We start from the raw sequence: 72089 nt of genomic DNA on the forward strand, positions 1-72089 counted from the left end.
CTATTTCGAGTTTTTAGTTGTCTACTGCTAAGTCAGAAACTTCGAAAAATCATAACTTCCTCATACGAAGTCAGATTTTGGCATTCTTTTTATGTATGTTCACGGTTTAATGATATCTATGACATTCATTTAGATATCTAAGGCTAAAAAGTATTTTATCGGGATTTCGTATTTTACGTTTAACAGTGTTTTACCGGTATTGCCGCGATCTTTGATTGGTCATAACTTCTTCGTTATAACTCGGATTTTAGTGTTCTTTATATTTTTGGAAACCTCGTTACGATATATACCACTTGGTATATCCCAATTCTTGTTTTATAAAAGTTTAATTTTTGACCCTAATTTCGCTGGTGTTACAAGTTTTACACTCAATAGGTGTCAAACGAAGTGTCTCACAAGATCCTTAACTGAATTTACGCGAATATGAATTTGCACAGGGTATATTGTTTCTGAGTATGTATGTAGTTTTCAAAGCCTAATGAGTGTGTGTGTGTATATATATATATATATATATATATATATATATATATATATATATATATATATATATATATATGTGCGAAGTCAACAAGCATGTAGATGGACCACTAAGGCCCAATAAACATGTAAGGTATATTTCAGGCCCAATAAACATGTAAAATGACACTAAAACACACTAAACATGTAAATTATATTTCCAGCCCAAAAAAAAGCAGGTAAATGCCGTAGTTGATCTGTTGTTGTTAAGTTTAGTTGTTTACCAAAATGACATAAAATGCCCGTTTTTTGTAAAAAGACATTTTTAGTCCTAAAACCGAAAGTGTACAATTAAAGCACATTTTTTGGTAAAAATGACACTTTAGGTCCTTTGAGGCCAAAAGTTTGTATTTAAGGCAAGTTTTAAGTAAAAATAACATTATTAACTCACTTTTGTCAAAAATATCATTTTTGGCTTATTTTTATGAAAGTGTGCATTCTCGACCCATTTATAAATAAATTTATCATTTTGGCACAAGTTTTAATAAATTTACATTTTTAGTCCCTCTCATCGAAAATTTACATTTTTGGCACAATTTTGTTTAAAGTGACACTTAAGCCCACAAAAGTCCAAAATTTTGCAATTTTGGCCCAAAAGCCATGAAAGCCCAAAATGAGGCCCATTTATGAAAATTTACACTTTTAGTCCTTTTAAAATCACAAATACTATCAAGATTCATATTTATAAAAAATAAATCCTTTTTGGTCCCTTAAAACCGTGAGTTACATAAAAATACCTCATTTTGTGTTATTATGTCATTTTTAGCCCTCTTATGAAATTTTCTTAGTTTTAAGTAACTTTGAAGTGTTTTAAAACCTTTTATTTGCATAATAAGTTGCAATAAATGTTATGTTCTATAAATATCATCATATTTTAACATATCTTCAAGTTTATGGAGTTTATAACACATAATCACACATATATCATGAAAAACACACAAAATCATGCATACACACACAGATCTACACAAAACAACTTGTATTCTCCCCTAAAACATAGTAAAAACCAAAAATAAGGGGTATGAACTCACTTTGTTTTGGGGGTTTTCGGTTTTTGATGAAGGATGGATGAGATCTCGGCCCTAGAAGCTTCTTGAGTGGAGTTTTTCAAACTTAAGATGGATCTAAGGGCATGGATCACGAAATGATATGTTAAGGAGTGAAGATTATCATAAAATAAATCAAATCATCAAGCTTAAAGAGTAGTTTACCAAATAAGTGATGATCTTTGAAGGGAACCTTGGTGAACACACCCTAGTTCACAAATTTTTAAGGGATGAAAATGAGAGAACCTTAGATGGCTTTGAGAGGAGGATTGTAGTGTTGGAAGTTTGGAATGAAGAGTGGTGAGTAAAGGGGGCTTTGGTCGTGAATAAGGAGAAGAGGGAGAGAAGAGAGAAGTGAGGGAATATTTTCTTGAGTTAGGGCGAGAATGGAGATGTGGATGAAACTTGAAATAATAAATGGGAAGGGTGGATGATGGTTTAGCCGAAGGTAAGGAGGAGAGGGGAGAGAGAGTGGTTCTTGAAGTATGTTGGATAATTCTTGATTTCCTTGATACATGTTAGACAATGTATGAAAGTATGGTAAATAATAATGAGGTGGCACTCATAATATCCACCATCATTCTCTCTCCTTTTTTATTATTAAGGCCGAGAATGGGAGAGAAGGGAAAGAAATTAGATTAAGTGTTGGGTTGAATAGAATAGAAACCTTAAATGTATGGCCCAATAAGAAATCTTCAGCCCATTGGTCCCATTCACGAGTTTTCGGCCCAAAATTGGTGAAGGAATGGGGTTTACGGCCTAAACATAATAAAGAAATGGGTTTACGGCCCAATAGCTTTCAAAAGAGTTGCTCACGACCCATATAGGCCCATGAGAATGGAGTGGGTTATTTTAGGCCCATCATGGCCCAAATTGTAACGACGTAAATTTCAAAACAATTTTTTATATTTTAAAAACACACTTTCATTCATAATTGTTATATAAAAAAAAGTCATTGTATCATATAACAACTCATAACATCACATCCCAAGATCATAATATGTAAAACTCCTCATGTGTGTGTACGGATCAACCCGGTGCCTTCCCGCGATCCTCACTGGTACCTGAAACACATAACACAACAATGTAAGCATAAATGCTTAGTGAGTTCCCCAAAATACCACATACAACACACACGCCTTTCTAGGCCATAACTCTGTGGGACCTTCCGGTCCAAGTGTCTCAGAGGACTTCCGTCCCGAATCTCGGTAGACCTTCCGGTCCTACCCGTATCGACCTTCCGGTCCGTAACCGCCTGACCTTCCGATCCATGTCCTCTTGACCTTCCGGCCCATATCATCTTGACCTTCCGGTCCTTATCATACATAGCATACATAACACATACATATCAGCATATCAGCATATAGCACATATATCTCATAGAATATAAGACCTTCCAGTCACACTTAGGTATCCTTCCAGGTACAGTATAGTGAGAAGACTCACCTCGGTATCTCAGATAGTCTCGCACTCAAACGCACTGGTCTAGCCCCCGCCTAAACACATAACAATAATCTCAAATAAATACGGCTCTTAAAGGCTAGATTAAATCCACTCTACACTTTCCACAGAAGGGTAAAAGACCATTTTACCCCTCCCTGACCCAAAAGTCCAAAGGTTGACCACAACCCTAAAAGTCAACGAAAGTCAACAGGAGGCAGTACGCGGCGCGTACCATCTCTATACGCGGGGCGTACGTCGGCGAACCACAATCGGGGTCTCAACCCTTTACGCTGCGCGTACTGAGAGTTACCCCCAACGTAAGTCTCAGTTTCAGCCATTCCATGGATTTTGGTCTTAAACGGTTAAGACACTCCTTCAACTTCCAGATCTGACTCTCGTTAAGCCTCTTATCCCATAAAGTCGGAACCTTTAAGCCTTTGCATGGCTGTAAAGGTCCCTACACCCTCTAACACCTTTCCTTTCTCCTCCAAAGGTCTAGATCTCATGCATGGCTCAATATTTACGTCAAAGATTGCATTTTTATGAACATACAACTCTTATAGTCTTGAAATATGATAGATCTAGGCCAATGGAGACCATTTGCTCATAAAGTCTCCATCTTGGGACCAAAAACCCTAGAAATTGGTCCAAAAAGCACACAACACAAATGACAAGGCAAGCTTTGAGCTTTTTACCTCAAGAAGAAGCTCCAACCTCTGAAAAGCTCGGATCTACTCTTTCCTACAACCTTCTGGCTTCCAAAATGGCCTCTTAATCTCTTCCACCACCTTGAAATGACACTTAGAAGCTTAGAACACCAACACACTAGCTAGAAACGAAGGAGGAGTCTCTATTAGGGTTTCACTCTCTGGAATGGAGGTTGAGGTCAAGGCCATAACATTCCTTTTATAGTGTACAAGCCCCAAGTTAGGGTTTACACCAATCCATGCCCAATATGACACATACGTCCCCCATCGCAATCGGGACCAGATCAGATCTATCAGGAAATCCACACCGAAGATCTCAGGTGTACATCCTCGAATCACATCCGTAGCATATACCGCTCGCTCGTCAACTATAGAAACTCGCAGAGGTTGACTCAACGCCTCTCGTCGGATACTGATGTGCTGACTAAATGCCAAGGAAACAAATGACTGACTCGCACCCGAGTCAAATAACACCAAAGCAGGTACAGAATTCACAAGAAAAGTACCTACGCATATCATAACATAAGAACAACACCTCAAACTCAACATAGATAAATGAAAGAATACATACCAGCCACGACATCAGGCGTTGCACGGACCTCCTCCGTTGTCAACTGGAAGGCTCTCCTACGAGTCTTCGGTGCCTCAGCCTTCACCGGACGAACCTCAGTAGCGCGCACGGCGGCAGGGGGAGATCCCTGCTGTGCTCCTAGTGCTGTTCCCCGCAGCTGTGGACACTCGGCCTTCCGATGGCCCGTTTGGTTGCATTGGAAGCAAACCATGAATCCCTTGGGGCGGTCCTTAGCTATATGCACTTCCTTGCCACATTTGTAGCAAGCACCAGATCGACAAACCCCCTCGTGTCCCTTGCCGTACTTTCCGCAAGTGCGGCCCTTCTGGCCTCCAGATCTCGAATTAGCGGGCTTTGCCCGCTTGGCTGCCGGCTGAGACTGTGTCGGCCGCCTGTCCATCCCCTGAGACTCGACCTACTCCTCAGCCTGATTCTCCAACTCAATCTCCCTCTTCCAGGCATTTTCCTGAAGCTCAGCAAATGTCCGGTAAGTCGAGTTCGATACAAACTCCCGAATATCCCTCCTCAGAATGCTCAAATATCGGCTCATGCGTGCCTGCTCGGTAGACACCTGCTCAGGGCAGAACATCGCCTTTTCATGAAACTTCCTGGTAATCATAGTAACCGAATCAATACCCTGCTTGAGGGTCAAGAACTCCTGAGCCAACCTCTCCCTCTCCACAGGGGGAACATACTCGTCTCTGAACATGGTGGTGAACCTCTCCCAGGTCACCTCAGAAATCTCCGCAAGAGTGAAGCTCGCCGTCATAAACTTCCACCAATCCTTCGCTCCCAAGTGAAGTTGGTTCAACGCGAACCGTACCCTCAGATGCTCCGGACAAGAACACGTGTAGAAGCATCCCTTGATATCAGAAATCCCTCTTATCGCAGCGATCGGATCCTGCATCCCATCAAACTCTGGTGGCTTCGTGTTGCTGAACTCCCGAAACAACAACGAATCACCTCCATGAGGCCTGGCAGCAGCAACGGCGGCAGTAGCTACAGCAGCCGCAACCTCAGTCACTGTTGCGTATCGCTCATCGAAGGTCTCAATCAATGTGATCTTGATATACCCAAACATCTTTGGAATGTCGGCTCGGATGACAGCAGCCACCTCCTCATGAATCAGCTTGTGGATTTCCTCCTCGCTAACACCACTGCTCTCAGGTGTGTGGCGTGTCCCAACCATGATGTCTCTCTGAAATACAACATAAAATATCAAAGACCCGCTCGAGCATACTCGCACTCGATAACACATCCCTACTTGTTCCCTAGTACCCTAAGGATTCTTACTTGGATTGCGCACTGATACAGTGTCTTCAGTAGTACGGGCCCTTATACTGCCGCCCACACCGCATCAGTATTCACCCCAAGTACTCCTCCTTGGATCCCGGATCTCAAGTACTCTACACCTCGTTATCATAGTCTACCCTTCGGTAGATCTCTCATAAGCTCCTCACTACTATCTAGCAGAAATCTTCCTAGGCTAAGGCATCACAAATCAGGCCACTCTAGTCCTAATATGAATACCTAGCCTACTCTAGCATGCATATCATATCATAACATATCTCATAATGCATAATGTAAGGGTATTTTGGGAAATCACCATTCGGGCGCTGACTGATCGTACACACAACTTCGTTCTACCTTTTTCCAAAATCCTTTACTGTCTTAGAAAAATTGTTTATTTATGAAAAACTTTCTCAAATCCTCAGTTTGAGTTCAGATACATCCGAAGTTGCACCCGAATCCCTCAAACCAAGGCTCTGATACCAACTTGTAACGACGTAAATTTCAAAACAATTTTTTTATATTTTAAAAACACATTTTCATTCATAATTGTTATATAAAAAAAAGTCATTATATCACACAACAACTCATAACATCACATCCCAAGATCATAATATGTAAAACTCCTCATGTGTGCGTACGGATCAAGCCGGCGCCTTCCTGCGATCCTCATTGGTACCTGAAACACATAACACAACACTGTAAGCATAAATGATTAGTGAGTTCCCCAAAATACCACATACAACACATACGCCTTTCCAGGCCATAAATCTGTGGGACCTTCCGGTCCAAGTGTCTCAGGGGACTTCCATCCTGAATCCTGGTAGACCTTTCGGTCCTACCCGTATCGACCTTCCGGTCCGTAACCTCCTGACCTTCCAGTCCATGTCCTCTTGACCTTCCAGCCCATATCATCTTGACCTTCCGGTCCTTATCATACATAGCATACATAACACATACATATCACATATCAGCATATAGAACATATATCTCATAGCATATAAGACCTTCCGGTCACACTTAGGTACCCTTCCAGGTACAGTATAGTGAGAAGACTCACCTCGGTATCTCGGATAGTCTCGCACTCAAACGCACTGGTCTAGCCCCCGCCTAAACACATAACAATAATCTCAAATAAATACGGCTCTTAAAGGCTAGATTAAATCCACTCTACACTTTCCACAGAAGGGTAAAAGACCATTTTACCCCTCCCTGACCCAAAAGTCCAAAGGTTGACCACAACCCTAAAAGTCAACGAAAGTCAACAGGAGGCAGTACGCGGCGCGTACCATCTCTATACGCGGGGCGTACGTCGGCGAACCACAATCGGGGTCTCAACCCCTTACGCTGCGCGTACTGAGAGTTACCCCCAACGTAAGTCTCAGTTTCAGCCATTCCATGGATTTTGGTCTTAAACGGTTAAGACACTCCTTCAACTTCCAGATCTGACTCTCGTTAAGCCTCTTATCCCATAAAGTCGGAACCTTTAAGCCTTTGCATGGCTGTAAAGGTCCCTACACCCTCTAACACCTTTCCTTTCTCCTCCAAAGGTCTAGATCTCATGCATGGCTCAATATTTACGTCAAAGATTGCATTTTTATGAACATACAACTCTTATAGTCTTGAAATATGATAGATCTAGGCCAATGGAGACCATTTGCTCATAAAGTCTCCATCTTGGGACCAAAAACCCTAGAAATTGGTCCAAAAAGCACACAACACAAATGACAAGGCAAGCTTTGAGCTTTTTACCTCAAGAAGAAGCTCCAACCTCTGAAAAGCTCGGATCTACTCTTTCCTACAACCTTCTGGCTTCCAAAATGGCCTCTTAATCTCTTCCACCACCTTGAAATGACACTTAGAAGCTTAGAACACCAACACACTAGCTAGAAACGAAGGAGGAGTCTCTATTAGGGTTTCACTCTCTGGAATGGAGGTTGAGGTCAAGGCCATAACATTCCTTTTATAGTGTACAAGCCCCAAGTTAGGGTTTACACCAATCCATGCCCAATATGACACATACGTCCCCCATCGCAATCGGGACCAGATCAGATCTATCAGGAAATCCACACCGAAGATCTCAGGTATACATCCTCGAATCACATCCGTAGCATATACCGCTCGCTCGTCAACTATAGAAACTCGCAGAGGTTGACTCAACGCCTCTCGTCGGATACTGATGTGCTGACTAAATGCCAAGGAAACAAATGACTGACTCGCACCCGAGTCAAATAACACCAAAGCAGGTACAGAATTCACAAGAAAAGTACCTACGCATATCATAACATAAGAACAACACCTCAAACTCAACATAGATAAATGAAAGAATACATACCAGCCACGACATCAGGCGTTGCACGGACCTCCTCCGTTGTCAACTGGAAGGCTCTCCTACGAGTCTTCGGTGCCTCAGCCTTCACCGGACGAACCTCAGTAGCGCGCACGGCGGCAGGGGGAGATCCCTGCTGTGCTCCTAGTGCTGTTCCCCGCAGCTGTGGACACTCGGCCTTCCGATGGCCCGTTTGGTTGCATTGGAAGCAAACCATGAATCCCTTGGGGCGGTCCTTAGCTATATGCACTTCCTTGCCACATTTGTAGCAAGCACCAGATCGACAAACCCCCTCGTGTCCCTTGCCGTACTTTCCGCAAGTGCGGCCCTTCTGGCCTCCAGATCTCGAATTAGCGGGCTTTGCCCGCTTGGCTGCCGGCTGAGACTGTGTCGGCCGCCTGTCCATCCCCTGAGACTCGACCTACTCCTCAGCCTGATTCTCCAACTCAATCTCCCTCTTCCAGGCATTTTCCTGAAGCTCAGCAAATGTCCGGTAAGTCGAGTTCGATACAAACTCCCGAATATCCCTCCTCAGAATGCTCAAATATCGGCTCATGCGTGCCTGCTCGGTAGACACCTGCTCAGGGCAGAACATCGCCTTTTCATGAAACTTCCTGGTAATCATAGTAACCGAATCAATACCCTGCTTGAGGGTCAAGAACTCCTGAGCCAACCTCTCCCTCTCCACAGGGGGAACATACTCGTCTCTGAACATGGTGGTGAACCTCTCCCAGGTCACCTCAGAAATCTCCGCAAGAGTGAAGCTCGCCGTCATAAACTTCCACCAATCCTTCGCTCCCAAGTGAAGTTGGTTCAACGCGAACCGTACCCTCAGATGCTCCGGACAAGAACACGTGTAGAAGCATCCCTTGATATCAGAAATCCCTCTTATCGCAGCGATCGGATCCTGCATCCCATCAAACTCTGGTGGCTTCGTGTTGCTGAACTCCCGAAACAACAACGAATCACCTCCATGAGGCCTGGCAGCAGCAACGGCGGCAGTAGCTACAGCAGCCGCAACCTCAGTCACTGTTGCGTATCGCTCATCGAAGGTCTCAATCAATGTGATCTTGATATACCCAAACATCTTTGGAATGTCGGCTCGGATGACAGCAGCCACCTCCTCATGAATCAGCTTGTGGATTTCCTCCTCGCTAACACCACTGCTCTCAGGTGTGTGGCGTGTCCCAACCATGATGTCTCTCTGAAATACAACATAAAATATCAAAGACCCGCTCGAGCATACTCGCACTCGATAACACATCCCTACTTGTTCCCTAGTACCCTAAGGATTCTTACTTGGATTGCGCACTGATACAGTGTCTTCAGTAGTACGGGACCTTATACTGCCGCCCACACCGCATCAGTATTCACCCCAAGTACTCCTCCTTGGATCCCGGATCTCAAGTACTCTACACCTCGTTATCATAGTCTACCCTTCGGTAGATCTCTCATAAGCTCCTCACTACTATCTAGCAGAAATCTTCCTAGGCTAAGGCATCACAAATCAGGCCACTCTAGTCCTAATATGAATACCTAGCCTACTCTAGCATGCATATCATATCATAACATATCTCATAATGCATAATGTAAGGGTATTTTGGGAAATCACCATTCGGGCGCTGACTGATCGTACACACAACTTCGTTCTACCTTTTTCCAAAATCCTTTACTGTCTTAGAAAAATTGTTTATTTATGAAAAACTTTCTCAAATCCTCAGTTTGAGTTCAGATACATCCGAAGTTGCACCCGAATCCCTCAAACCAAGGCTCTGATACCAACTTGTAACGACGTAAATTTCAAAACAATTTTTTTATATTTTAAAAACACATTTTCATTCATAATTGTTATATAAAAAAAAGTCATTGTATCACACAACAACTCATAACATCACATCCCAAGATCATAATATGTAAAACTCCTCATGTGTGCGTACGGATCAAGCCGGCGCCTTCCTGCGATCCTCATTGGTACCTGAAACACATAACACAACACTGTAAGCATAAATGATTAGTGAGTTCCCCAAAATACCACATACAACACATACGCCTTTCCAGGCCATAAATCTGTGGGACCTTCCGGTCCAAGTGTCTCAGGGGACTTCCATCCTGAATCTTGGTAGACCTTTCGGTCCTACCCGTATCGACCTTCCGGTCCGTAACCTCCTGACCTTCCAGTCCATGTCCTCTTGACCTTCCAGCCCATATCATCTTGACCTTCCGGTCCTTATCATACATAGCATACATAACACATACATATCACATATCAGCATATAGAACATATATCTCATAGCATATAAGACCTTCCGGTCACACTTAGGTACCCTTCCAGGTACAGTATAGTGAGAAGACTCACCTCGGTATCTCGGATAGTCTCGCACTCAAACGCACTGGTCTAGCCCCCGCCTAAACACATAACAATAATCTCAAATAAATACGGCTCTTAAAGGCTAGATTAAATCCACTCTACACTTTCCACAGAAGGGTAAAAGACCATTTTACCCCTCCCTGACCCAAAAGTCCAAAGGTTGACCACAACCCTAAAAGTCAACGAAAGTCAACAGGAGGCAGTACGCGGCGCGTACCATCTCTATACGCGGGGCGTACGTCGGCGAACCACAATCGGGGTCTCAACCCCTTACGCTGCGCGTACTGAGAGTTACCCCCAACGTAAGTCTCAGTTTCAGCCATTCCATGGATTTTGGTCTTAAACGGTTAAGACACTCCTTCAACTTCCAGATCTGACTCTCGTTAAGCCTCTTATCCCATAAAGTCGGAACCTTTAAGCCTTTGCATGGCTGTAAAGGTCCCTACACCCTCTAACACCTTTCCTTTCTCCTCCAAAGGTCTAGATCTCATGCATGGCTCAATATTTACGTCAAAGATTGCATTTTTATGAACATACAACTCTTATAGTCTTGAAATATGATAGATCTAGGCCAATGGAGACCATTTGCTCATAAAGTCTCCATCTTGGGACCAAAAACCCTAGAAATTGGTCCAAAAAGCACACAACACAAATGACAAGGCAAGCTTTGAGCTTTTTACCTCAAGAAGAAGCTCCAACCTCTGAAAAGCTCGGATCTACTCTTTCCTACAAACTTCTGGCTTCCAAAATGGCCTCTTAATCTCTTCCACCACCTTGAAATGACACTTAGAAGCTTAGAACACCAACACACTAGCTAGAAACGAAGGAGGAGTCTCTATTAGGGTTTCACTCTCTGGAATGGAGGTTGAGGTCAAGGCCATAACATTCCTTTTATAGTGTACAAGCCCCAAATTAGGGTTTACACCTGGGCTCGCTACGCCCAACATAACCTTGGGTACGCCTAGCGTACCCAGGCGAGTCCGCGTCCAAAAGGAAGCGCGCGAGTACGCGCAGCCTACTCCTCAATGCGCCCAGCGTACTCACAAGCCTAACATTTTACGTAAGGGACTTAACTTGACAACTTAGGAAAAGGAAAAGGGTTAAATTGCTTTACCTGAATTTCGGGATGTTACACAAATGCTATGGTTTAATGTATGTGGGTCCAACTAAAGCCCAAATGGGGTTCCTTGGCCCCAAAATAACCAGAGTGAGAGTTTGCTGGCCCATTAGGCCCAATAAGGGGATCCTGGTCCATTCTTAGTTTGAACCGGGACATTAGGGTTACAAACCCACAGTTGAGTATATGGGATGTATTGAATTATGTTTTAGACTTCACGAGTGAGTTTTGGTTCGAATAGTTGATTTTGAATGAGCATAGAATATAACATCAATTTAAGTTATACAAGAGTTAAGTACAGGTAAGCAGAATTTCCTAGCCAAAATGCTAGTTGTGACATTCTTCTTCTTTTTTTTTTTTTTTTTTTTTTTTTTTTTTTTTGCTGAAATCTTGATTATATGTTGCTAAAATCTTATTTTATATTTTTTTTCTTTATTCTTGTTGAATTTTTTTTTCTTTGTTCTTGTTGAATTTTTTTCATTTTTTTATATTAAATAATAATACTTTCTTGATGAAATATCATTATTTTTGTTAAAATATCTTTATTTTTTTTTGTTGAAATATCATTATTTTTTTGCCGAAATATCATAAATTATTATTGAAATGTCATACATTATTAAAATTTTGGTATTAGAAAACTATTTCGCTTTATAAAATCAGTTTATTGTAATTTTTTAATATTTGCAGCAACATGCAGATATTAAAAAAACAAACACGTTTCTTATTACAGTCTGTAGCCGTTTGGTCCACCTCTTCTATTGCACTGGGTTGCAGAGGTGGTCAACAGATTTTATGAATTTTTGTTTCAAAATACCAAACAACATCTAAGAAACGTTTGAATGCGTTTAAAGGAATAAAAGGCGGAACTTCCATATAATCCATTAAACTCTCTCTATATGTTTGAAGTTTTATTCAAGGGCAAAAATGTCATAACAATTCAATTTTAAGTGGAAGGGTTAAATAAACAATTGGATATATCAATTCCCATATATATATATTTTTTCATATTATACGTATTTATGCAATATATATATATATATATATATATATATATATATATATATATATATATATATATATATATATATATAATTTTTTTTTTGAAATTTTAAAGGAGGGCCTAGGCCTACCCTAGCTCATAGGTGGCTTCACCCATGTATATAAATATTGATGGGTTTTGTAGATTACTAAAAACATGTAAAATGGAAACTCTTAACCATTAAGTTACATGCAATTTACATTGGATCTATGTTTTCTCTAATTGATAACAACATACTATGAACATCAAGAACCTTAAAAGAACTTTTGAAATTCAAAATTCATGAATTAAGGTTTATATACCTTTAGATTTATTATAGAAAATAAATTTTTGATCATTTCCTTTGTGTCTTTAGAAAGCAAACAGTGACGAATCCAGGATCAAAGTAAAGTGGTATCCCCGACAAGTAAAAGGGTATCCCAAAAAAAATCGCGTAATGCATAATAAGAAAAAAAATCGGAAAAGCTTACACTACTAATATTTTTTAGGGGTATCCCAGGCTACCCCGGGATATATACTAGATCTGCCTATGAAAGCAAGCATCAAAAGTATGATGCATCTAATGACTCACAAGTCACACCTAAAAGCCTAGAATGAAAGATATATATATATATATATATATATATATATATATATATATATATATATATATATATAGAGAGAGAGAGAGAGAGAGAGAGAGTGTGTGTGTGTATGTGTGTAACATCCCGAGTTCAGGAGTGCAAGTTCAGGATTCAAAGTGAAAATGTGTATGGGCAACTCGGCGAGTAGGGTCGCGATTCTGGTCGCGTGTTAAGTGGCCAACTCGGCGAGTTGGTGCTGTGTGGAGAAAACCCTAATTTCGGGGGATGAGCCCTATATAAAGGACATTATACCCTCTCCCCAGCCTCTTTACCCTCTCTTGAAGTCCAGAAAACCCTAAAGCACGTTTGTGAGTGATTTGAGAGCATTTGAACCTTGGAGAAGAGATTTTGGAAGGGATCTTAGAGAGTTAAGAGGCTTGGAGCAAGGGGTTTTGCAAGGATTCAGATTTCTCTTATGTTGGAGCTTTCTTTTGAGGTACTATTTCGTTGCTTGGGCTGTTATTCTTCTAGATTCATCATTTTGGAGTTTTTTGAAAGCATAGCTTGTGATATTTTGAGTTTGGAGGTTAGATCTGAGGTTACTACCTCAGATATAGAATGGAGAAGGTCTAGAGTGCATTAAAGTCCCTATTCTTGAGTGGTTGGTGAAGCCATGTTGTCCCAAACCCTAACCCTAGAGTGTTATATGCTTATATCTCTTTGGATTCACGTAAAGTTTGCCACTTTACATGATGGATGGGTTATAGAAGGGTATATCTATGGTTTAGATCATCTGCATGGCCTGGAAAGCTTCTGTATGGATTAAGATCTAGGGGTACTCGGCGAGTCACAAGGGTGTACTCGGCGAGTTGCTTGAAGATGGGCAGGAACTCGACGAGTTGGAAGAACAACTCGGCGAGTTGGTTGAAGGTAGCCTTGGACTCGGCGAGTTTGGTCGTGAGGTCCTAAACTTCTTCTGGTTGAGCCGTAAATCGGTGAGTCAAGGGAGGACTCGGTGAGTTGAGTGCGAGGGGACTCAGAGTTGTGGGACTCGACGAGTTGAGTCGCGGATTGGGAATTCTGAGCATGGGGACTCGACGAGTCAGCGGGTTGACTCGGCGAGTAGAGTCAGTCAGGAGGTTGACTTTGACTTTGACTTTGACCAAGGATTGACCAGTTGACTTCCAGGGGCATTTTGGTAATTGTTGACATTTGTTTTGAGTTCAGTTTTTTGGTGTTGGCTAGTGGTGGAGATCGTGTCAGTGGTCGGAGCAGCTTGGTCTTATCTCTTCAGTCAACAGTTGCAGGTAAGTTATCCTCACTATATCGACAGGGTCTACGGCACCAAGGCCGGCCCTTTATCGGATTGTAATCCGGGTATCGCTGTTATGTTATTGTTTTGCTTTGATTGCATCCTGGTAGTTAGGATGATATATGTTAGAGACCTGGTTAAGGTCGGTATCCTGGTATATAGGATGATGCTATGCTAATGATCGGTTAGGTCGGTATCCTGGTTAAGATGATGTTATGTTATGTAATCTGCTAGATCGGTTTGATTGGATGTGAATTGTTATATGATTGAATGTTTATGTGCACATGGTTGTTGGACTGGGGTTGGGTTGAGGCGGGTCCTGCTTTGCGCTGTAGGCCAACATACCCAGGGCGGACCGGTTATCCCGAAGGCCCAGCGAGCGGTCCGGATAGGCTGTAGGCCCCAAGAGGGCGGACCAGACGTGCCGAGGCTCGGAGAGTGGACCAGGCCGACTGAAGGCCCAGTGCGGGCGGACCAGTCATACTGTAGACTCAGAGAGTGGACCAAGTGGATTGAAGGCCCGGTGCGGGCGAACCAATCACACTGTAGACTCGATGTATATGGCTAGACTCGGAGGGTGGACCAGGTGGACTGAAGGCCTGTGCGGCGGACCAGTCACACAATAGACCCGAAGTGCATGACTGTTCTGTGTTCTGTTATGATATGGCATGTTGTGCGTGTATGGTATATGTGGTTGATATTTTGGGGGTATCTCACTAAGCTTTCGGGCTTACAGTTGTGGTTTAATGTTTTTCAGGTTCTTCAAGAGACCGTGGCAAGGCAAAGGCGTGATTGTACCGCTCCTCATGATTATGTTTTATGATGTGGTTCTGGGAAGACTCTGATAATAATTGTATTGAAAACCTTTTTGTAATAACTTAATGAAACTGAGTTGTTTTTGAAAAGTTTAAATTGATTGAAATTTTTAGAGCGTTACAGAGAGAGAGAGAGAGAGAGAGAGAGAGAGAGACAGGGATAAAAATTTCGTTCCTAAACTTGTTGGTAAAGATATGAAATATAAATACATTTTTATACTTCTATAGAGTATAAATATATATTTTTACAGTTATATATTTATATCATACATAATCATTTATATTTTAAAATATTGTATTGTATAATCATATAAAACATAAATTATTGTGTATAAAAAAATATTATTTACCGGCCATCAATTATTGTGTGTAAATAACTATATTATGTTTTCATATAAACATACTTTTGATTAATCAGAACGTCATAAGATTTTCTTTTAACTCAAATAAAAACTAATAATAATATGATATGCCCGACAATTCTTTTGTTAATTCACCAAAACTAAGCGAAAATAAGAATGAAAACAACGTAGCAGAAGTGTTAAGCTTTAACCAAAATAATAAAATATAAAATATCATGAAATTGTCGTAAAAAATAAATGTGAGTGCAATTACAGTCAAATCGTTTTTTTTTTCTTTGTCTACTTTGCCGGATCAACAATATATCAAAAAAAAATGTAAAATATGTATATAATCAACATAATAATTTACTTGCGATACATATACAAATAAAGTTCAATTATAGTTTTTTTTGTACCAACGTAAATCGCTCCAAATCATAAATGTATCTCCAAAACAAGCTAGCAAATCACCGATCACAACCTTATACGAATCGAAGGAGAGAGACAGAGAATCACGGAGATCGAAGGAGAGAGACAGAGAATGACGGAGATGATACATGATTCAAAGAAGGAGATGATGTGATCAACAGAGCCAGGAACGATGATATACAACACATCATTAATGCAATGATAGAATAAACGATGAGGCCTTTGTGCGTCGGATATGTTTGATCACATATTAGAGTTTGTAAGGACAATGTGCTCTCTTTAATGGAATAAGGAAGAATCGAATTCAATTCCTTCCACCACCCCTATGAATGTTGAAATTCCTCAAACATGAAATTCTCTTTTATTCCAACGGAATCCATGAACCGAACACACGCTAATAAGGGCTTTATCAGATCGACCATAATCTCATATGAAACTCCCTAATCAAATGAAGGATGGGCTACTGATGAGAGTAGCAATCAAAGACCATTTTTTTGAACCTCTTGGCAGTTCATTTACCTTAGGATTTTGGGAGAGTGCTCATGGTTCTATTGAGTGAGTCTCTTTACTTCTTTAGTTGTTCTAGTCTAATGGAATATGAATTATCAATCTCATACAAAGTTCCTAACAACATAGTTGAATTTGGATATTGCTTGAATGTGTCATTGCTAAGTTCCAACTGTTTCCATTACTCCATTTCATATACGGAGGCATTCTCCATCTCTGAATTCCCATTTATTGGAGAAATGAAGTTAGCATTTGATATTGTTGGCAATTGTACAAACGAAAAAAAACTCTTTAATTCTCAAACAACTGTATCTTCCAAAGTGATGCATTTTGATTCCCATTTCATTTTTAAATGTTCTCTATACAGTAACCCTGTTTCAGTTACAAATATCTCTCTTTTAAGTTTCAAGTGCATGGAAACTTTTCTAATGGTGAAATATAAAAGAATTCCATGTCCATTTTAAACCTTACATATATGTTTCTATTGTGCACTTGTTTTAATTATTAATCTATTGTTTTCTATCAGACCTGCATAAATCAAATTGCTCCCCCCCTTTCACCTGAACCCATATTATGTTGATTTTATCTTGATACAAATTGCCTGAGTAGATTCCAATGGAATGAAGCATCCACCAAGAACTTAATGTAAAATCACATATTGTTATGAGTTAACTTCAAAGTGGTCATCATATCAAAAATGTTCACAAGCTTCTTAGTATTCTTTAATTAAAATATATTTGAGAAAATGGAATTTGTAAAAAATACGAACTTTATGGGGGAAAGCCTCATTTCCCTGACATTCTCTATTAAGTCATTTCCTTCTACATCAACTGAAAAAGAAACACCCATATACAGTTTTCCAGACCAAGTCATGTCCTCCTTAAGTCCATTAAGTAAAAAAAGAAACATCTTACATTAATTTTGCATTCAAGAGTTTTACCATAGTATCCACATTCGATATCTCCAAGGTTGATATTGACTTGGTCAAATCAAAGTACAATGGCCTTTACTCCCCCATAATGACAAATTCCCATGTAACTAAACACACACTTACCATGTGTGTGTGGTTGGTCATAAGAATCTTTAAAATTTGGAATCTTGACATCATCTTTATTATTTCAAGAAAATACTTACACCATTTGGAAAGTTACAAGATTCGAGTAGCCACAAAAACGTGAATATGGTGTGATCGATACGCCAATTGTTTGACCTTTATTTTGACCAATAATTTTACATTTGTACGATTTTCTTCAGATTCCTCCACTTGGCACACTTATGGAAGAATCAAATTGCTTATGTGGCAAGATCATCTTGCTATATATTGATCTTGTTGATTTAGGGAAGCTTATGGAGTAAGCATATCAAGCTTCAAATTGGATTCAGAATCTAGAGAGTGGTCTTCAGTTTTTTGGTAATTTTCCGGTTCTTCATGGCAATTTTTATTCATTTTTTTAGTATATGCATTTTTTATATCATGGAAGTTGCAATATTTCTATTTTGGAATGTGTTATGAAAATGGAAATGTTTCTTTTTTGAGCAAATTTTCAAACTTGCAACATGTTACAAAATGGGCTTAATGTCATAAATAACAATGTACTTTCATTGCTGATTCTTACATTTACTTCTTATAAAAATGACAACTTTTGGAAACTATTATGAAAACCATAAGTCATGTCACTATTTATGGTTTCTTTAAATGAAAATAATCAAATCTAAAAAGTGAAAGGGTTTTAGTAATGGCTTTTTAAATTAAGTGAGTCGAATTAATAATTAAGTGAAGGTAATTTAATATTTATTGCATTTTGAGGCCAGTGAAAAATGGAGGGAAGCTCAGGATTTCAAAGCCCAATGCAAGCCCAATATCAATACCTCTACCACCAACCTCCCCCTCAGCCCACTGGCCAAACCTTGCCATTCCAAGGCCAACCTGCGCCACTTCAAAGCCAACCTCTAGCGAACAGTCGCCCCTCACAACAACATTTTAAAACCCTAAAATGGACCAATGAAATGGTAAAACTTATGATTATCGCCATTTCTTACATAATGGAAGCTTCAATAACTTCACCTGATTCCAACAAAACTACCCAAAAGTCAACCCTCGTGTCAAAAGAAACAAAATGGAAGGTCATTTCAATGGTGGTGTCCGAAAGGGGACACAATGTGACACCTCAGCAATGTGAGGACAAGTTTCTTGAAATCAACAAAAAGTATAATCAACTAATTGGGTTACTCGGTAAGCCCACAAGCTGTGAGGTTTTCGAAAACCCGATTCTTTTGGACTCAATTGAAATGCCCGAAACCCTAAAACATGAGGCCCGGAAGCTTCTAGAATCAGATCAATTTTATTATCGGGAAATGTGTTCGCTTCATCATAACAATCGTATGTTTATTCCTCATGATTGGGAGGTTATGAGGTTGGTTTTTTTGGGGCTTGAGGGTAATGAATGGGATGATTTGCGGGCCCGGTGGGCCCGGTTGGAAGAGAAGAAGTTGGAGATACAAGAGAAGAGGTTGGAGCTTGAGAAAGATCGGGTTGAGTGGTTGTGTTTGGATCAAAATGAAGAGATGAAAATAGAGAAGATGAGGTTGGAAAATGAGAAGTTGAAGTTTGAGAATGCACGTTTGGCATTTGAATTGAAATGTAAGGGAATGGTTGTAGGTGATGATGAGAACTGAGTTGACTTGGTTTTCGTATTTGGATATGCTTGTTTAAGGTATCTTTTGTTGTGTTTTTTTTTCTTAAAGTTTGGTTTTTGCATGAATTGGTTGTACTTTGTTGTTTGATTGATGGTACCTTCTTATGTTGCGAGTTATTATGTTTTATATCTTGTGAGATGTAAATCAAATATACAACAAGCTATAAATCTGACTGTTTAGACTCTAACTCTAATAAGTTTTTTAATTAAAACTCTCATAACATAATCTGAAATAGACTATGAGATGTAAATCAAATATACTCGTCGTTGTTGCTATATAGAGTGAAGATTGTTTTTTTTTTAAACAAATTATTCAAAATGTTTATATATTTTCTAAATCTTTTTGTTTTATTTGTGAACTTTATAGATGAGTTTTTTACATAACCATAGTAATTTGAAAAAGTATTTACGTAAATGGAACAGTCAGAAAATTAATTACAAAGTAATTGTAGTTTTATTTAAAATTAAAATAAAAAACCCTATTATTTTTCTAAGAAATGTACGATGCTAACACTATCTTTACTTGATCTTCTCTATGCCGCAGCCTCCATTTGATAGGCATATAACCCCATCTTTAATCGCCAGAAATTTGCTATAACTGCTTACCGCCACCATCGTAGGTAAGCTTTCACCTTGTTGGTTTTTTTGATTAGTTTGTTTGACATCCGCATCATTATTTATTGTTTCATATTTTTTTAGGTGTTGTTTGTTTTTTTTTTTGTTTTTTTTTAAAAACCACTTCAAACCATTTATTGCTACGCCGTGCAACACACGCGCAACACTTGGTCATTTGCAGTTGTTTGTTTTTCATAAGATTTCTGACTTAAAAACTGTTGCGCGTGTGCTACGTGGCGCAACATTAAACCAACTGCTTCAAACATCTCCACGCCTTAGTTTAACTTACTGCAGCAGTCTGCAGACGTTAAAAAACAAACATATTTTTTTATTAAATGTTGCAACCGTTTTTTCCACCTTTTTTGCTACAGATGATTGCAGAGGTGGTCTGTAAATTTCAGACACTTTCTCTTCGAAAAAACAAACAACACCTTAGTCAATACTTTCTTTGAATGACCTTGAGTTTACTACTGTAGTACTTCTTATCCCCTTTTAGCTACTTGCTACTTGGGTGATGTTTAATAAAAAATGTTGTTAAAAAAAACAACAAAAATACTTTCTTTGAATATTAATTGTTTTCACATCACTTTTCCAATTAATATGATTCTTTTGATTAAAAAGAACTCTTGTATATTAATTGTTTTCGAGTCATTTTTCCCAATAAATGCAAACCTGTTACTCTCTTTTTGGGTTACTAACTTCATATTTTTAATATCATACTATTATATAAGGTGTGATTTCGTTCGATTTTGTATTTTGTATGTGTCATTAAGATTTTATAATCAATGCCATACTTTTTGCATCTTAAAGTCTTTAATTATTTGAAATTTTGTTTTTCGCTTCTTCATACATTTTTCTCAATATGACATTAAAACCCGTTACATTGTTATGTTATCGGGAAGGGGAGATTGTGACGGCAAAACAATCAAGGTTCAATGTGGAATAAAATTCAACGAATTCATCAACTAAATCCATATTGCGACATCGATTGACAAACAAAAATACTATATCAAAGTAATATGCAGATACTCATCGATTGTTGGAAAAATAATGAAATATATTCAATTCTCAATCAAGGACGATAATAACATTGAGATCTTGTTTGATGTGCTTAGTCTCCATCAAGAATTAAGCAACATTAATCTATATTTAGAGGTTGAAGTCAATAGAAATAAAAATCACACGAATATAACACCACACGAAGATAATTATAAAAGTCATATGAATGGACAATGGAGGTAATTACTTATATAGTTGTTTTGTTGATTTTGTCTTGTATATTAACTCTAGAAACCAAGAATAAATTTTGACAGAGTAATAAATGAACTCCAATTTGTTACCTTCTATGAATGGACAATGGATTTGAATGTTTGTGCCTCTTTTCCTATAAGTACGAGTCAATATATTCAACGATATTACTCAAGTTATATTTATATTTATAGCTTTTGATGTCTATTTTAATTTTGTTATGATTTTATTCATAAAAATTAAAAAGCTTAATATAAAATGAACCGCGGACGATAAAAAGATTAAGAAAAATACAATTTTTCGTATTTGTTGTTTGATTTAGCTAAAGATTTTTTAATACGTATATGACTTCTAATAACCACTCAGTCAAACCATTGTAGTCGATGAGAATGATTTTTACTATAAGAAAAAAGAATTAATATAATAATAATAAGATTATTTACTATTTTAATTTTATAATATAAAAAATAATTTATATCGTATAAGTAATAATAAATGGATAATCACGTGATATTTAACATACATTTAATTTAGTTTAAGTAGGTGAAAGTTAATAAAAATAACTTTACCATGTTTTGGTAAATTAGTTTTCAACCACGAGAAACTGGTAAATATTTTTTGAAAATACCATGGCTTAGTACAAAACTCCTTTATAGAGACTATTCGTATGCAAATTCTAAAGGGAATTTGGTCTTTGTTCACGTTCCCTCTTATACTCCATTGTTTTGTAGTATTAAAAATATGCACATATTACAGTTTCTGAAAATATACGTATTTTTTTTTTTAATTTGTTATTGCATACAATTATAGAAATTATTTGAATATAACATTTGTAAAAAAGGTTTAAAATTCATATTAATTAATAAATGTTTTTATTTAGTATTATTGTATGAGCCTTCATGGTCAGCACATCTCTATATATGGTAATGATTGGCTGTATATGTATGTATAAAATCATAGCCTGTGATATCCCAAATTAAATAAATAAAAAATAAGGAACTCAAAATAAAAAAACAAGAATAACGAATATACCATCCCAGCCTGTAATACGAGTGCTTAGGAAAAAAAGACAATTAACAAAAGGACAATAGACATGTTTAGAAACCATCCATTTTCCTAAAATCTCTATGTATCATAGATATCCCCACCAACGAAAAAACCTACTATAAAACCCCATTTGGACATTCATTTTCAAAATACAATCAAGCCATCTACTCTTCATCACCATTTTCTTTGTTCTTTTGGTTCATAGCACTCACCTATATATAATTATATAGGAAGAGTGAAAGATTTGATTTTATAGAAAGAAATCAATAACTTTTCGCTTAATTTGCTTTAAATTCTTTTAAGTAGCCACGAAAAAGCATGGGCGGTTGTTATAGCGCTCCCAAGACCTTGAAAAAGGAGAAGGGTCGGGCCCCAGCCCCGGTCCCACAAGAGGCCAAGGAGGAGACCATCCCCAAAGTGGCAGAGTTCCATAAGGAGGAAACTACACCTAAGGTGACAAAACCTCATAAAGAAGAGATTCCATCTGAGAAGACAAATTTGGATCCAGATGTCACCCCTAAGATGGAGACGTGTAAGGAACATATAAATCCTGAGGTGGTAATATCTTCTAAGGAAGAGACTACTCTTGAGCTAGTGTTGTCTCTCAAGAAGGAGACAACCCCTCAGGTGGTGGCCTCTAAGGAAGAAACCTCTTCTGAGGTGGTGGTGTTGCCTAAGGACGAGACTACCCTCGAGGTACCATTGACTCCCAAGGGGGAGACAACCATCGAGGTGGCAATTCCTAAGGGGGAGGCTACCATTGAGGTGGCTGTTCCCGAGGAGACCATGGAGGCGGCGGTGATTAAAGGGGAGACTACATCTAAGGAGGCTACCGACAACGAAAGTGTTGATGCAAAAGACATAAAGAAAGACAAGGATGAAGAGGAGAATAAGGATGGTGAAAAGGTTGCCAACTCTAAGCTCAATGAGGTATGATTTATTCTTTTTTCTACTTATTATGTAATAGTTTATAAGCATTCATTTATTGTATCTTGTATCCAAAATAAATATTGTCGTAATTGAAAATAAAAGATCTCAAATTTTGTTGAAATATATCCATATCTTTTATAATAAGTTATGCAGGTCTTTTTTCTCAAAAATGTTATATATTTTTGGGATTTGAAAGATTTTACTAGGCCTAAAGTTTGGGCATATGTCCCATTGGGCTTTAAATAGACATATTTTGTATTTCATAAAAAATATATTCACTTTTAAAATGATTGTGAAACTCATCCAACAAGGAAACTTTTAATCTTTTACTGTTAGAACTATTTATTTGAATTATTTAAATTATAGGAAAAAAGACTTGAGGAAGAGGCCAAAATTGTTCCAACTAAGGTTAATGAAGAAGAATCCAAAGACATCGAAACAAAAAAGGAAGAACTCAAAGTTGTCAAGGAGCAATAATTATCGGTCTGATTTATACATTATACATGTACGCAATTATCATATACTATCACATTTATAAACAGACGTGCTCCTCACGTGTTTTTTTTGCGGTGTTAAATATAGTGTTGATACTTGGTGTAACGGTATCATTGATTAACTTTGGCTATTTGTTAAAACCATAAATTGAATCGTTTGAAATTGATTTTAAATTTGTTTCTGTCAAGGCAACAATAACAATTAAACTTCATTATTAGTCAATTTGGTTATGCGATTCAATAACATTTAAGAATAACATGAAATTGTAAACAATATTATAAAAGCTATGCACTGTTTTTACGATATAAATAATTATTTGATAACACAAGTAGCAATAAACAATTAAATTGTTAACATTAAACCACATTACATATGGCCGTAAATCTATGGTTTTGAACGACTAGACAGAATCCATATGGACTCCTAAAACTATAGATATGGGTAAACTCAGAAAATTTAAAATAAAAGCAAAAAAAAAAAAAGAAAAATACTTTATCTTGAACGGCAATATTTTAAAGAATTTGGATTCAACGTTTTTCTCTAGAGAATACAGACCATTCTTTTTCTATTGGAATTTAAAAAATTTACATTATTTTTATAATTTAGCGTTTATACTTACATAGACACCAAGACAATAATGTAAAAGAAACAAAAATATGAATAAGTTTTTTTATTTTTATTTTTTTAAAATTATGTGTGAAGGACTTAAACATATAAATTTGATATCTATAACATTCCATATTAATTAATATCTACTCTAATAAATGAAATTTTTTTTGCCACTTGTTACACTCTCATTCAATTTGTCAAATGTTATTTTGTGGTTTTTTTCAAATAAATTTTTTCAACATGACATATTATGGTTTTTTCTATTTTATTAAATTTCACATAATATTTAAATATAATAATTGCAATAAATATAATAATAAATGCATATCAATATCATTAATTGATATTTCTTCTAATTTCAAATTTTTAAAATTTAATTCTTATTAGTTTCCTAAGTTTATTTATCTAAATTGTTAATTTAAATTAAAAAAACACTTTAATTTTAATAATTCACTATTTTTTTAATTTTTCTTATAAATTCAAATTTCTTAACATATTAAGAATTTCATAGTTAATTTTTTCTTTTAAATGAACCCATATAATATATGGGTTTCCATGTACTATGAAAAAAAATAGTTGTTTTGTTTTATAAAAAGGAAGATGTAAACGTGATTTGGCATTTTAAGGTTTCCATGTTGCTATTAATTAATATTTTGATGTAGCATGCAAGAAATGATTCTTACTAAGTTTTTTATATTTTGATGGACCCCTATCCCTACCCCTGAATACATTTATGTTATTATGTTAAAATTCGTGGAACCCATGAGTATTAATTTTAAATAGAATTTAAAATTTAATTATGCAATAAAATAATATTTCATTAATTTAGAAAACATATGAATTATAATATTATATTTTTTAATAACTCAGTGATTTGTAAGTATTTAATTACACAGTAAATGGTAAGTATTTAATTACAAATGAAGATTTCTAAAACTCTTACTTTTGGTGCATGATTCTCGTTGAACATACAAAGATGATGACACAACAACAAGGGAACGAGTGGGAAGAAAAAACGTTTGTTGGCTAAAATGTCACTTTTGTCATTATAACTTATCATCCCAATAAATCTTCAACTCCATTATCTCGATCAGTCATCATTGTCATTGTAGAATTTTACTCAATCGTTCATGGTGTTAATTTCGTGAGATTAATAGAAATTGTTGTTGTTTTCGTCAGTTTTTTTTTTTTTTTTTTTTTTTTTTTTTTTTTTTTTTTATAATTTTATATTGATTTACTACGTTATGTGTTTCTTTTTTAGGTTTACTGGTCATAACCTTGAAATCCGTACAATGATGGTGTTTTTCTTAGGATATGTTATCTATCTTTAGTAACTTTGTAAATTTTAAGTATTTAATTACAAATATAAATCCAATTATTTTATAAAAGTCATGACTTTATATAATGCAAAAGAAACATAAATTAGCCTACACTGATTAAAAATAAACCATAAAAATATAAATAAGTTTTTTTAAAAATTATTATTATTATTATTATTATTATTATTATTATTATTATTATTATTATTATTATTAAAGGACTTAAACTTATAAAATTCATAACTATAACATCCCATATTGATATTACTATGAAGAGAAATGGTTGTTTTGTTTTATAAAAAGGAAGATGTAAACGTAATTTGGTATTTTAAGGTTTCCACGTTGCTATTTGAAAAAAGTGTAACTTTTTTAGTCAATCTAATTAATATTTTGATGCAGCATGCAAGAAATGATCCTTAGTAAGTTTTTATATTTTAATGGGCCCACCCTGAATACATTTATGTTATTAGACCCTTTCAATAAGAGATAATTTAAGTGATATTCATAAAAGTGAGCAAAAGTACTTAAATAATAGTATATTATTTTGGTAGGAGCTAGGCCTCTTGAAAATACCCAATACCCGATTATCCAACCGACCCGTTTTGAATTCAGATAGATCGGTTCGGATAAATCGGGTTTCGGGTTTGAAAATTCGGATAATCGGGTAACCCGATATTTAAATAGGTCGGATATTGGATAGGTTTAAAAAAATTCAGGTATACCCGATTTAGAAAAAAAAACTAATTAATATACTAGTTATAATAACTATTAAAGTTGTATCATTGTTTTACATAATTAGTGTTCCTTATAGTTTAAACCAAATGTTATATGGTTTCGTTATTTGAATGGTATATAATAAATACAAATTTACACTATTTCTATCGGCGGTGGGTGGAATATTTTTCTTTTGTGAGAGTTGTAACAGAGATATGAGTTGCTAAGGACTTGTGAAAGGATAAAGTTAGAAACATTATCCATTATGAGCTTTTTATTATTCATATCTGAAGGTTGGAGCCTCTAGCTTAATGGAGTAAGCACTCAATAAAATAAGTGATCTACCTTAAAAAGCATGACACACCCTTTCCTTGGATTTGACTATTGATTGTTGACTTTTTGATCAATTTGACTTTTGCTCAAACATTAAGGAATTGGGCCATAGGATGAGTTTGACCTCTGATTATAATTTAGGTGATTTGTGTTAGCTGATTCGTTTGTAAAGACTATTGTTGAGTTCTGTTACTAGTCTCGAGTGAGTTTTCTCACTATACTACGTGTGACCGTGTATATCCTTAGTATGATAGCATATAGGTACCGTTAAGGTAGGATTATGCTAGTAGATTAGGATTGTCTTTGTTATGAATGTGATTAGTTGATCATATCGTACTTTTATGTGTCATGTTGGATGAAGTATTACTGATATTGGTAGGTTGTTAAGTGAATGTCGTAGGGGCTGTACGTAGTTTAAGTCAGATAGCCTTAGAACTCTGGTCTGGCCTTATTGCATGATTATTGCTTGATATATTGCTTTCAGGTAAGATCATATGTTCGATTGTCTAACTTACTTTTAGAGTACGCATGATTATGGATTCATAAGGCGACTGTCAGTATTAGTAACAATTTCTATATGGTTGTATGATAATTGAGAGTTTGTAGTTGTATGATGGCTGAGAGTCTGCAGTTGTGTAATGGATGGGAACCTATCATTGTTGATGACTAGACATGCACTAGAGCTGTTAGTCGCCGTTAGTTAAGTTATTGAACTAAGCGTCAAAATTTGTTACTATTTTGTTCGTGTTCCTCCATTTTTGTGTATATTTGATATTTCTTTCGGTATTCACCTTGATAAATTTCATAGACGAAATGTGTGATAACTTTCCTCCAAAAACATGCCCCTTTATGGCCGTTGTCGATCGAAGGATCATCTGATACATCGACCCATGTACGGGCCAAAACCATCTTTTCTATCGGGTCCAAGCTATAATCAAGGACTTTCTTATCTTAATGGAATCAGATTGAGAGTTTTGAAGAAGACATTTGTGAAGAGAGAATTGGAAGATGTAAGACAAGTTTTGAAGGTTTTGAGAGTAATAAGAATTAGTATTAGTTGTTGGTATTTGTTTTGAAAAAAGTTGGCAAAAACTTGGATTTACGGTTAAAAGATGCTTAAAAAAGAATAAGAACGAGAGAGAAGATGGTGAACGTCTGCCAAATGGCTTGGCATGCCGAATTGATGGGGTTGTGTGCGCCAAGCCACATCATAACATGCCGATGGACATGGCAGTTCCGTTCCGCGCTTAGTGTAAGAAGTTCCATATGAATTAGACAAAAGTTCACAATTGGTCCCTGTGGTTTACAGAATATCGCACTTCGAGGACTTCCTAGAAAAAAATCACGTGACTGGTCCCTGTGGTTTGTAAAATTACATAAAAGATCCTCCTGCCATTAAATCTAACTTTTCAGCTGTTAGATTTTAATGGAAAAGACAATATTACCCTTGTACCAATATTGCAATACACTACAAACCTCAAGGACCATTCGTGTAATTTTATAAATTTGAAATTTTATGTATATATAAGTATAAATATAAATTCCGAATATATATAAATTATATATATGTATATATATTTTTTCAACAACCTGATAATTTTTATTTTATCTTTTTGACATTTTATTTTCTATTTTTATTTTATAATTTTAGTTATTTATAGTTTTTTTAATGTTTTTTAGTTATTTTGATTCAAGTAAATAAACTTAAGCTCGATAAACCATATCGAAACCTTTTTTTTTCTTAATTATAAAATGAAACGTTAATGTTTTTTTTTATTTTTTGTTGTTACAGTTTATTTTTTTTTTATTTATTTTTTACTTTGATGTTCTATAGTTAATATCATTAACAACTTTATGTTTGCATTTATCATTATCATTATTTCACATTTTGTTGTTGTTTTTTATATATGTTTAGTTATTTATTATTCTTCTATTGTTTTTATTTATTTTTATTCAAGTAATGAAAAATAGAAAAACAAAAAAACAAAAACTCAAACCCCAAAGTTGTAAAATACTCAAATATATTAATACATTTTACACTTTTCATATTTTTTGGTTTTTTCGCATTTTTTATATTAATTTTGGTTATTTATGGTTTTCGTAACTTTTTTTTTTATTATTTTGATTTGTGTAAATAAAAAGGTTATGTTTATTTTCTTTATTTATATTTGTAAACATAATTATTTTATTTACGCGAATCAAAATAAAAAAAAAAGTTACAAAAACCATAAATAACCAAAATTATAAAAAATACCAAAAAATCTCAAACACCAAAATTGTAATATAGTCTAATATATTCATACATTTTACATTTTTTGAAAAAGGTTAAAAAAAAGTTATCAAGTTGATGAAAAATAAAACGAAACAACGAAAAAATTAAAAATAGGAAATAATTAAAAAAATAATATGAAAAAATTTAAAAAAATACGAAAAAACCAAAAAAAGTTGAAAATGTAAAATGTATTAATATATTAGAGTATATTAGAATTTGGTGTTTGATTTTTTTTTTGTTTTTCTATTTTCATTACTTGAATCAACATAAATAAAAACAACAAAAGAATAATAAAAAATTAAAATTATAACAAAAATATAAAACAAAAGGTCAAATAATGATAATGATAAATGCAAACATAAAGTTGCTAACGATATTAACTATTGAGCATAAAAAAAACATGAACAATAACGACATAAAATTAAAAAAAGTAAAAAAAATGAAAAAACATTAACGCTTTAAGTTTATTTACTTGTTTCAAAATAAATAAAAATATAACAAAAAACCATAAATAACTAAAACTATAAAATAAAAATAGATAACAAAATGTAAAAAAGATAAAAAAAAATTATCAAATTGTTAGATATATATATATATATATATATATATATATATATATATATATATATATATATATATATATATAATTTATATTTATAATTATATATACATAAAATTTCAAATTTATAAAACTACACGAATGGTCATTGAGGTTTGTAATGTATTACAATATTGATATAAGGGCAAAACAATATTTTTCATTAAAATCTAACAGCTGAAAAATTAGATTTAATGGCAGAAAGACCTTTTATATAATTTTACAAACCACAGGAACCAGTCGTATGACTTTTTGCTAAGAAGTCCTCAAAATACGATATGTTGTAAACTACAAGGACCAATTGGGAAATTTTGTCCATGAATTATCATACTCTAAAACGTCACTTGAATATTTTAAAAAGAAACATGTCACATATGCTAGAAAAAGACAAAGTGTTGTGTTTGAAGGCAGAGGCGGTGGTATAATATGGCAAAATAACAAAAGTGCAAAAAAGGGTTTTTCAATGGCTACACGTGTGCGGCTCGACTTGCTACGAATGTGTTGTAACTTGTAACCTCTTTCATTTTCTTACGTATCAATGACCATATGCTGTCTATATACTCATTACCCCTTCTAAAAACACGGTGAATAAAGAAAGGTACCCTCATCTATATATCATTTACATTTAAGACCTTCACAAATTTTCTTATGTTTTCTTATATTTAATTTTAGTGGTATATATATATATATATATATATATATATATATATATATATATATATATATATATATATATATATATATATATATATATATATATATATATATATATATATATATATAGCTTTATTGTATTTTAAGTAAGTTAGTTTTGAAATAAAACAAGAATCCATACATAGAAAACCTAGATGGGAATTTATTTTGAAAAAAATGTTAATTTTGACATTAATTACAAATTTAATTAGTTTCCATAAAATGAGAATTATAATTATGGATATCATTTAATATAGATAGAATTATGAAAATCATTTAATATCTATATTTATTTAATTAAACAACTATTGAATTTTACTAAATTCATATTGGTGCATTGTAACACACGATAAATATCATAAACACATTAACTTACTCACTCACACATAAACACACACACACACACACATATATATATATATATATATATATATATATATATATATATATATATATATATATATATATATATATATATATATATATATATATATATATATATATAGAGAGAGAGAGAGAGAGAGAGAGAGAGAGAGAGAGAGAGAGAGAGTTAAGATTAAATACGAACTACAAATATTGTGTGAACATATAACCATTTATTGTCCATTAGATTAAAAGAATGAATGGTTGTGATATGAGGGTGCTTGGTATTAACATGGAATAAAATTTACTCTATAATTACACTAAATTAATTGCAAGAGTATTTTAGGCTATTAACTTATATTTAAAAATGGAAGATTCCTTATTTGTCTCCTACTTTGATGAGATTTTTTTATTAAATATTATTTATCTTATTTTATAAAATTTAAGAATGGATAAGTATATCAATATTTTGAAAACCACAAGTTTATATCACATTAATATTGAAAAATATTCTCTTTTTATTTTTATAGAATATTACTTTATTCATGTGATTTTTTAAGAATTAATAATCTTAAAGAATACATATGTACGTATTACCAAGAATAACAATTTACATCAAAATACTAGTAATTCTTGTTGCTATGTTGACACATTCTTCTAAAAATCATGTAAATTCCTAAAGAATGTCACTATATATACATTATCAAAAATCAAAATTTGTATCAAAAGAAAATTCATTCTTATTGCAACATTGACATATTCTTTTGAGAATCATGTAAAAAAAATACAAAATGAGAATGCAATTCTTCAAAGAATGTGTGTGTTTTATACTAAATACATAAGTAACAAAGTATATTCTTTGAGAATGAAATATAAAACAAATATCATATTTGAGAATGCATTTTGACGATTCTCTCATTTCTAAAAGAATATTGTTGTTTTTGTAAGGCGAATACTAAAATTCTCGATTCTCTATACTCTTAAAGAATATTGATGTTTTTGTAAGGTAAATCATGAAATTCTGAAAGAATATTATTGTATCACAACATCAACAAAATCCCAAAATAATTGCTATCTCACATCTCAAAAACAAAACGCAAGCAAATGATTATTAAGTAACAAATCCATAACTTTGATAATGTTAACATAACAATAAAAAATGAAATAATAAAGTAAATAAGACGTAAACTAACCTCAATCGGTATGATCATAATAATGTTTTGTTGCAATAAAATAATGTTATTGTTCCAGTACTATTTCTTTCCTAACACCATTTTTGATGACATAAAATTAATTTAATACATTAATGGAGGTTTGGTGTGATAGTAAAGTGTATAGAAGATTAAATATTAAGGCAATGGTTTTTTTTTTTTTTTTTTTTTTGCTAAAAACGAGTTACATGGAGAGGTATATTATGATCTCTCGTTTTGCATGGTCAAGAAACAAAAATTGACGGTGCAAGGGTTATGTTTGAATGAGAAAACATTTTGAGTTTTTTTTTTCATAGAACTAATAAGCAGTAGCTGGTTTAAAATAACAAAGAAGGCAAAATTAATTTGTAAGGTGTGTAATGATGGTGGCGATAAAGATGATGTGGGGTTTTCTAATGGTGATACGACAACTAAGGCATGAAGGAGATGAGACACCTATAAGGGATGCATGATTTAAGGGAAGTTACATAATTACAGAATTTTATTTATGGTTATTAAAACAATTGTATGCAAACTTTCGATAATACCCTTGTGTGGTGATTGGTCCAGAATTGGCCATACGTTCACATAATAATTGAAGTTTATATATGATCCTAATTCTCTCTCTCTCTCTCTCTCTCTCTCTCTATATATATATATATATATATATATATATATATATATATATATATATATATATATATATATAACACCCAAAAATTTCATGCCAAATTAAAACTTTTTGCAAAACATTTAAAATCATTTATCATTACAAAGTTTGTTTTCAAAATATCTAATATCATGGTTTTTCCAGAAACATAAGCAAATCATGAGGAGCTGTACGATCATGCCTTCGCCTTGCCGCGATCCCCTGATGTACCTGAAACAATAAACTGAAACTGTAAGCCCGAAAGCTTAGTGAGTTCCCCCAAAATACCCATACCCACAATAATACACATATAATCATGAACAACATACTATGGGTCCAGTCAACCATAGGGTTGGAATACCCCAGTCCCTCAACCATCCGGTTCGAATGCCAACATGTTATGGGTCCAATCATCATCGGGACGGAATACCCAAGCCCACAACCAACAGGTTGGAATGCCCACATACTATGAGTCCAGTCATCCTCGCGAACATACACGTTGGCCAAATTCTCGGCCGATGAACTCTCCCGTATGACCAAGAAAGGGGCAATCTTGGTCAATCGATCCACGATGACCCATATAGCATCAAAACCCTTTGACGTCCTCGAAAGCTTGGTAATAAAGTCCATTGTGATCTGTTCCCATTTCCACAATGGAATCTCCAGGGCTACAACTTTCCATGCGGCCTCTGATGCTCGACCTTGACCATCCTATAGGTCAAGCACCTCTCGATGTACCGAGCGATTTCTCGCTTCATGCACGACCACCAGTAACTAAAACTCAAATCCCGGTACATCTTGGTGGCCCTCGGGTGAATAGAGAAGTGAGACTTATGACCCTCCTCCATGACTGTCTGTCTGACCCCACCAGACATCGGAACCCAAACCCGACCACATCGGGTTAATAATCCCTTGCTATCCTGCACAAACCGGGCGTTCTCACCCCTGATCCTCTCCAGCTTCAAGTTCTCTGGCCGCATGCCCTCAACCTGAGCATCTATGATCAAACTCACAAGTGGAGAATCCACCGCTATCCTTATACATATCGTTGGGGTGGAAGACCCAGCTGAATTGCGGCTCAAAGCATCCGCAATGACATTCGCTTTATCGGGGTGGTAAAGGATCTCACAACCGTATTCCTTGACTACGTCCAGCCACCTGCGCTGCCTCATATTCAGGTTCGGCTGATCCATGATGTGTCTCAAGCTCTTGTGGTCCATATATATGGTACAACGGACCCTGTACAGGTAATGTTTCCATATATTGAGGGCGAATACCACCTCTCCCAACTCTAAATCATGAGTAGGATATCTCGTCTCATGCGGCTTCAGCTGCCATGATGCATAGGCTATCACTCGTCCCCTCTGCATGAGGACCGCCCCTAAACCTGTGATGGATGCATCGTAGAACACCATACAATCCTCAACTCCCCCCGAGAGTGTCAGAACTGGAGTCTCACATAAACGCTGACAGAGGGTCTCAAACGCCCTCTGCTGCTCAGGGCCCCACCGAAATCCACCCCTTCCTCGTTAAATGAGTGGGGGGGTACTGCAATCTTGGAGAAATCCCGTATGAATCTCCGGTAGTACCCTGCCAATCCCAAAAAACTCCTGATATCCGAGGGAGATTTCAAAACCTCCCACTGCATGACTGCCTCGATTTTGGGCGGGTCGACCAAAATCCCATCCTGGTTAACGAGGTGCCCGAGGAACTGGAGCTCCCGTAACCAAAACTCGCACTTCGAGAACTTGGCATATAGCCGCTCTCGTCTCAAAACTCCCAACAACTCCCTGAGGTGCTCCTCATGTTGCTCGCGAGTCTTGGAATACACCAAGATATCATCTATAAACACGACGACCGAGTGATCCAACATCGATCTGCAGACCCGATTCATCAGGTCCATAAATACTGCCGGCACATTGGTGAGCCCAAACGACATCACCACGAACTCGTAATGACCATAACGAGTCCGAAACGCGGTCTTCTCCACGTCCTCCTCTCTGACCTGGACCTGATGATATCTCGACCTTAAATCTATCTTGGAGTAGCAAGATGCCCCCTGCAACTGTTCAAAGAGATCATCTATCCTCGGGAGTGGATAATGGTTCTTCACCGTCAACTTGTTCAACTCCCTATAATCAATGCACATCCTATGCGAGTCGTCCTTCTTCCTGATGAAGAGGATCAGTGCTCCCCATGGAGAACTGCTAGGTCGAATGAACTGCTAGCCCAACAGTTCCTACAGTTGTGATGACAACTCCTGCATCTCGGGTGGTGCCAATCGGTACGACGCCTTGGCGATAAGAGCCGCACCCGGCACCAGGTCGATCCATAACTCGACCTGCCTCTCTGGAGGTACTTCTGGTAACTCCTCCGAGAACACGTCAGTAAACTCTCTAACCACTGGAACCTCTGAAACTGGAGTCAGATCCCTAGCCCGCGTATCCACCACATACGCTAGATAACCCGCACACCCCTACTGAATATATTGCCGAGCCCTGGCAACTGAGCAAAACCCAGATCCCACTCAGGTGCCGTCGCCATATACAATCATATCTCCCCCACTTGGGTTGCGAACTACCACCCGTTGGCCCTCATAAACTATCATGGCACCGAATCGACTAAGCCAATCCATCCCTACAATCACACACTGTAACACCGTAAATTCCAAAACAATTTTTCGCATTTTATAAAAACATAATTCATTCATTATTTATAAAAGCATCATTGTTTAAAACTCAATTCATAACATATAGCACTCCCAAGATCTCATAACATAAAAAAAAATCCTGTGTGTGTAGCGATCAAGTCGGCCCTTCCTGCGATCCTCACTAGTACCTGAAACACATAACACAAAACACTGTAAGCACGAAGCTTAGTGAGTTCCCCAAAATACCATATATACACATATTAGCTACTTGACGCTATAACTCTGTGGGTACGTGTACCCAAACTCTGTGAACCCTCAGGTTTTATCTCTGTGAACCTTTAGGTTCTAACTCTGTAAACATGCTCAACATAAATCACATAGAATAATGCAGTGTAACACATAACACATATATATAGCATACAAACACTGTATCACATAACTTTGATTACCTACTCAAGGTAAAGTGTAGTGAGAAGACTCACCTTGGATATCTCAGTAAATCTCTGACTCGGTAAACTCTGGTCTAGCCCCTGCCTAATCACATGAAATAAACACTCTAATTAATACAACTCTCAGGGCTAGGCTAATCTCCCTCTCTCTTTATACATCCTATAGGAAGGGTAAAAGACTATCCTACCCTTCCGATGACTCTAAGGTCCAAACATTGACTAACCCTAAAAGTCAACAAAGTCAACGGTCAACCTTGACCAAACTCGCCGAGTGCACAACTGTGACTCGGCGAGTCCACACGTGTTCTTCACTCTCCTAGTCCTCATTCGACTCACTGAGTCAACCTCAACTCTGCAAATCATCACTGATCACAATCTGTGAAATGTCCCGACCCAACTCGCTGAGTTCGGCTCCTGACTCGACGAGTACCATCGTGCACTCTGTCCTCTAGATTCCCTCTGACTCACCGAGTCACTTCCCCAACTCAGTGAGTCACCAACTGTGTGATTATCGGGAAAACCCTCGTCCTACTCGTCGAGTCGACTATTGGACTCGGCGAGTTCATGCCATGCTCAAGCTGAACTGACCTCCAGAGACACATGGAAGATATTATGAATCCGCTCCAACTCCGCAGGTAGCTCCAAGCGATACGCTACCCTGCCCACCCTCGTGGTCACTCTGAACGGCCCAATATACCGGGGCCCTAGCTTGCCCCTCTTCCTGAATCGAATCACTCCTTTCCAAGGAGATACCTTCAGGAGAACATAATCACCGACCTGGAACTCAAGCTCGGATCGTCGCCTATCCGCATAACTCTTATGGCGACTCTGAGCGGTCAACAATCTCTGTCTGACCTGCTGTATCTGCTCTGTCATCTGAAGTACAATCTCCGTGCTACCCATCACTCGTTGCCCTACCTCTCCCCAACAAATGGGAGTCCGACACCTCCTCTCATACAACAGCTCAAAGGGCGGCATACCAATGCTCTAATGATGGTTGTTGTTGTAGGAAAACTCCGCTAAGGGCAAATATGTGTCCCAACTTCCGCCAAAATCCAACACACATGCTCGAAGCATATCCTCGAGCGTCTGAATCGTCCGCTCGCTCTGACCGTCAGTCTGTGGGTGGTATGCGGTACTAAAATGCAGCCTCGTACCCAACTCCTCATGAAATTTCTTCCAGAATCTGGAAGTGAAACGCACATCTCGATCTGACACAATCGATATCGGCACCCCATGCCGCGATACTGTTGGGTTTTGGTATAATACAACATCCTATGGTACACATACAACCCTAAATACCTTGGATCTATGTTTTCACTAATTATACATGCAAATGGTTTCCAAGGCATTAAACCTATAACTAGAATGCATTTGACATAAACCATATAATATACTAGTTAGGGAAACATACCTTTTATGTGGCTTTAAGTCTTGATGTATTTGGCCTTAAGAGCTTAGCACCAATAGTATGAAATGCCTCAAATGGAATCACAACACACATAGGACAAAGGTGGCTCTTGAGAGAGAATTCCATGCACCAAAACACCTCCATATTTCTCTAAGAAAAGAAGTGGTGATTTTGGCTATGGAGTAACCTATTTATATGTAGGATTCCAAGGGTCATGGGTATAACCCATAATCCATACCCATGGGTTTTATGATCCATGGTTCATGTGGCCCTACTCTTTATGTATCCATACATAAACTTGGTCCAACATGGATCATAAGCCCAACACATATAAATATAACTAATTATCATAATTAGTCCCCATAGATTTAATTAGTCTCTTTTGATCACTAAATTAATTCCAAATTAATTCTTGATCGATACTAATTAAAACATATGATTTCATATTAATATATTATAACTTATAATATATTAATAAACCATAAATAACCTTATCTCAAAAGTCCATCCTAACAAATTGTCCTGATGATATGCAACCCAAATGGACCATTCTACTCTCGGGTCAAGTATATACCAATAATAGTTATAGGCTTAGACATCTAATCCAATAGTCTCCCACTTGGATAAGTCTAAAACTATTATTGCAAGTACGACTTCATAACCCGACTAGCAATCGTAGCTCTTAAAGCCGCTGTCGAACTCTGAACAAATCAATGACGCGTCCATTAGATAAGGGATCATATATTCCTCCATTCTAGATATCATATGGAATGAGACATGGATTATAATCATTCTCTCTATCCATTTGTTGTTTCCCGATTTCCGATTTATGACGACTGACTAATTGGACAAATCAAATCAGTCCTGGCCCGGCCGAGCACTTCCATTTGTCATCATCAAATCATCGAGGGGCCCACAAATATCTCTTTTATCCCAAAGGTAAAAGGAATGGATAAACTTCGACTCATATGGCTTGTTCTACTACTTGTTGAATCATACACAAAGGCATATTTTATAACACCGAGTTACCGAATGCATTTTCGTGTAATCAATGTACAACCAACTCATAGTAACAACTCATATCTCTAGGTTTGTAGAATATAAGATATTATCATCTCATGATCACTCGTGATAAAATCCATGAAGTGATTCCAATGAGCGCGGGTTGAATCCAATACTCAGAACTTATGAGCACTCATGAGTGTTGTAGCCCTTTGTCCAACACCTTAGACCTCTACAAGCCAACCCATGACAGTCTTAATTCATATCTACTTCCAACATATGACCGACTGTGGATGGTTTGAATAACTTAGTCATTCCGAAAGAATAACCTAGTTTATTATGGAAGTCAAAACATGCAAAATGAAACACAAGAATAATTGAATCCAATATGGTATCAAAACATATGAACATAAATAAAACACCTTTTATTTATCACCATATGATTACACAATATTCATTGTATACTGTTACATCTATCAACTTTATTCTTGAATTTAAAACAATAGTTGTCCCATGCTCTAAGCATGTACACTATGTTTTCTAAACACTAGTCTTGCCATACACCAAGTATGCATACTATGTTTGTCTACGATCTTTACATTGTGACATAGATCAACTGAACATAACTCCAATGATCCTCTTTTCACAGTCCCAAATCCTTACTGCAAATGCAAAAATTCCAAATTCATGCCATTTACTAAAATCTGTTAGATTCTAAACTTATATGCATTGATCCTCTTGTAATGATTATGCACAAAGTCAGAAAGACTTGGCAACAACCATTACAGAGCATTCCAAAGGAGATCAGCTCCTTGGGAACATCCTTCTTGCATTAAGTTTCCTAATCTTACACAAATTAAATAATTTCTAACTTTGAAACATTTCGAGATTCCATTTTGACTATCACTTCTGAACAAGAGTTTCCTCCTTACAGATTATGTCAATATGGTCCTTCCAAAATTATCACTATACTTCCAACTGTCCTTGAGCAACCAATCTTTGGTAAACCTTAGATTGTTCTCGACAATTGTTTAATCCTTTTAGTCATATCCAGTTCTAAACCTTTTCCCTTCTTAATGCCCCAGACAATTGGAAAATTTTAGAAAGGATTAATATATAGCACATGTAATCGATCCTATATCTGAAGCATATTGGACACGATTCATGATGTCTCACGTAAAGACTAAACCAGTCTTTTGCTATACTATTTCCATTTCAATTTGCCAAGTTCTCTTAATTCAGATTATGAAAAGGGATGCCGTAATCATAATCGAATTTTAGAACGCAAATAATGGACCCATATATAGAATTTTCTTATGTTGAGCCATTCCAACATGAAATTCATATATATATATATATATATATATATATATATATATATATATCCTCGACTAAATACGATTAAAACCTCAATCTAAGCTTTTAGATTTGAGATGAAGTATAATTTCCTCTCCCTTAATTATAGCAAAACAACTCTTTCCCAGTTGAAACTTTTGTTTTCTATAATTAACACTGCTAACTTGCAATCTTTATCATAATTATCATGCTCCCACTAACATGATGATTATTAGCATAAAACTTATGCTCCCACTAGCATTGACATGTACTCAGAATCAGCTCGACTTCTAGAAATCAATACTTTATTGACTTTCTTACCAAAGTTCATATTTCTGATACTAGATTGCTTTGATAAAACTTTATCATAATCATACACCTTATCTTAGATAGCTCACAGGTGTGTCTAAACAATTTTTAAGAACTATGAAAAGGGATGCCGTAATCATAGTCTCAATTGTTTAGACCTTTGCCACTTCTCACAAGTCCATGTTAATGTGCCGGTAAACCACACACGCTCCACTAACGACTTTGAGAATGAAAATATCACAATTGCTATCTAGCTAAAATCTACTTAGTGAAAGTGTTTCCTCACCATCATTTTCATGAATCAGAGAGAAATCTTATGACACTTAGATTTAATGGTGTATGTGTTCTTATCCATGTGAATTGTCAAAACCATAGTCACAAGACAAGGATGACGACAAATCCAAACTCATATGGACTGAAATCAATCTTAATTTCTAGCCACCTGGCAGCTCAAGGGCCTGCCATTGCTTCCAAGTTGTTGTTCAACCAATTGAGAAATCTAAGAACTCATATGCAAAGCCAACTTTAATTGGAATGGGCACAGAATATGTCAACATGATAGGTTATGAACCTTAAGTCGTGTGCTAGTGAAGAACTTCAGGTTTTATTCTTGATTAGTTCTTGAGACTTTCAAGACCTTTAGGACTCCCACTGTCCTCTTGACATATAAGACTTCCTTGTCAGATATTCAAGAGATAGTGTGGATTCTAATCAAGACAAACACTTCACACAATTGGCCTTAGTTGGTCTTTGTTTTATCCAAAACATCACAACTTAGCAATTTCAAATGTACAAGAGTAGAAAACTTTTACTCTTACATTTGATAAGCGTTTTAAACCTTCTTTAAGACGTGTCACTCAAGTTACAATCTTGGAGTATGACTCTAAGACTTATATTGGAACGAAGTATGACTCATCTTCTTGATTTAACCATTTCAACAATTCAAGTTCCTCTTCTTATTCATAAGAATGCACTAAGATTTCCTTAGAGAACTAATTTTGATATGGTTGCTTAATCATTAAGATGATCACAAAAACTGATACTAAAGTACTCTCCCATCTTTTTAGATTTGAGAAACTTTTATCCTTCTGCCTAATTTGATTCTTCTTATTCGCTCTGTCATACATTGGAACCTTTTCCAATGTCTCAGAATTACACTTAAGCATGTAAGTATAACTATATTACTGAGCTATAGTAAATTATGACGAATAGTCTTATCTATCTTTTGTGGTGGACTTAGCTAGTGCACAAGAATGTGTACTCGATCCCTTAGTCCTTTACATGACTCACACATCCATGTGAACAAGTAATTAGTCTTAATTTTCCAATACTTGAAAGTTCTTATTCATCATGCTATACAACTTGCATGATTTCAAGTTCCGGTCCAATTGAAACTTGGGTGATGAGGATCTTTCCTTATTTGGTAAATTTAGACATTACCACAAATGAAAGAATCAATTTCATATTTCCACTCTTGCTATTAATGAAATCTTATAAGCAACAAAATTTTTCACAGATGCCATTGTAAGGATATTTTAAAATAAATAAAATCAAAATTTTTCTTTTTTTTATTTATTTTAAAACTTTGCGGAAAAACTATCCTTACAGTGCAAAAGCACATGAAAACTTTGTTGTTATCTATTCCTAAGCAATATATCATAACTCCTAAGAAGTAGCTCAAGAATCCGATCTTCAAACTATGCGATAGAAATCCATCTACGCGATCAGATTCAACATATTCTTTCTTTAAGTTTCTTCAGTTCTCTTTGATTCTTAAAACATCAACATGTGACACAGTCACATCATGTATCAAGAATCTTAGAATAGAAACTTAGCAGAGTTAGATAGTGGACTTTACCTGAAGTAGAGTAAAACTTATTGACTTTAACATCCTTAGGTAAAATTGGCAGCTTCGCAACCAATGCCCCCTTCCTTTGGCAATTTAACATATGGACTCTTTGGTAATGGTACTATCTCAGACTTGGCTTTTCTCTTTACCATTTGGTCAACCGAGTTGACTATGGCCGATCCCTTTCCACTGGGAAGAGTGAGCTTTACTAGATATCCAATGTCATCATTGTCAATGTCCATAAAGTTTTAGGAAGTTGATCTTAGCAAATGGATAAGATCATTAAGGGTCTTGTCTTAGTCTGTTTCATAGGAGTCCCAAAGGAACTCACTATGTGACTAAGAAAGTGATTGAACATCCAACTTTCTCAAGACTTTAACACCTAACTCTCCCGGCTTGTCAAAATGTGACTACACCTCTAAGATGTGATCACACATAGACCTTTGCTTCTCAATATGGCTTGAGTGACCTTAAACTTTTCCAGAACTTGTGGGTTAGGGAGAATAATTGGAGGAGGTGAAAGAAGTATGATGTCCATGGGACATCATCTTCATTTAGGAAAGCTTGCTTCAAGAGATTTGGGAAGATCATAGATGTCTAAACCAGACATCTTTTGGGAGATATTCAAGATAGTTGATCTAAAGTCCCTAATATAACACCCAATATGAAATATTAAGGCTAGGACCCAACACAATACTTTTATAACTAGGAAGAGGTATGCCGTAATCCAAGCTATAAAATATTTGAAGGTAGGTGAATGACGATTCACCAATTTCCACCAAGATAAACGAAATGTATTATTAGGTTTTAATTGGATTTGAAACTCCTAGATCTTTGAGATTCATTGAACTGTTCAATGGCATGTTTCAAGCTCGAGTGTGCCCTTCAGGTTTTGTGACTGGGATGCCGAGGATCACAAAACAAGGTGTGAAGTAACCATGCAAATTACTTGGTACCCTTAAGTGTTTACCCCTCAATCGATGTGCCGGTTAACCACACACGCTCCATCGATACTATCATAAACATTAAGTTACCCTTTGCCTACCTTGTTAAATACGAGTTAGTGTGCCGGTTAACCACACACGCTCCACTAACCGACTTAAACAAAGTGCAAAGTGTAATTTCATGGATTAGCACCTTATTCACATTTTCCTAAGTAACTAAGATGGGGTATTTATAAAAGGTTTAGTTACTTAGTATTTATCATTAATACTTTTAATGAAGGGAAAATTATAGTCCTTGTCCTACCCGTTCGGCTAACGACCTTCCACCGGTCAAGGAAGCGGTGGGTGAGAGTGGACACCCATTAAACTGCCATTTTATAGGCAATAACCTTATACCCCCTTATAGACCGGCTTCGTGAATGAGGCCTACTAACGGTAAGACTGACTTTACTCTTATACATATATATATATATATATATATATATATATATATATATATAAATATTATTATTATAATATTATAAAGTATAAGGGTTGAATTTTAACTTTTAAAATTCTAAGGTCTAGTTTGGAATTAAAGTATATATGGGGGGTAACTTTATAAATTCCAAAACTTGAGGACAAGTTTTGAAACCTTTCAAAACTCTTGGCTTTTTCATAACTTATGAGTTTAATGAAAAAAAATTCAAGTTCCATAACTTGAGGACAAGTTATGGAAGACATTAAATCATTTAATGATGACATTAAAAATAAAGACTCTTCTATTTTCATAACCTATGAGACTTAATGACACTTTAAAAAGAAAAACTCTTCACTTTCCATAACTTGAGGACAAGTTATGGAGTTCATAAAAACCATTAAGATCAAATATTCCAATTAACACAATAATCAAATAATTTTTCTATGATCTAGATTAAACTCATAAGTAAAGATAATTCACATCAACAATTTTCAAGATATTAGATAATCATATAAACTAATAGAAATCTTGAAACTTTGACAATTATCCTTTGAAGACTCTTGGACTTCATAACCTAAAGAGTTAATAAATGAGACATTTCACATCCATAACTTATGGAAGTTTCAAAACTTTTAAGATCATAACTTTAAGAAAACTTTTGAGTTCCAAAATTTTATGACAAAATTTGTAACTCCTTAAAACCACTTAGATCAAACTTTTAAAACAAATAAAATAATCATATCATTCTATCTTTTAATAAATTGACCTAATTCAACTCTTGTAGTAAAGTGACTCAAATTTTACAAATAATTAGTTTTTCATAAAATCAAGTAATTATCATAAAATTTGACAAACTTCATGCTTTTTTTTCCTTTTTTTTTTCCCATCAACTTGAAAAAAAAAATACATTTGCATCAAATATAGTAGAAAACAACTCATGGCTCTGATACCACTGTTGGGTTTTGGTATAATACAACATCCTATGGTGCACATACAACCCTAAATACCTTGGATCTATGTTTTCACTAATTATACATGCAAATGGTTTCCAAGGCATTAAACCTATAACTACATGCATTTGACATAAACCATATAATATACTAGTTAGATAATCATATAAACTAATAGAAATCTTTAAACTTTGACAATTATCCTTTGAAGACTCTTGGACTTTATAACCTAAAGAGTTAATAAATGAGACATTTCACATCCATAACTTATGGAAGTTTCAAAACTCTTAAGATCATAACTTTAAAAAAACTTTTGAGTTCCAAAATTTTATGACAAAATTTGTAACTCCTTAAAACGACTTAGATCAAACTTTTAAAACAAATAAAATAATCATATCATTCTATCTTTTAATAAATTGACCTAATTCAACTCTTGTAATAAAGTGACTCAAATTTTACAAGTAATTAGTTTTTCATAAAATCAAGTAATTATCATAAAATTTGACAAACTTCATGTTTTTTTTTCCATTTTTTTTTTCCATCAACTTGAAAAAAAAATACATTTGCATCAAAGATAGTAGAAAACAACCCATGGCTCTGATACCACTGTTGGGTTTTGGTATAATACAACATCCTATGGTGCACATACAACCCTAAATACCTTGGATCTATGTTTTCACTAATTATACATGCAAATGGTTTCCAAGGCATTAAACCTATAACTAGCATGCATTTGACATAAACCATATAATATACTAGTTAGGGAAACATACCTTTTATGTGGCTTCAAGTTTTGATGTATTTGGCCTTAAGAGCTTAGCACCAATAGTATGAAATGCCTCAAATTGAATCAAAACACACCTAGGACAAAGGTGGCTCTTGAGGGAGAATTCCATGCACCAAAACACCTCCATATTTCTCTAAGAAAAGAAGTGGTGATTTTGGATATGGAGTAACCTATTTATATGTAGGATTCCAAGGGTCATGGGTATAACCCATAATCCATACCCATGGGTTTTATGATCCATGGTTCATGTGGCCCAACTCTTTATGTATCCATACATAAACTTGGTCCAACATGGATCATAAGCCCAACACATATAAATATAACTAATTATCATAATTAGTCCCCATAGATTTAATTAGTCTCTTTTGATCACTAAATTAATTCCAAATTAATTCTTGATCGATACTAATTAAAACATATGATTTCATATTAATATATTATAACTTATAATATATTAATAAACCATAAATAACCTTCTCTCAAAAGTCCATCCTAACAAATTGTCGTGATGATATGCAACCCAAATGGACCATGCTACTCTCGGGTCAAGTACATACCAATAATAGTTATAGGCTTAGACATCTAATCCAACAGTTACCACCTCTCTCACATATAACTCTGCTAACTTCTCCGCAGAAGAACTCTCACTAATGGCGAGAAAGCGAGCGCTCTTTGTCAAGCGGTCTACTATCACCCAAATCGCATTGACACCTCTCACCGTTCTCGGAAATTTGGTGATGAAATCCATGGATATATGCTCCCATTTCCACTCTGGGACTTCCAGTGGCTGCAGCTTACCATGCGGTCTCTAATGTTCGGCCTTAACCCTACGACAGGTTAGGCACCTCTCAACAAACCACGCTACATCTCTCTTCATACAGGGCCACCAATACTCCCTTTTAAGATCCAAAAACATCTTAGTGGCCCCAGGATGGATCGAGAATCTCGATCTATGCGCCTCCTCCATCAAGATGGTACACGTTACTCCAACAAACGGTACTGAAATCCGACCCTGGAAGGTCATAAGCCCTTTGCTATCGGTCACGAACTCTGACACCTGACCGATAACTCGCTCTCTCTTACGGTTCTCCGGTCTCACTGTCTCAGCCTGAGCCCCTCTGATGGTGTCCAACACCAGAGTCATCACCGTCAATCTCATACAAATATCCTGAATCGGGGCGCTTTCTGCCTTACGACTCAGGGCGTCGGCTACCACATTAGCCTTGCCCGGGTGGTATAGGATCTCGCAATCATAATCCTTTACTACATCCAACCATCTCCTCTGACGCATGTTCAGGTTTGGCTGATCCATCAAATACTTCAAACTCTTGTGGTCCGTGTATATCGTACATCGAACCCCATACAGATAATGGCGCCAAATCTTGAGGGCGAACACCACAGCCCCCAATTCTAGATCGTGGGTAGGATACCTTGCCTCATGGGGCTTCAGCTGCCTCGATGCGTATGCGATCACATGCCCCCTCTGCATCAACACCGTGCCCAACCCAGATATCGATGCGTCACAATACACCACGAAGTCTTCCATTCCCTCTGGAAGAGCTAACACCAGGCCTTTTCATAATCTCTGGCGAAGAGTCTCAAATGAGGCCTGCTGCTCTGGGCCCCAGCTGAACACCACACCCTTCTGGGTCAACCTGGTGAGAGGAACAACAATCTTAGAGAAATCCCTGATGAACCTCCGATAATAGCCGGCCAACCCTAGAAAACTCCTTATCTCAGAAGGAGATTTCGGCACCTCCCAACTCATCACCGCCTCGATCTTGACCGGATCAACCAAAATCCCCTTTTGGTTAACAAGGTGACCAAGGAACTGCACCTCTCGTAACCAAAAATCGCACTTGGAGAATTTAGCGTAAAGCCTCTCCGATCTCAGCATACTGAGGATTTCTCGCAAATGCTCCTCATGCTGCTCCCTGGATCTCGAATATACCAAAATGTTGTCAATGAACACAATCACTGATTGATCCAGCATCGGTCTGCATACCCTTTTCATGAGATCCAAGAACGCTGCAGGCGCATTGGTGAGTTCGAATGGCATCACCACGAACTCGTAATGGCCATAACGAGTCCTGAATACGGTCTTCTGGATATCCTCCTCGCGCACCCTCATCTGATGATATCCAGATCCCAGATCAATCTTGGAAAACCAAGATGCTCCTTGCAGCTGATCGAACAAATCGTCGATCCTTGGCAAAGGATAACGGTTCTTGACCGTTAACTTGTTCAGCTCTCGATAATCTATGCACATTCGGTGCGAACCATCCTTTTTCTTCACAAAAAGGATTGGTGCTCCCCACGGCGAGCTGATCGGCCGTATAAACCCCTTCCCCAGCAGCTCCTAAAGCTGCGAGGATAACTCCTGCATCTCTGGAGGTGCAAGGCGATAGGGCTCCTTGGCAATAGGTGCTGCCCCTGGAATCAAATCAATGCGAAACTCAACTTGCCTCTTGGGAGGCACACCTGGTAACTCCTCGGGAAAGACATCCGGAAATTCACGCACTATCGGAACCTCCTCAACCGTACTCAGTCTCTCTGCATCAACTCTCGTATCCATCACATACGCTACAAAACCACTACATCCCTGCTGTAGACTGTGCCTCGGTCTAGCAGCTGAACAAAACGTTGAATCTGGACGAGTACCCTCGCCGTACACCGTAAGAACTTCCCCACTTGGGTCTCGTATAGTCACCAGCTACTGCTCGCAATCGATAACTGCTCCAAATCTGCTCAACCAATCCATGCCTATGATGACACAGACGTCCCCCATCGCAATCGGGACCAAATCAATAGGAAACTCTACACCGAAAATCTCGAGTACACATCCTTGAATCACCTCCGTGGCATACACTGCTCTCTCGTCAGCGATGGAGACTCTCAGAGGTCGACTCAACGCCTCTCGACTAATACTGATGTGCTGACTAAAAGCCAACGATATAAAAGATCGACTCGCACCCGAGTCAAATAACACCAAAGCAGGTACAGAACTCACAAGAAAAGTACCTACGCATATCATAATATAAGCATAAAATCTCATACATTAAAATAAATACATGAAAGAATACATACCAACCATGACATCGGGCGCTGCGCGGACCTCTTCCGCAGTTAACTGGAAGGCTCTCCCCCGAGCCTTCGGCGTCTCGGTCTTCACCGGTCGACTATCAGGAGCTCTAACAGCAGCAAGGGCAGACCCCTGAGAAGCTTCCTATGCTGACCCTCATAGTAGCGGACACTCGGCCTTCTAGTGTCTAGTCTAGTTGCAGTGAAAACACATTGCAAACCCCTTGGGGCAGTCCTTGGCCATATTCCCCTCTTTGCCACACTTGTAGCAAGATCCAGATCTACAGACTCCATCATGAACCTTGCCGCACTTTCCACAAGTTTGGCCCTTCTGGTTCCCTGCTCTGGAATCAGCGGGCTTGGCCCGCTTGGTTGCCGGCTGGGACTGTGCCGGTCGCCGATCCCTCCTCTAAGTCTCCGCCTCCTCTCTAGCCTGAGCCTCTAGCTCGATCTCCCTCTTCCGGGCATTTGCCTGAAGCTCGACAAATGTCCGGTACGAGGAGTTCGCCATGAACTCCCAAATATCTCTCCTCAAAATACTCAGATAACGGCTCATACGTGCCTGCTCAATAGACACGTGTTCAGGGCAGAACATCGCCCTCTCATGAAACCTCCTGGTAATAACCGTAACAGACTCCGTACCCTGCTTGAGGATGAAAAACTCATGTGCCAACCGATCCCGTTCCACCAAGGGAACATACTTATCACGAAACATGGTGGTGAACCTCTCCCGGGTCACCGCAACAAGCTCTGCAAGAGAATAGTGTGTTGTCGCGAACTTACACCAGTCCTTCGCCCCCAGGCGAAGCTGGTTCAGCGCAAACTGAACCCTCAAGTGCTCCGGGCACGAGCATGTATAGAAACACCCCTCAATGTCCGATACCCATCTCATCGCTACAATCGGATCCTGCGTCCCATCAAACTCTGGTGGCTTCGTGTTGCTGAACTCCCTGAACAACAACGAGTCACCCCCCTTCGGCCTAGCAGCAGCGACGGCTGCGGTGGCCACTGCAATAGCAGCCTCAGAAATAGCGGCATAACGCTCGTCAAAAGTCTCAATCAACGTGGTCTTAATAGACCCGAACATCTCTGGTATCTCTGTACTGATGGCCGCAACCACCTCCTCATGGATGATCTAACGGATCTCCTCATCACTGGTCCCGCTGCTCTCTGGCGCATGACGTGTCCTCACCATGATCTACCTCTGATATACAACATACGATATATTAGAAACTCACTCGAGCATACTCGCACTCGATAACTCATCCCTCCTTGATCCCTGGCATCCCGAAGATTCTTACATGAACTGTACACCGCCCCAGTGTTTTCAGTAGTACGAGCCCAATACTACCGTCCACACCATATTAATATACAACCCAAGTCCTCCTCCTAGGATCCCAAGTCCCAAGTACTCTATTATGCATAATCCACTCTCCAACAGATCTCTCATAAGCTCCTCACTGCTACCTACTCACTCTCAAGCATCTCATAGCAGCTCACCCCCCCTAGGCTAAGGCATCACAAATCAGGCCACTCTAGTCCTAATAGGAATACCTAGCCCACTCTAGCACGAGAATACATCATATCAATCTCATAAACATATAACATAAGGGTATTTTGGGAAATCACCGTTCGGGCGCTGACTGATCGTACACACGACTCTGCTCTGCGTTTTCGAAAAATGTTTTACTCTTTTTAGAAAAATTGGTTCTCTTTTGCAAATATTTCTCAAATCCTCAGTTTGAGTTCAAATACGCCCGAAGGTGTACTCGAATCCCTCAAACCAAGGCTCTGATACCAACTTGTAACACTATAAATTCCAAAACAATTTTTCGCATTTTATAAAAACATGATTCATTCATTATTCATAAAAACATCATTGTTTAAAACTCAATTCATAACATATAGCACTCCCAAGATCTCATAACATAAAAAAAATCCCGTGTGTGTGTACTGATCAAGTCGGCGCCTTCCCGTGATCCTCACTAGTACCTGAAACACATAACACAAAACACTATAAGCACGAAGCTTAGTGAGTTCCCCAAAATACCATATATACACATATTAGCCACTCGAGGCTATAACTCTGTGGGTCCGTGCACCCAAACTCTGTGAACCCTCAGGTTCTATCTCTGTGAACCTTTAGGTTCTAACTTTGTAAACATGCACAACATAAATCACATAGAATAATGCAGTGTAACATAACACACACACACACACACATATATATATATATATATGTATATATATATATATAGCATACAAACACTGTATCACATAACTCTGATTACCTACTCAAGGTAAAGTATAGTGAGAAGACTCACCTTGGATATCTCAGTAAATCTCTGACTCGGTAAACTCTGGTCTAGCCCCTGCCTAATCACATGAAATAAACACTCTAATTAATACAACTCTCAGGGCTAGGCTAATCTCCCTCTCTCTTTATACATCCTATAGGAAGGGTAAAAGACTATCCTACCCTTCCGATGACTCTAAGGTCCAAACATTGACTAACCCTAAAAGTCAACAAAGTCAACGGTCAACCTTGACCAAACTCGCCGAGTGCACAACTGTGACTCGGCGAGTCCACACGTGTTCTTCACTCTCCTAGTCCTCATTCGAATCACTGAGTCAACCTCAACTCTGCAAATCATCACTGATCACAATCTGTGAAATGTCCCGACCCAACTCGCTGAGTTCGGCTCTTGACTCGACGAGTACCATCGTGCACTCTGTCCTCTAGATTCCCTCTGACTCACCGAGTCACTTCCCCAACTCAGTGAGTCACCAACTGTGTGATTATCGGGAAAACCCTCGTCCTACTCGTCGAGTCGACTATTGGACTCGGCGAGTTCATGCCATGCTCAAGCTGAACTGACCTCCAGAGGTCAGATCCGCTCCTTTAAACCGTAGATCCAGCTTCCCAAAGCATTATAATCACGTAAAGCTAACATCTTAGTGCTCATGCAAAGGCTCAAAGGTCTTATTTGAAGATATGACCTCTAAAATGACATCCTAAGCTCATAACCCCCATTAATACTCATAAAGCTCAAGGGAAAAGGGTCTCTGGACCTCTTTGGGTCCAGATCTACAGCACCAACACGAGAAGGGACCAATTACTCCATATAACCATCCTCTAAAGGGGCTAAAAAGCCCTAACTCTAAGAATTACACCATAAACTAAAGAAGGGTCGAATGAATACCTCAAAATGAAGTCTCTGAGCCCTGGAATCACTGGATTAGCACCCTCTTCAGCCTCCTCTTGTATTGGTCCTCTTCTATTTGCAAAAACACTAACAAATGATCAAGAAATGACTCCTTTCCTCTCACAAACGCTCTAGCTCCCTTAGGGTTTCTCTCTGGGGTCTGGTAGCTGCAAATGACAGCCATAAGGCCCTTTAAAGAGGCCCCAAACCCGAGGAATTAGGGTTTCATTAAACAACGTGGACTCGCCGAGTCCAGCCATCCACCCGGATAATGATTCGCGTCTCTACTCGGCGAGTCTACGGATCAACTCGCCGAGTTCTTCCACAAAACTTGAAATTCAACGAATAAATATAGTCCCTGAAATTCTGGATGTTAAACACACACCTCCCCCATGGGAATCGGTATCAAGTCTATCGGAAAGGACACTCCGAAAATCTCCAACTCACATCCTTGGTAGACTGAAGAAGCAGAAATCCCGTGTTCGTTGGCGATGGAGAGTCGTAACGGATACTCTAGCTCACCTACTGGCATACTGAACTCCCTACTGGAAGTATGAGAAACGACCTACTCGCCCCCGTGTCAAATAACACCAATGCGGGTAAGGAGTTTACTAAAAACGTACCTAGTCATAAGTACAACAGATAAGCATATAACAAATATAACGAATGAGAGTAATGAGCAACTACATCTGGTGCTACCCTGGTCTCCTCGGCTGTAAGCTAGAAAGTGTGACCCTGAGCCTTCGGAGGCTCTGCCTTGACCGGTCTCCCATCCGTGATCCTCCAAAGTAGCCGACGCTGCAGCCTGCGCCGACTTGGCGACTAGTAGAGGACACTGGGCCCTCATATGGCCCATCTGCTCACAATGATAACAAATCCTGACTCCGGAAGTTGGAGTCGGCTGCCTGCATTCCCTAGGCAGATGGCCCTGTTTGCTACATCGGTGGCACCCACTCCCTGCTCGGCATGTTCCTGAATGAGCCTTTCCGCACTTCCCACAAGTACGGCCTGGCTGTCCCCCAGTCCTGGAATCAGCGGTCTTGGACCGCTTAGGTGCCTGCTGCAATTGCGCCAGGACCTGCCGCTGCTTCCTCAACTACAGCTCAATCTCTATCTCCCGCCGCCTGGCGGCCTCCTGTAACTCTAGCAGAGTATCGCGTCTCTGAGTGGCAACAAACTGACATATGTCAGTCTTGAGCATGATCAGATAGCATGTCATCTGAGCCTGCTCCGAGGCAAACTCTGGGAAAAACATTGCGCTCTCAGTAAACATAAGGGTGATCTCTATCACCGTCTCAGTACCGTGTCTCAGCTCCAAAAACTCCTAACATAACCGCTCACACTCAACCCTTGGAATGTAGGGAGCACGGAACATGTCTCTGAACTGCTCCCAGGTAACAACAACTCTCTGGTCATCTGTATACGACCCCATCATCAATCTCCACCAGTCCTTTGCCCCGGACCTCAGCAGGTTCAAGGCACATCTAACCTTCTGGTCAACAGGACATGAACATGTAAAGAAACACCCATCCACATCCGATAGCCACCTCATGGCTACAATGGGATCCTGAGTACCCTCAAAAGTCGGGGGCTTCGTGTTATCGAAGTACCGATACTGAAAAACTCGGCCCGCTCCCCCTCTTGCCTCTGTTACATCCGTAGTGGCTGCAGCGGAAACTGTCTCAGTAAGGGCTGTATATCTGTCATCAAAGTACTCCATCATAGTGGACATGATAGTCCCAAATAACTCCGAAATCTGACCCTGGACAATCTCCACCACCTCCTCGCGAATGATCTCCCTGACTCAATCCTCTGTCAACAATGGTCCTTCCTGCCCGATAACCTCAGGAGGTATTTGGACTTCCTGATCACCCTGCCCTGATCCCGATCCGGATCCTGTCACGAAACGCCTCATAACCGCCATACTAAAAATATAACAGGAAGATATAAGCAAATACGCATAAATAACCTGGAACCAACTCCCGACTAAACCCTAGGGATTGTGACTTCCTTGCTACATGTATGGGTCCTATGCTTTCAGTAGTATGGGCCCCTACTACCTTCCGCACCTACCCATATTTGTCTCAAGTATCACCACAACACCCTAACACTAAACATACACCTGGTGGTCGCTCAACCTCACTCCTATAAGAAGGCTAACTTGATGGGTTTTGAGCACTACATCATACCTATGGTGTACATGCAAACCCTAAAGCTTTGGATCTAGTTTGTGTAATGAACATGCAATAATCATCCAAAGCCATAAACCCTAGATCTAGCATAGAATAATCAATATCATCATAATATAGACTTTAGATCTTACCTTTGATTGTTATGTAGCAATAACAATCTATTCCCTATTATAATTGGCTTCTGAAAGCTTAGTGTCACAAATGTCACACCTCTAATGGCTCACAAATATCAAGAGCAAGAGGATGACTTAGGAGAGGAGAAGGAGGCACCAAAAACGTCCAAGAAACTCCAAGGAATGCTTAGCCACGTTTTTAGGTTCCCTAGGGGTCTTTATATATTGAGACTATTGAACTAGGAAACCCTAATCTGACTGCTTAGGCCCTAAGCAGCCCATGGACTACCTCCTTAGAGGCCTTGGACGAATTCTCATGGGTTTCCTCATAGATTTCGTCCATTCCAACTTCTATGGAGTCCATTAGCCCAATATCCAACTATCACAGAATTGACAGTTCTAGCCCCCTTTATTTAATTAACGACTTTTAGCTACAAAATTAATTCTAATTAATTCTTGAGTAATAATAATTAAACAATATGATTTCTCTTTTAATATATTATTCATATAACATATTAATAAATCATAATTAATCTCTTTCTCCAAAAATCATCTTATCAAGTTGCTTTGGTGAAGGCAACCCAAAAGGACCATGCTCACAATCGGGTCAAGTACATACCAAAATAGTTATGGACTTAGACACTAATCCAACAGACTCCCACTTGGATAAGTCTAACAACTATTCTGCGTCTGACTTCAAACCTGATCAACAATCGTAGCTTTCAAAAGCCGTTGTCAACTCTGATCTTATCAGAAGCGTGTCCTTTAGATAAGGGATCATATATTCCTCCATTCTAGATATTGTATGAATTGAGACATGGATTTAAATCATCCTCTCTATTCATGTGTTGTTTCTTGATTTTCTATTTATGAAGACTGACAACAGACTAGAATTAAACACATCAACTTAGTCTCGGCTTGGCCAATCGCTTAGCTGTCATCACTAAATCATCGAGGGGCCCACAAATATCGCTTTTATCCCATTTTGGGTAAAAGTAACGGATAAACTTTGACTCAATGCTCGTTTGTAATCACTCACCGAATCACACACAACAATACATTTTATAACACCAAGTTACTAATGCGTTTACATATTATCAATGTGTAACCAACTCGCAAGATACAACTCACACATCTCGGTTTTAAGAATATAAGATATTATCGTCTCACCGATCACTTGTGATAAAATCGATGAAGCGATCCAAGTAAGCGTGGGTTTAATCCAATGCTCAAATCATATTCATAAACACTCATGAACATTGCAGCAAACATTTTCCATGTCTAATATACTTTAGACAATATACAAACCAATTCATGACAATCTTCTTTCATACCTACTCCCAAAGTATGAGCGACTGTGGAACATTCGAATAATCTTATTATTCAGGAAGTTAAAACATGCAAAGTGAAACACAAGTATAATCGAACCCAATATGGCCCCAAACTTTTGAGTATAAATAAAACTAGCTCCTTTTATTTAATCACCATATTGATTACTCATTATTCATTATATAATGTTTCGGGTAATCATCTTATTACTTGAATTATAACAACAATTGTCCCATGCTCTTAGCATGCACACTATGTTTTCCTATGGCCCTTACTTTGTGAAATAGTATAATTGAATAACATTTTCAATCTCACTCATTTCACAATTCCCAATCCTTACCACAAGTGTGAGAACACCAAATTCTTGCCACTTATAGAATATGTTAGATTTTAACATTTTATGCAACGATTCTTTCGTAATGTCATAGCGCCAAAGTCACAAAGACTTTGCCAATGAAATTACAAAGTCATCTATTGGAGATTGTTGCAAGACAATTCCATAGACATGAAGTCTCACATTCAAAGTACATTCCTTTGAACATCCTTCTTGCATAAAAATTTCTAATCTACGTAGATATTCTTAAAGTCCAACTCCCAATATGGAAACAATTCCATATTTACCATATGACAACTCATTATTAATAGAATCATATCTAATAATAATAATGTCAGTATGGTCCTTCCATTACTATACTTCTAACTGCTCATAAGCGACCAATCCTTAGCTAACCTTAGATTATCCTCTTGACAGTTGATTAATCACCTTTAGTCATATCTGGTTCTAATCCTTTTTCCCTCTTAATGCCCTAGGCATTTGGAAAATTTTAGAACACGCGAATATTATAACATATGCAATCGATCCTATGCCCGAAGCACATGGGATATGATTCATAATGTATTATATAAAGACGTGATACTTGACCAATCTTTTGCTACAATATCTCTATTTGTCATGTTCTCACAATTCGAACTATGAAGAGGGATGTTGTAATCATAATCGAATTTGAGAACACAATCTTAATTTGATAAGACTAAATTAGATAAAAAATCAATCTAAGCTTTTAGAACTGAAACGAAGTATTAAATTCTCTCCCTTAATTATAGCAAAACAACTTTTCAACCCTTGCAAATTTGCAAATTGAACCTTTTGTTTTCTATAATTAATATTGCTATCTCACAATACTTACCATAATTATCATGCTCCGACTCACATGATGATTATATCTTTTCCAAGCATAACACTTATGCTCCCACTAGCTTTGACACGTATTTAGAAATTAGTTGGACTTCTAGAAACCGATACTTATTGACTTTATTTACAAAAGTTTAGATTTCTGAAACCGAGACGCTTCGATAAACCTTTATCTAAGCTTCTCGAACTCATACACCTTTCCTTAGATAACCTATATGTGTGTTTAAACAGTTTTAGAACTTATAACAACAAGTCTAACATGTTCAAACCTATTTTCCATTTCCCACAATTCGAACTATGAAGAGGGATGCCATATCATAATCGAATTTAAGAAATGCAAATTACATAATGCTATCTTCAAAATCTCTCTTAGTGAAAGCATTTTCTCATAATCATTTTCATGAAGGAGAGAAACCTTATGACACTCAGATTTTGTGGTGTATGTGTTCCTATCCTTGTGAATTTGTCATATCCATAATCAGAAGACAATAATTGGGACAAATCCAAACTCTTATGGATCGAGCTTGTCCATTCTTAATTTCTTGCCATCAAGTGTCCTACCATTGCTTCCAAGTTATTGAGTAGCTCATCCCTACCTTTCAATGTACTTTTCATTAATTAAGGTGCCTTGCCCCTATGCAACCTATTGAGAACTTATAGAACTCACATGCATAGTTGACCAAACTGGAATGGCACAGAAACAAGAATACGTCAACACGATAGGTTAGAAACCTCAAGTCGTGTGCTAGTAATTAACAACATGTTTACTCTCGATTAGTTCTTGAAACTTTTCAAGATATTTAGACTCCCACTGACCTCTTGACATATTAGATTCTCTTATCAAGAAACATTTCTTGACAAAACAAATATTCAAGAGTTAGTGTGTGTCTATATCAAGACAAAACCTACACATAATTTGGTACTAGTTGGTCTTTGTCTTATTCAAGACATCACAACTTACCAAAATGTACAAGTGTAAGAACATTCCTACTTAAGATTATGTCACTCAAGTCACAATCTTGGAGTATGACTCTAAGACTTGATTTTGGAATGAAGTACGATACATCTTATTGACTTAACCACCACAACAATTCTCGATTCCTCTTTTTAGCCAAACTAGTGCACTAAAGTGTCCTTAGAGGATGAATTGTAATATGGTTCCTATGATTACCAAGACGACCATAAAACACGATACAAAAGTACTCTCTGTTCTTCTTAGATTGGAGAAACTTTTTATCTTTCCGCCTTCATTGATTCTACTTATTCGTTCTGCCATTCATTGTAACTTTTCAATGATTCAGAATTACACTTAATCTTGTAAGTATAACCACATTTACTAGACTTTTAGTAAATCATGACGAATAATGTTATTATTATTTATGTTGGACTTGACCAATGCATAACATTGTGAACTCGTTCTCCTAGTCCTTCACTTAACTCTTTGTCAGGGAATTAGCCTTAAAATTTGTAAGTACCAAGATTTCCATACATCACATGATTCAAATCATATGATTCCAAGCTCCTGTCCAATTGAAACTCGGGTGATGAGAATCTTTCCTTACTTAGAAAATTACGACATTACCATAAATAACATAAATAAGAATCACATCCATTTAATATTGCTTATAATAGAAACACACATACATCAATTTTCATAATTGCCATTGTAAGGAAATATAAATAAGACAAAATCAAAATTTATTTTATTGCGGAAAAATATATCCTTACAATGCAAATGAAAACTATGGTATTACATATTCCTAAGCAATGTATCATAACTCTAAGTAGCAACTCAAAAATCCGATCATCGAATCCATGCGATCATAATCCATTTCTTCGCGATCAGACTCAGCTCGCTCCTTCCTTTAAGCTTCCTTTCTTTTCTTCAATCCTTCAAAACATCAAAGTGTAATCTTATCACATCATGTATTAATAATCTCCAAATAGGAACTTAATGGAGTTAGATAGTGAATTTTACCTGAAGCAGATTCATACATCTTAACTCTCCCATCTCTTAGATCTCTCAGGTAGTCAGGGCAACTTCGTAACCAATGCCTCATCTTTTGGTAGTAGGAACATATGGACTCTTCTGGAATGGCACACATGACTATATCATACTCAGTCTTTCTCTTACGTAGAGAAAACTTTTCTGGACTTCTAATATTACCATTGCCCGTAGAAGGTTGGGATATTGATTTATCAGATCAATTTGCTCGACCAGTATGCCAAATCATTTCTGATTCAGCAGTAATAAGCAAATAAGTCAAATCAATATGGATCATGTCGTGGTCCATCATATAGTACTCTCTAACAAACTTACCATATGATTCAGGAAGTGATTGAAGTACCAAGTCAACAACCAACTTCCTTGAGACATCGACACCCAACATCCTTAACTTGTTAATGTGTGAATTTATCTTTAAGACGTGTGCACGCACAGACTTTCCATCTTTGTGTCTTATTGCCAATAAGGCTTAAGTAACCTGGAACTTTTCAAGTCTTCCAATACATGGGTCAGGGAGAATTAATGGAGGAGGTGGAGGAAGTGAAGAATGATTTAAATTTCCACAATCCAATAGTGGAACACCAACTTCACGTGGAAAACTTTTTCCAACGGATTTAGGAAGACCATAGTTGTCAGACTTTGACAAATATAAAATGGGAGAAAACTCAAGTTAGTTGATTGAGTGTAACATCCCAAAATTCAAGCCCAAAAATTTCATTTTTGATAAATTAATTCATAAAACATTCATCAGAAAATATTGTATAAACACATCATCTCAAAACCAAGTATCATATTTGAAACCCACAACCATGAACAAATGTCATATCAGAGTACAATCCCAGAAAACACCGTGAGGAAAATCATATGTGTGTGTTTGATGCCATGCTACACCGCTAGCTCCTTCCCCTTAGATGAAGAGGTACCTGAAACCAAAAACTGAAACCGTAAGCACAAAGCTTAGTGAGTTCCCCCATCATACCACATACCATACAATACCATCGGTATCTTTCAACCGGTAATCATCATCGGTATCTTTCAACCGGTAATCGTCATCGGTATCTTTCAATCGGTAATCGCCATCGGTATCTTTCAACCGGTAATTGTCATTGGTATCTTTCAATCGGTAATCGGGGACTATTCCACCCCCTACCACTAGCATACAAAAGAAAGATATAAGCACACAACCAGGCATATCCGGGTACTGACCTACCCCTTGGTCCTAAGGACCACTATTAGGGAAACTATCCCTATCATGCAACATATCATACAGATATAACTCATAACCAACACATACCAGACCAAGATAAATTATCACAAAGACAATCATCTTTGAAATACTCCTCATTGGTGGGCCGGCATTGTGGCCTTAGACCCACTCCTACTACAAGGTAACTCACCTCGTAGCTGCTGAACTGTGCGGGAATCCTCTGATTGCTGCCGCTGTTGCTCCGGAAATCCTCCGGCTAAAATTCCCACAAAACACTTAGTTAGAAACTGACATCTACCCTTAGGGTAAAACGACCATTTTACCCCTTGACCAAGTCAAAGTCAAAGTCAACTTCCAGTTGACCTGACTCGCCGAGTTGACTTGTCAACTCGCCGAGTCCCTATCCTGCCGTGAAACCTCATACCTGTCTCTACTCGTCGAGTTAGGAGATGATTCGACGAGTTTTCCTTCTAAATGAACACCGATTGAATCCTCATCTGACTCGCCGAGTTGTATGAGCAACTCGTCGAGTTCATCATCAACTGATACTCATGTCCTGTCTTGACTCGCCGAGTTGTATGAACAACTCGCCGAGTTGTGCAAACCCCTGGATTAGGGTTTTTGTCCAAACAAAGGCTACTCGCCGAGTCCGGGACCCGACTTGCCGAGTGCGCAGCTCAAACCCCGTGCCTCGTCCCGCTTTTACTCGGCGAGTTAGTCCTTCGACTCGCCGAGTCCAAGGCTAAAAGGCAAAAATTAATGAAAATTTAATAACAAAATACATACCAAGAACCAGGTGCTACAAATCTCCCTCACTTATTTTAGACTTCGTCCTCGAAGTCTGCCGCTCGATCCTGAAACAGCTCGGGGTAGTGCTCCATCATCTCACTCACCGGCTCCCAAGTCCACTCCGACCCCTTCCGGTGCTGCCACTGCACCTTCATGAGTTCTACTCTTTTGTTCCTCAGATCCTTCGACTTCCGGTCAAGGATTGCCACAGGTCGCTCGATGTAATTCAGGTCGCCATCAAACCTGAATGTCCTCCAAGGGTACCACCTCCGTATCGTCCACTAGGCACTTCCGCAGCTGAGAGACGTGGAGAGTGCTGTGGATCTGGCTGAGTTCGGCTGGCAGATCCAGCTGGTACACCACCTTGCCCACCCGGGCTACAACCCTGAACGGTCCGATTTACCTTGGGCCCAACTTGCCCCGCTTCCTGAATCGGATGACGCCCTTCCATGGCGACACCTTCAGGAGAACAATATCCCCGACCTGGAATTCCAGGTTTGATCGACGCTTATCGGCGTTACTTTTCTGCCGACTCTAAGCAGTCTGAAGCCTGCTCCGGACCTGCTGAATCTTCTCTTTCGTCTCGAGCACTACTTCGGTGCTCCCCATGACTCTCTGGCCAACCTCGCCCCAACATATCGAGGTCCTGCACCTCCTCCCATACAACATCTCGAAGGGAGGATGGTCGATACTCGCATGATAGCTGTTATTATACGAGAACTCCGCCAACGGGAGGTAGGTATCCCAACTACCTCCGAAATCTAAAATGCATGCCCGCAGCATATCCTCCAGAGTCTGGATGGTCCGCTCGCTCTGGCCATCCGTCTGTGGGTGAAAAGTGGTGCTAAAATGCAGATGAGTACCTAGCTCGTCATGAAACCTCTTCCAAAACCTGGAAGTAAACCGCACGTCTCTGTCTGAAATCACCAAAACTGGCACTCCGTTCCGCGCCACCACCTCCCTGATATAGATATCGGCCAATTTCTCGGCCGAGATGCTCTCCTGAATCGGAATAAAGTGGGAGCTCTTGGTCAATCGATCCACGATGACCCATATCGAATCCATCCCCCGCGCGGTCTTGGGAAGCTTCATGATAAAATCCATCGTAATATCCTCCTATTTCCACAGCGGGATATCCAACGGATGCATCTTGCCGTGTGGTCTCTGATGCTCGGCCTTGACCTTCCTGCAGGTCACGCACCGCTCCACGTGCCATGCCACATCCCGCTTCATGCAGGGCCACCAATAGTCCAGACGAAGATCCCTATACATCTTCGTCACCCCGGGATGAATGGAGAATCGGGATTTGTGCGCCTCCTCCATCAGGACCTGGTGCACACCTCCATGATAAGGGACCCACACCCTACGGTGAAGCGTCAATAACCCTCGGCTGTTATAGTTGAAGGAGGAAACCTGCCCCACAATCCGCTCACTCTTCCGATGTTCCTCCTTCATAGCCTCCTGCTGAGCCTCCCGGATCCGCTCCAGAAGCAAAGTCACCACTGTCATCCTTAGAAAGATATCCCTGATCGGCACTGCCTTGCGACTAAGTGCATCGGCCACGACATTGGCCTTCCCTGGATGGTAGAGGATCTCACAATCATAATCCTTCACCACATCAAGCCACCTACGCTGCCTCATATTCAGATTTGGCTGGTCCATGAGATACCTCAAACTCTTGTGGTCCGTGTAAATCATACAACGAACCCCATAGAGGTAATGATGCCAAATCTTAAGGGCGAACACAACAACCCCTAACTCCAAATCCTGCGTCGGATAGTTCGCCTCGTGAGGCTTCAGCTGCCTCGACGCGTAGGCGATGGCATGCCCTCTCTGCATCAATACTGCTCCCAAACCTGCGATGGATGCATCGTGGTACACAACAAAATCCTCCATGCCCTCGGGCAGGGCTAAGATTGGCGCCTCGCACAATCTCTATCTCAGCGTCTCGAACACGGCCTGCTGCTCAGGCCCCCAACGATACACCACCGACTTCTTAGTCAGTCGGGTGAGCGGAACTGCTATCTTGGAGAAGTCCTGAATGAATCTCCGATAGTAGCCTGCCAAACCTAGAAAGCTCCGAATCTCAGATGGAGACCTCGGAACCTCCCAATTCATCACGGCCTCTACCTTGGCCGGATCTACCGAAGTCCCGTTCTGGTTAACAAGGTGCCCAAGAAACTGCACCTCGCGCAACCAGAACTCACACTTGGAGAACTTAGGATACAAGTTCTCCCTCCTCAAAGTCTCCAAAACCTCCCGCAGATGCTCCTCATTCTGCTCCCGCATCTTGGAATAAACCAAGACGTCATCAATAAATACTATCACAGACCGATCTAACATCAGTCTACACACGCGGTTCATGAGATCCATGAACGCGGTAGGAGCATTGGTGAGCCTGAAAGGCATCACCACAAACTCATAGTGGCCATAACGCGTCCGGAACGCAGTCTTCTGCACATCCTCCTCTCTGACCCTCATCTTATGATACCCTAAACTCAAATCAATCTTGGAGAACCAAGATGCTCCCTGTAGCTGGTCAAAGAGGTCATCAATCCTCGGAAGTGGGTAGCGGTTCTTCACCGTTACCTTGTTCAGCTCCCGATAATCTATACACATCCGATGCACCCCGTCCTTCTTCCTCACAAACAGAATCGGGGCTCCCCAGGGTGAACTGCTCGGTCTAATGAAACCCTTGTCTAACAGCTCCTGCAGCTGTGTAGACAACTCCTGCATCTCAGGAGGAGCCAACCGATACGGTGCCTTTGCTATCGGAGCCGCACCAGGAACTAGGTCGATCCTGAATTCCACTTATTGTTCCAGAGGTATCCCAAGCAACTCCTCGGGGAATACATCTGCAAACTCCCGTACCACAGGTACATCATCCACCGTTGCCCTACCTGTTTCCCGGGTATCCATAACATACGCGACATAACCAGCACAACCCTGCTGGAGGTAGCGCCTAACTCTCGCTGCTGAACATAAATCTGGTCCTCGCTGTGGCCTCTCGCCCTGGATCACCAGCTCTCCCCCGCTTGGGGTCCTGACACGCACCAACTGTTGCGCGCAGTCGATCACTGCCCCATTAGGGCTGAGCCAATCCATGCCTATAATCACCTTGTTCCCACGCAATGGAATGGGAACCAAGTCTACCAAGTAGCTCTCCTCAAATAACCTCAGCACACAATCTCGAAATACCATCGATGCCCGCACCGAACGGTCGTCTGCAATCTCTACCTCTAAAGGTCAATTCAACATGCCCGAAGACTCGGAAAATCTCTTGCTAAGCACAAGAGACACAAATGATCGGGTAGCGCCCGAGTCAAACAACACCAGAACTAGGATGCCATTCACATGGAACGATCCTAAACAGAGCACATATCAATAACACAATCACAACAAAAAGAAGATCAGAGGGAAAGAATCATACCCGTCCCCACATCAGGTGCAACACGTGCCTCCTCGGCTGTCAGCTGAAATGCTCAGCTCCGCACCACTAAACCTCTGTCTTGACCTTCCAGCCATCTGTAACCCGCGTCGTCGCTGAGACCGGCACTGCCGCTGGCACTGCTGCTGATGCTGCTGTCAATCTCGGGCAATTGGCCCTTTTATGGCCCCTCTGATTGTAATGGAAGCAAATTAGGTCTGTCATCTGTACCGTAGGGGCGGGAGCAGTACAATCTTTGCCAAAATGCCCCACCTTGCCACACTTATGCTAGCCCGAACCCAACCCAGTGCGACAAGCTCCCTTGTGTGACCGACTGCATTTCCCACAGTGGTCCCGTCCTGCCTGGCCTTTCGGCCTACCATCAGATCTCTTGGGCTTCTTACCCGAAGCCCCAGTCGTCAGCCGCTCCACTGCCTTCCTCTTTTGGACGTGCTCCAGATCAATCTCCCTCTCCCTAGCCCTGGCAATCATGGAATCCAAGGTAGGGCAAGCCGAAAAACTAACATGCTCCCGAATGTCAGCTCGTAGCATGTCGTGGTAGCGGGTCCTCCTTATATCCTCATCACCCACATACTGGGGGACCAACAATGCCCTCTCCCGGAACTTGGCGGTGATATCTGCCACAATCTCCGTAGTCTGCCTCATATCCAAAACTCCCTGGCCAGCCGCTGAAGCTCCACATCTGGCACAAACTCCTCCCTGAATCTGGTCACAAAGTCTGACCAAGTCATGGCCTCAACAGGCAAGGCTCCCAATGAGTCACCAACAGACTCCCACCAATCCCTAGCCCTGTCTCGCAATCATCCTGCTGCATATCTCACCTTTGACCCCTCTGGGCAGAAGCTAGTCAGCTGTACAGACTCAATGTCTGCGATCCATCTACTAGCAGCAATGGGGTCTTTCACCCCATGGAAATCCGGTGCACCACTTCCACGAAAGTCCTTAAAGGACAGTGTACGCGTACCCACCTGGCCAGACGCCATATCACTCCTGAATGACCGGAGACTATCCTCCATCAGCTCAACAATCTCCTCCTTGATCGACCCGAAGATAATAGGGGTCGAATCAAGGATGCCTCTCGTGATCTCAGACGCGATGAACTCGCGTAGCCCGTCATCAACCTGCTAGGATCCCGAACCCGAGCCTGATCCTGATCCTGATCCAGAACCTCCTGCTCCAAGTCGTGTGGTCACCATACTGAAAATACACGCATAAAGGTCAGGATCATACATATACTCGAGAGACCTAACACACTCTCCAAGGTTCCCAATTTCATCTAGGGCCTCCTTGATTCGAGTACGGGTCCTCTGCTTTCAGTAGTACGGGCCCATACTACCTTCCACATCTACCCGTGCTTTCCTCAAGGATTGCTTCGACTTCACCAGGTCCCTTTACCGATACCCCTTTCCACTAACCTCATCATAGGATTCCCTAGGGCACTCTCCGACCTACTCTCCGCCATCAGCTGCACAGGAGCCCCTACCATTTCCCCCTAACTAACTTGCAGGTACTGTTACATATACGCTCCTTAGTTCGTTGGAAATAGCCAGAACCCCCATATCACAAAGCAAGCAGCATTCTTACATCGAGTAACCAAATCAGGCATAACCTATACAGGCCATCCTACTGCTGACTAAACAGCCCTAGCATACAGCTCATACAATAGGGATATAAGGCATCCTCCTAGATCCTTAGCCCCAACTAGCATGCGATTATCAGAATCATATATCAGGCACACAAGGCATCTTCCTAGATCCTTAGTCCTATTCTAGCATGCAATTCTGAATCGATCCATATAGCATAACATAACATGTATAAGTATCTTGGGGAAAACTTACTTAAGCCCGGTCGGTCGCATGCATCACACACCTTGTCTTTCGTAAAATCCTTTCGCTTAGATTTTTAGAAAACCATTTTATTGTAAAAAATCTTTTAGCCCCTTAGTTTTAGTCCAGACACCCCCGAGGGCGTGTCCGAATCCCTCAAACCAAGGCTCTGATACCAACTTGTAACATCCCAAAATTCAAGCCCAAAAACTCCATTTTTGATTAATTAATTCATAAAACATTCATCAGAAAATATTGTATAAACATGTCATCTCAAAACCAAGTATCATATTTGAAACCCACAACCATGAACAAATGTCATATCAGAGTACAATCCTAGAAAACATCGTGCGGAAAATCATATGTGTGTGTGTGTGATGCCATGCTACACCGCTGGCTCCTTCCCCTTAGATGAAGAGGTACCTGAAACCAAAAACTGAAACCGTAAGCACAAAGCTTAGTGAGTTCCCCCATCATACCACATACCATGCAATACCATCGGTATCTTTCAACCGGTAATCATCATCGGTATCTTTCAACTAGTAATCATCATCGGTATCTTTCAACCGGTAATCGCCATCGGTATCTTTCAATCGGTAATCATCATCGGTATCTTTCAACCGGTAATCGGGGACTATTCCACCCCTACCACTAGCATACAAAAGCAAGATATAAGCATACAGCCAGGCATATCCGGGTACTGACATACCCCTTGGTCCTAAGGACCACTATCAGGGAAACTGTCCCTATCATGTAGCATATAATACAGATATAACTCATAACCAACACATACCATACCAAGATAAATTATCACAAAGACAATCATCTTTTAAATACTCCTCAATGGTGGGTAGGCATTGTGGCCTTAGACCCACCCCTACTGGAAGGTAACTCACCTCGTAGCTGCTGAACTATGCGGGAATCCTCTGACTGCTGCCGCTGCTGCTCCGGAAATCCTCCAGCTAAAATTCCCACAAAACACTTAGTCAGAAACTGACATCTACCCTTATGGTAAGACGACCATTTTACCCCTTGACCAAGTCAAAGTCAAATTCAACTTCGAGTTGACCTGACTCGCCGAGTTGACTCGCCAACTCGCCGAGTCCCTATCCTTCCGTCAAACCTTATACCCGTCTCTACTCGTCGAGTTAGGCGATGACTCAACGAGTTTTCTTTCTAAATGAACACCGACTGAATCCTCATCCGACTCGCCGAGTTGTATGAACAACTCGTCGAGTTCATCATCAACTGATACTCATGTCCTGTCTTGACTCGCCGAGTTGTATGAACAACTTGTCGAGTCACTCTTCACCCTATGAACACCTTTTGTCCTCGACTCGCCGAGTTGATGAACAACTCGCCGAGTACCATGAAGATTGACTTGGACTCGCCGAGTCCGTTCATGCACTCGCCGAGTACCAAGAATTCCCAGAACACTCTGCTTAGTCCAGAACGTTGGGTCACTCCCCGGGACTCCTAAAACCCTCCCACACTCAACTTGTCCTTGTGACCCTCACTGATATGGGACCAAAACCCTTGGACTCGCTGAGTCCAGGAATGGACTCGCCGAGTCTATCACATTCCTTACTAAGAACTTTGATTTCTGATGTACAACACTTAACCAAATGATAGATCCAGGCCCCTAAACTCGATCTAGCACGTAAAGTTACAAACTTTACGTGCATGCATGGGACATTAGAGCTTAAAAGGCTCTAAAATGGTTCTTTTGTTGCATGGGGCCTTCCTTGGTGCAAAAAGCAACCTAGATCTGACTTGTGGCTCATAAAATGACATGATATAGAAGCCCAAACCCCCATCCACCAAATATGGCTTATAAAAGCCCTAAATCACCTCAGAGAGGGATCTAACAAATGAATGATCAAGGTTCAGACTTTATACCTTCCAAAGACTACAAATGATGATTCAAACTCGAATCCTTCAGTCCCCTCTTGATCCTTCTATGCTCTTCTTTCTTCCTTGAGATCAAGACTCACAAGCATCACTCAAAAAGCCTTAGATCTTCTCAAAAACGGCTAGGGTTTGCTATGAGGAGTGTTTGGGAGCATAAAGGGGGAAAGGAGGCTGCACAAGGTCGTTTAAATAGGGTGCAAACCCCTGGATTATGGTTTTTGTCCAAACAATAGCTACTCGCCGAGTCCGGGACCCGACTCGCTGAGTCTGCAGCTCAAACCCCGCGCTTCGTACCGCTTCTACTCGGTGAGTCAGTCCTTCGACTTGCTGAGTCCAAGGATAAAAGGCAAAAATAAATGAAGATTTAATAACAGAATACATACCAAGAACCAGGTGCTACATTGAGTCCTTAATAAAACACCCAAATGGGATATTAAGGCTAGGAACCAACACAATATTCTACAATATGGAAGAGGGATGCCATAATCGAAATGCAGAATATTTGAAGGTATGTAAATGATGATTTACCAATTTCCACCATGAAAAACGAAAATTGAAAAATTAAGTTTTAAATGAATTGAATCTCCTAGATCTTTTGAGATTCATTGAACTTTTCAGTGGCATGTTTAACTCTCGAGTGTGCCCTTTATTTGTGACTGGGATGCTGAGGATCACAAACAAGTTGTGGATAACCATGCAAATATACATGGTGCCCCCAATGTTACAATCACCTAATCGACGTGCCGGTTAACCACACACGCTCCATCGATATGTGACAAACATCGAGTCACCCTTTGCCACCTTTGCTTAGAACCCAATTAGTGTGCCGATTAACCACACACGCTTAACTAACGTCTTAGCAAGGGTACAAAGTGTAATTTCATGGAATAGCACCAACTCCACATTTTTCCTAAAGTAACTAAGTTTTGGGAATTTATAAAAGCATTTAGTTACTTCGTATTCATTATACTTCTAATGGAAGGTTGTGTCCTATCCTACCCGTTCGGCTAACGACCCTCCACTAGTCAAGAGTGTGGTGGGTAAGAGTGGATACCCAATAGTGGTCATTTTACAGGCTACTTCCTTAAGCACCCCTTATAGACCGACTTAATGAATGAGGCCTACTAACGGTAAGACTGACTCTTTACTCATACATATATAATATTAGACTTTTAATTTTATATAGTATAATGGTGTATTTTACACTTTTAAAATACTATGTAGTCTAATTTGATAAATTATACCTTTTAATTTAATTAAATATAAACCATGTCATTATGAATTTATTAATTCTCTTTTCATTGTACACTTAATTAATTTAATAAAACCATAAGGGTGTAATTTGAATTTTTCAAAAAACTAGGGTATTAGAATTTAATATTTCAAAATTAATACCTTTTAATTTAAATTTTAAATTCCAAAACTTGAGGACAAATTTTGAAACCTTTCAAAATATTAGGGTTTAATTATTTAAATTTCAAAACTAAAACCTTTTGAGTTCAAATTTAAACTATAAAACCTAAAGGGTGTAAATTGAAACTTTTCAATGTTACTAGGTTAAATATTTGACTTATAATAGTCCTATATTATCCACATTTAACCAAATTCATCAATTTTTATGAGGATAACCATTCCAAACTAAAAAAATCGGATTTAGGCAAGAAAAACGAGTTTCGGCAATTATCCTCAACAAAATCTGGCAGAAAAATCAAAAATCCCGGCAACGGAACAGTCAACTCGTCGAGTTCACCCAACTCGTCAAGTTCATATGGAACTCGTTGAGTTCATGCTCCAGACAGCAAAAAAATTCGATTTCTTGATCTTGAAAGTTAACTATTGCATCAATTCACTAGAAAACGACCTAGGCTCTGATACCACTGATGGGTTTTGAGCACTACATCATACCTATGGTGTACATGCAAACCATAAAGGTTTGGATCTAGTTTGTCTAATGAACATGCAATAATCATCCAAAGCCATAAACCCTAGATCTAGCATACAATAATCAATATTATCATAATATAGAGTTTAGATCTTACCTTTGATTTTTATGTAGCAATAACAATCTATTCCTTCTTGTAATTGGCTTCTAAAAGCTTAGTGTCACAAATGTCACACCTCTAATGGCTCACAAACACCAAAAGCAAGAGGATGACTTAGGAGGGAGAAGGTGGTACCAAAAACGTCCAAGAAACTCCAATGAATGCTTAGCTATGTATTTGGGTGCCCTAGGGGTCTTTATATAGTGAGACTATTAGGGTTTTGAACTAGGAAACCCTAATCTGACTGCTTAGGCCCTAAGCAACCCATGGACTCCCTCCTTAGAGGCCTTGGACGAATTCTCATGGGTTTCTCCATAGATTTCATCCACTCCAACTTCTATGGAGTCCATTAGCCCAATATCCAACTATCACACAATTGATAGTTCTAGCCCCCTTTATTTAATTAACGTCTTTTAGCCACAAAATTAATTCTTATTAATTCTGGAGTAATATTAATTGAACTATAAGATTTCTCTTTTAATATATTATTCATATAATATATTAATAAATCATAATTAATCTCTTTCTCCACAAATCATCCTATCAAGTTGCTTTGGTGAAGGCAATCTAAAAGGACCATGCTATTAATTAGGTCAAGTACATACCAAAATAGTTATGGAATTAGACACTAATCCAACATAATTGTCTCACAACTGACCTAGCGGTCTCACACAACCCACTCATCCACGAAACTTCTATCAACCCCGCAGTGCTAGTGTATGCTAGTCATACATAACGCTGGACCTTATAGACTTTCGAATACCTGATCCTAAACTAAGCCCTTCATCAAACAAGAACAGGAAATAAGGCCAAACCAAACATTCTCAGGCTATAAGATCTTAGTTATGTACGACCGAGATGCATACACTAAGCAACTACAATATTGATGTCAATCTTATATGAGGAAAACCCTAGGCTACCAGACATCATGTAATCAGACAACTCTATCATGCAATTCTTGAAGATCCCTAGCCTAGCACAAGCATGCTGTTCTAACATATCACATAATCAAATAACTATATGGTACTTTGGGGTCAACTTACTGGATTCGGCTGATCGTACACCCTGCATCCTCCTTTACTTATTTTGAAAACTATTTGAAATCTTTTCCTTGATTTGAGACTGGAGTCACACAAGTGTTCCTCCAATTCACTCAAACCAAGGCTCTGATACCAACTTGTAACACCCAAAAATTTAATGCCAAATTAAAACTTTTTCAAAACATTTAAAATCATTTATCATTACAAAGTTTCTTTTCAAGATATCTAATATCAGAGTTTTCCCAGAAACATAAACAAATCATGAGGAGCTGTACGATCATGCCTTCGCCTTGTCGCGATCCCTTGATGTACCTGAAACAATAAACTATAATTGTAAGCCCGAAAGCTTAGTGAGTTCCCCCAAAATATCCATACCCACAATAATACACATATAATCATGAACATCATACTATGGGTCCAGTCAACCATCAGGTTGGAATACCCCAGGCCCTCAACCATCCGGTTGGAATGCCAACATGCTGTGGGTCCAATCATCCTCGGGAGGAATACCCAAGGCCCACAACCAACAGGTTGGAAGGCCCACATACTATGAGTCCAGTCATCCTCGGGATGGAATACTCATGGCTCACAACCAACAGGTTGGAATGCCCAGGTCTATTGGTTTTCGCACAAAGCAGACAAACCTCAACCGCCAAACAAACATTTACACATATAACAGTTAATCACATAACAGTCTATAGACAACAACTGATCTAATGGATCGTACCGCATACCACATAATACTATCCTACCCTCAGGATGGAATACTCATGGCTCACAACCAACATCCAACCACTCGCCGAGTTCCTTGCATACTCACCAACTCGTCGAGTCACTTGAGTGACTCGTCGAGTTCCTAGTGTTAGTGGCCATAACTCCTTGTAAACTCGACGAGTTTTTCCCTTACAACTCGCCGCGTTCATACATGTCCAAATGTTGGGAAAATCCTAGCCGACTCGCCGAGTCATTGACTGACTCGCCGAGCCCAATGCAATCTTCATCAGACTCGCCGAGTTGTTTATCCAACTTGTCAAGTTCATGACCATCTTCATATAACTCGCCGAATCGACCTTGCGACTCGTCGAGTCCCTTCAATCCTTCATCCATACATATGGTTTTTAAGTCATGCAAAGGCTGCATACTGCAGATCTAAGCTCCTAGGGCATGTTTATCACGTAAAGTTGCAAACTTTATGTGCATGTAAGATGATAATGGCCCAAAACAAGCTAAAGGAGTGGCTTAAGGTAAGGGAAAGGTCATAGCTCGACAAAGACTGAAACTTTATGACAAAGAGGGGCTAAAGGAGTCTGGATCTGAGGTTGCAACCTCAGATCTTGACCCAAATCGGAGAACCACCACACAAAACCCTAAAAAAACATCTCAAACCCGTAAATGAAGAGATCTAACTAAGAGAGAGCCAAGGTAACAACTTGTTACCTCCAAAATGATGCCAAGACAGAGAAGAATCTGGATCTACAACTGCCCCTTGCTCCAACTTCTTGAACTCCAAGCTTTTTACTCCAAAAATCCCTATCCCAAGCTAAGAAGCACACAAATATAGAGAGCAATCATGAATTACGGTTTCTGAACTCAAGGGAGGTAGTAAGAGAGGCTAAGGGGAATAAGTGGTCCTTAAATAGGGTGCAAATCCCCGAAATTTAGGGTTTTAACTGCCTGCTCCTACTTGTCGAGTCCCTTTTTGGACTCGGTGAGTAGGTCACTAAAACACGTGGACCAACTCGCTGCTACTCGACGAGTAGGGCAACCAACTCGTCAAGTAGACCTTGAAAACAAGAAAATTCTTATAAAATCGGTACCAAAGAATCGAGTGGTTACAATATATATATATATATATATATATATATATATATATATATATATATATATATATATATATATATATAAAATCTTTGTTCTTTAAAATAAATTGTTTTTTAGCTACTGGGATGGAAGCCTAGCTATTGATGAGTGAAATTCCATACAAAAGGTCTATTGTTCAAATACGGACACGTTTAAAATATTATTATTATTATTCCGCGATGAACTCCTGTGTGGGCTTTAGAACAGGTTGAAGTTAGATCCTCTTATATTGTGTACTAATTTTTAAAATGATTTTTTTTTTCATTTTCTGTTAATTTTGGTTGTTTTTGCTTTAGAAACAAATGTTTAGATTTTAAAACAATTAGTTTCCAGTTTAAAGTATTTTTAATTATATGTGTATGGATTTCAGACTTATTCTTGAAATTTCAAAGTTTTTTTTTCCTAAGTCCAATTTTTTAGTCTAGCATGTTGGTTCGGAATATAGAATGTCATTCTGGAATCTGAAATGTTATTCTGGAATCTGAAATGTCATTCCGGAATTAGTCAAAAATTTATTTTTTATTGGTCTAGAATACCT

The 72089-nt window shown here is 38.7% G+C and overlaps 2 protein-coding genes across 2 annotated transcripts; both read left to right on the top strand.

Moving 5' to 3' along the window:
- Positions 1–18400: 18400 nt before the first annotated feature.
- Positions 18401–19069, top strand: LOC111893954 (uncharacterized). Its single transcript, XM_023890029.1, has one exon. It carries the CDS (start codon positions 18401–18403, stop codon positions 19067–19069), a length of 669 nt encoding a protein of 222 aa, XP_023745797.1.
- Positions 19070–22152: 3083 nt separating this feature from the next.
- On the top strand, positions 22153–23545 carry LOC111893952 (uncharacterized). The gene is made up of 2 exons (XM_023890027.3): positions 22153–22929; positions 23296–23545. The coding sequence occupies exons 1-2, from the start codon at positions 22318–22320 to the stop codon at positions 23404–23406; spliced, it is 723 nt and encodes a 240-aa protein (XP_023745795.1). The 5' UTR covers positions 22153–22317; the 3' UTR covers positions 23407–23545.
- Positions 23546–72089: the final 48544 nt, after the last annotated feature.

This window comes from Lactuca sativa, chromosome 9, assembly GCF_002870075.4.
Source record: "Lactuca sativa cultivar Salinas chromosome 9, Lsat_Salinas_v11, whole genome shotgun sequence".
Taxonomy (NCBI): domain Eukaryota; kingdom Viridiplantae; phylum Streptophyta; class Magnoliopsida; order Asterales; family Asteraceae; genus Lactuca; species Lactuca sativa.

Excerpts from the sequence above, each read along its gene's own strand:
- LOC111893954 (XM_023890029.1), top strand. The coding sequence starts at position 18,401 with ATGGTAAAACTTATGATTATCGCCATTTCTTACATAATGGAAGCTTCA.
- LOC111893952 (XM_023890027.3), top strand. The coding sequence starts at position 22,318 with ATGGGCGGTTGTTATAGCGCTCCCAAGACCTTGAAAAAGGAGAAGGGT. Across the intron at positions 22,930-23,295 it reads CCAACTCTAAGCTCAATGAG|GAAAAAAGACTTGAGGAAGA; the intron begins GTATGATTTATT and ends TTTAAATTATAG.